At 35.0% G+C, this 72,089-nt stretch overlaps 2 protein-coding genes across 2 annotated transcripts; both read left to right on the top strand.

Annotated features, from left to right (window-relative positions):
• The first annotated feature begins 1,407 nt into the window (after positions 1 to 1,407).
• Positions 1,408 to 4,371, top strand: LOC110631544 (G-type lectin S-receptor-like serine/threonine-protein kinase At1g34300). The gene has a single exon (XM_021779410.2). It carries the CDS (start codon positions 1,611 to 1,613, stop codon positions 4,122 to 4,124), a length of 2,514 nt encoding a protein of 837 aa, XP_021635102.2. The 5' UTR covers positions 1,408 to 1,610; the 3' UTR covers positions 4,125 to 4,371.
• Positions 4,372 to 37,239: 32,868 nt separating this feature from the next.
• Positions 37,240 to 39,970, top strand: LOC110631545 (probable WRKY transcription factor 25). The gene is given in 7 exon segments (XM_021779412.2): positions 37,240 to 37,825; positions 37,920 to 38,108; positions 38,201 to 38,811; positions 38,893 to 39,054; positions 39,254 to 39,607; positions 39,609 to 39,632; positions 39,634 to 39,970. Coding segments are annotated over 7 exon segments (1,734 nt in total). The 5' UTR covers positions 37,240 to 37,495; the 3' UTR covers positions 39,698 to 39,970.
• The last annotated feature ends 32,119 nt before the right edge of the window (positions 39,971 to 72,089 follow it).

The raw sequence follows: 72,089 nt of genomic DNA, 5'->3' as shown, positions 1-72,089 counted from the left end.
GAATAATGGCTGAAGAATAATGAACTTACTTGAGTAATCGTTGTGAGCCTACTTATATGATGATGATGATGATGATGATGATAGACATACCGACGTGATCCTTAGGATTTTGTTTATCAATACCAAGTTGTATGACTTTGTACGTTACAGAAATGTACCTTACCAACGAGATTCTCAGCGATAATCTCTCTTACTTTAACAGCTTAATCTCTCTTACTTTAACAGCTTTTGTCCTGCTCCCTTCTCTTTCAAACTTGTTCATACTTACTCGAGCTCTATCCAATCTAGTTCATCCAAATGTCCTTTTTGATCTCCTTATATTCGATTTTGTACTTTCTGCTTAGTATCATATCGTCTTCAGACCGTTTCACTATTGGATTCGAACTCTACCAGATTGGATCAGATCTAAAGGATCTGACCTAGTAAAGATTGCTTCGGATTTTGGGGTATATTATATCAATAACACTCCCCTTAAAATGTAGCATGGAATCATCAATTCCAATAACCACTAAACAGTGACAAAGTTGTAAAACTTAACTAAAATAAGGTAATTGTAAAGTAGCTTTTACATTGTAATTATATTTCTTAGCAATTCAAAACCCACAGAAAAGTAGATTTCATATGATTGTAAATAAAACTTTCAAATGGCATTCGAGAAAACTTAAAGTATTTCTTTCGCATTATAGATTCGGGTTAGGTTAAGGTGGCTGGACCTAGTCTTTTCCGGCAAAAATAAAAAGGGTGAGACAATTTTTTATATCGTTTTTTCACTGACAATGCCATTATTGTGGTCCATGAAAATTTATTTTGATATAGACTTACAAAATAAAGAATATATGGGTTAGAAGTCCACCAAATATTCTTGGTGAGGACTATTCTACACTCAAGTTAAAGCTGATATGAGAGAATAATATGTAAGATTAATTAGAAAGAATGATCTCACTCTCTTATATAGACTTTAGATGGTGGTTGATTATAAAAATTCAATTATGTAATAATTAGCCATCATAATCAAAGAAATATAATAGTTATTTAATTTTAGAGAGAGTGCCTTGAAGAATAATTTAATTATTTTTTAACCTGTAAATCTATTATAATAAGTTTAAAGGATTTATGCTTTTAAATAACATTAAAATTAAGAATTTTTATAATAAAATTAAAATTAAGAAAACAAAAAACACTCTCAAAATTGAAAGATGAGAATAAAAATTACTCTTGAAAACCTTAACAATCTTGCTAAATATATATATATATATACACCCATATTAGTATTACTTTAAAAGTTCGCAGTATACGTGTATACCGTGTAAAGGGGTAAATGACCATTTCTTGTTGTAATGAAACGCACATTTCTCAAAGGATTCTTCATTCTGTTTTTTTGTTTTCCCTTCAAAGTGTTGTTCATTATTTGTTCATTTGTTCTTCCATCCCATTCGTGAAGGAAAAGGCTCCAAATAAATAAATAATGCGTCCAAAGTTCTACATTTTCACTCCTGCTACTGCCTCTTACTCGGTCAAAGTCTTCTCTTTCATATCGTCCGTCTTCCTCTTACTCCTTATATGAGAACCCATCAGACCCACAAGAGTCTGTAGTTGCAACCCACAAGGCAATGAAACTCCATAATCTGTTTTTTCCTCTTTTCTTCTCCTTTCTCTTCTCCATTTCAGTGGCGATAATATCGCCGGGTTCCTCTCTATCTGCTTCTAACCCAAACCAGACCTGGCTTTCCCCCAATAGGACATTTTTCGTGGGATTTTTCCAGGTGGGTTCCGGCTATGTCGCCGCCGTCAACTACTTTGGTGGTGTCCCTATCTGGACTGCTGGTAACCCTTCCGTCGTCGTTGATGCTGGTGGAACCTTCCATTTCCGCTCTACGGGCACTCTCCAACTCGTCAACAGCTCTGGTTCTGTCGTCTGGGACTCTAACACTGGCCATCTCGGTGTTACCTCTGCCTCTCTGGATGATTCCGGCAATTTAGTGCTGCGAAATGGCACTGGCTTTCCGGTCTGGTCCAGTTTTCAGAATCCTACGGATACCATCGTCCCCAATCAGAATTTCACGGTAAACCAAGCTCTTCAATCTGGGTTATACTCGTTTCGGCTTCGTAATCCTGGAAATCTCACGCTGAGATGGAATGATAGCATAATTTACTGGAATCAAGGTTTGAATTCATCTGTCGCTTCTAATTTGACTTCGCCAGTTTTGGGATTGCAGCCAATTGGGATTTTATCTATTGCTGATGTTACTTTAACTGGTGAATATATCATGGCTTATAGTAATGATTATGCAGAGGGTACTAACATATTGAGGTTTTTGAAGCTGGACAGTGATGGGAATTTGAGGATTTATAGTTCTGCTTTAGGTAGTGGAACTACAACTATGAGATGGGCAGCTTTGACTGATCAGTGTCAGGTTTTTGGATATTGTGGAAACTTGGGGATCTGTAGTTATAATGATTCGAGTTCGAATCCAATTTGTGGATGCCCATCTGAGAATTTTGAGCCTGTTGATGTGAATGATAGTAGAAAAGGGTGTAAAAGAAAAGTGGAGATTGAGAATTGTCCTGGGAGTGCTACAATGTTGGAGATGGATCATGCCAAGTTCTTGACTTATCAGCCTGAGCTATCCTCTCAGGTTTTCTCTGTGGGAATATCAGCTTGTAGGTTGAATTGTCTTGTGAGTAGTTCTTGTGTTGCTTCAACATCTTTGTCAGATGGAACCGGGTTGTGTTACTTGAAAACACCAGAATTTGTTAGTGGATATCAGAATCCGTCACTTCCTAGTACTTCTTACGTCAAGGTTTGTGGACCGGTGCAACCAAACCCCTCTGCTAATTTGCAAATTGACGGGAACAGCAAAGGGAGACTGCATGTGTGGCTTGTTATTCTCGTTGTTGTGGTTACCCTTGTTGGTTTGGTTGCTATAGAGAGTGGTTTGTGGTGGTGGTGCTGTAGAAATAGTCCCAAGTTTGGCAGTTTGTCAGCACAGTATGCACTGCTTGAGTATGCATCTGGTGCACCAGTGCAGTTCTCATATAACGACCTGAATCGTGCAACAAAGGGATTCAAGGAGAAGCTTGGAGCGGGAGGATTTGGAGCCGTTTATAAAGGAATTCTCGCTAATAAAACGGTAGTTGCAGTAAAGCGACTTGAGGGAATTGAGCAGGGCGAGAAACAGTTCAGGATGGAGGTTGCAACTATAAGTAGTACTCACCATTTGAATTTGGTGAGATTGATTGGATTTTGTTCTGAGGGACGGCATAGGCTTTTGGTCTATGAGTTCATGAAAAATGGATCGCTTGATAATTTCCTTTTCAATACAGATGAGCAGTCAGGGAAATTGTTGAACTGGGAGCATAGATTTAACATTGCCCTTGGGACTGCAAGAGGAATCACATATCTTCATGAGGAATGTCGAGATTGCATTGTTCATTGTGATATCAAGCCAGAAAATATCCTCTTAGATGAGAATTACAATTCCAAGGTGTCAGATTTTGGTCTTGCAAAGCTCATAAATCCTAAAGATCATCGGTATCGGACCCTCAGAAGTGTCAGAGGGACAAGAGGATATTTGGCACCAGAGTGGCTTGCGAATCTTCCTGTAACTTCCAAATCTGATGTTTACAGTTATGGTATGGTTTTGCTGGAGTTAGTGAGTGGAAGAAGAAATTTTGAGATCTTGGATGAACCAAATCGAAAAAAGGTCTCTCTTTGGGCTTATGAAGAGTTTGAGAAGGGTAACGTGAAGGCCATTGTGGACAAAAGGCTTGTTGATCAAGATGTGGACATGGAGCAAGCAACGAGGGCAATTCAGGTGAGCTTTTGGTGTATCCAAGAGCAACCATCTCAAAGGCCAATGATGGGAAGAGTTGTGCAAATGCTTGAGGGAATCACAGAGATTGAGAAGCCTCCAGCACCAAAGGCAATAACTGAAGTTTCAGCTGGTGGCACAAGCATCAACATGAGCAGCAATGGCAGTGCTTTCTCAACTTTTGCTGCTTCAGCTTCTGCCCCTGCTCCCTCATCATTTTCCTCATTTCAAACTACTGGAGTTTCGCCTTTGCCTTCAGGGAGGAATACCGACAAGTTACCTTCATCACTGTTAGGTTCTGACCGTAACTGAAACATGTTTTCACATTCACCCACCCCACAGCACTGAGAAATCTGTAGCTGGTAAACTTTTACCGGTGAAACATGATGCTTGATCGTGATGTATCTTGTTGTAAAAAATTGTTCTAGTTCTTGCGAGTAGCTTATATATTTATCAGGATTGAAGGCTTTTCCATCCCCATATTACTTGCTTGTGTAATTCAGTTAACTTTATACAAGAAAGTTGTCAAAATCATTAGAATTAGAATGGCTTTTGCTAATTCCATAGCATGCAATGTGCTGAAAACAATGTACTCTTCCCTTTTCTTCTGGGCATGAATAATCTCTCAAAATGCAAAAATGATTGAACATAAAATCTCACTCAACTTCCTTGGATGAGATTTCTTTGTCCAATCATCTGGCCAAAGTTTTGCCATTATCTCAAGTTTCTTGCATCAATTAAATATTTTGCCTTGTGTTAGATGACATCCCAACTCAATAATTGATTCCATATTTGCCTTAATCATACAGATAGTTTGTGAGGATGATGTTTAAGAATATATTATATCTGCAAACAAGGATTAACAAATGATTTTATTAATTTAAAGTACTAATCCAGCCCTGCTTCCAAGCAGGGCGTGATTCTCTGATATTTGTTGAAGTATCATTTTCAAAGATCGGATTTTTCTTGGGATAAAGAAAAAAAACAAGTAGGACATGACTTTTTCCAAGTCATAATAGATTGTTTTTTTATTTTTTTGAGCTGCAAGTCACAATAGATTGAAAGATGAACGATAGTCGTATAATATTAATTCTGTTTATTTCTTGTAATAAAGAAATAAAATAAATGAGAATGTCATGAATCAAAGAAACAAAGACTTAAGTCGTAAGGTTCTGAATAAAATCTAGGCCGTGTCCTTGGCTTTGCAAACTATAGGGCCTCTTCCCCCTTTAGTTTTGATTTTCAAGTTTCAACTTGACAAACTTTCCAACGATTGGCCAATTCACGTGCTCTTCACGAGGAGCTTGATAATTCGTCTTAAGCGTGTGAAATCCCGCTTTCTACCGTGTGAAAGGGTCACCGAGAACCGGAGCATATTACATGAAAAACAACTCAATCAAATAATGACGTTGAGATTTTATTTATTTTATGAAAATAATTTAAAAAAAAATATTTTTTATATCTTTTAATATTTATAGCAATTAAAAAAATAAATTAATAAAAAATATTTTCTAATAAAAAAAAAATTAAGTTATTTTTAATGACAATTACTTTCTCTACTCAAAAGAGAAAATTATTTTTTAAATTTTAATTATATTATTAAAATATAAAAATACTTATATATATATATATATGATATAAATACATATTATTAATTTAACATTATAATTAAATAAAAAAAAATATTTTGTAGAAAATATTTTTTAAAAAAATATTTTTTATATATAATTATTTTTTATAAAATAAACAAAATTTAAATTAAAAAAATAGTTATTATTTTTGAAATAAAAACTATTTTTAACATGTGAGCATAATTGAATTTTATGGGACCATTATTACTCGACATTTTATCATTGTTTTTCATTTCTCTCCCTTTGATAGAGATGGCCATCTATAACTTTTCTTTTTTTAACTCTTGATAGAATTTTTAAGTTTGAAAGGAGAGTTATCTTCGCATTATCTTAAAGCTCCTTACTTTCGCTTACCTATAGACATTATGATTTTCAAGCAAATATTAAGGTAAGCTGATTTGATATCATCAGTTTGCATATGGTAGAAAATTTTTGAACTGATCTATTCAGAAATCAATGCATTTTCAATCGTGCATTACATCTGTCTATGCAAAAGTAAATTAAAAAAAAATTATATTTTTGTCCTCTAGATTTTTATAAATAGTATTTTTGTTTTCTTCTTCAAATTTTTTTACGAGTATAAATAAATGAGGTGTTAAGTAAATATTATATTTATATATAAGTTGATAAATATTATTCTGAATATATTTAATAACTTTTTATAAAAAATTTGGGGTGGTGGCAATTGGAGTCTTCAAGCATTCACACATATATGGTGATAATTTTAAAAGGGTGGAACTATGGGATGTATCTAATATTATTGAAAATGAAATGTGTTAAAGAGTCAAAGATTGAAGTCATAAAATGAAAATGAAATGGTAGTTGGATTTTATATTAATTAATATTAAATATGCCACACACTTGTATATCTTTATGCAGCAAATAAATATTAGAATTAGCAGTAAAAATTCTACAGTAATATTAATTTTGTTGCCTATAAAGTTAATATATAGTAGCAACAAGAACAATTACGGCCTATAGTCTATAAAAAAGATATGATAGTAATTATTGTTATTATTAAAAAATTTTGTTAACAATAATTTTTATTTTTAACGACTTTTTTCTTTTACCAATCGCAATGTTATTATAAAATATCTATGGTCATAATTTTATAACGGTAATATGTAAGAATTTATATATTATTGCGGCAATAAATTTTATGCATTTAGTAGTGAAAATTATTACTGATAATCTAATATTTTTTTTTTGAATTGTAAAAAATGAGAGCTCTCTATAATCCCCTTAGGTCCGAGACCTGGAGTCACTAGTTGACATTCTTGATTTAAGCCAACCCCATAGGAAGAGACCCACCACTAATTTTTTATTTTGGTCCTTACAAATCTTGCACTCATAAATTAATTTAATATAATATTTTATTATATTATTCTCATTTAATTTTAAAATTTCTTTATAAATCTCATTTAATATCATTTCTTATCATTTAAATAATAAATGTACTTACAAACTATTTTTTATCAAACACATTAATTGCTTATATTTAACCAAACACGTAACTATTTAAAATTTTAAATATTTATAAGTTTAAATTAGTCGATTTTCATAAGTTAAGTTAAACACTTTTCAATTTAGAACTAAATCAATTAAAAAAATTAAAAAAAAAATTGCCCCTAATTATTAAGGGGTGTGATAGAAGTGAATTTTGAGACTTATAATCTTCAAACTAGAGAAAGAGATCATGCATTGGCAAGATTCCAAATCTAAAATTGACAGCATGCTGGCTGGGGAATTAAGTGTCAAATGGACAAAAGACATTGAATTTTTCCAGTATGTTACATCATTGACTGTAAATTTTCTTTTGTTAAAAAATATGTGAATTGTGTGGACCATGAAGTGGGATATAAGACTTAAAACTTTTGGAGAATTCTTTAAACTTTTGTGAATCAACCTCTCTACCCACACAACCTGCCTCAATTTGTGCCAAGCTGAGCGTGGGCAAGAAATTTTCAATTAGGTCCAACTTGACCAGCCTGAATTCGACCTATACGTTATTTTTTTTTTTTTTAATTATGGAGAAATTATATCCTATTTCTGTAATTCCATGTTGATAATGAGCCGCCTAGGTTTGGTTGGAGAGATTTTCAAGTCTAGTTTCGTAACAGGATTTATTAGGTAAAACTGCATTAGTCATTAAGCCCAGAAGTTAGTCCAAGTAGTACATATATGTAAGATGTGAATATATTAAATGCTGCACAGCCTAAAATACCTGACTTTGACCTCACAGCACATTGATGAAATATATTATGCAGAATAGTTTTCTAGAGTAAAAAATATGATATAAACGCAGAGATCATGGAAAGGAGCCATTGTCTCACGTTGATCGGGTGGGTGTAAGGCAAGAGTGTTAAATATAAAAATTTGATAATCCTTCTTCGTGGAGCTATTTTTTAGAGTTGAGATAGGCTCTAAATTTTATTTAGGAGTTGACATTCCAGACTCAAAAATTAAAGATTTAGTCTTTGAAATTAGTTGTGGCAATCTTTCAAGCTTGCAGATTGATTTGCTAGATCTTAGCTTAAATTTATTATGTTTTTTGAATTCAAAGTCAACCCATGGAAAATTGCAGTAAAAGTAGTAATAAGTTGTTATTTTTCCTGTATAAATTTCGTATTTCGAATCGAATTAATAAGATGTATCAATTACTCAATCAATTTTTCAGCTTTACCCAGGCTCTATAAACTTAGAAAGTAAAAATGTAATTATAATAATAAAATAATTTTAAAACAAAAAAAATATAATTTTGAAAATAATAATAAAATTTATTTTTTCATAATTAAATTTTCCATTTTTTTTTTAATTTAGCATTGGATTCGAGTCCATTGCTAAATTTAGTAATGAATTTTTTTTTTCAATCCATTGCTAGATGAGCGACAGATTTAACAATCCGTTAGTAAATACAATTTAATAATTTTTAAATTTTTCCCCCATTGTATTCATTGCTAAAATTTGTTGGTAGAAATCCATTAGCTAATCGATTTATCAAAAAGCTTCACTAAAACCAACTCATTTTGTTATTAATCGGTTACTAAAATGGATTACCAAGGATTTTTACAAATTAGCTATGGATTTTTCATTGCTAAATTGTAAAATTTTTGTCAAAAACTCAAGTCTTTATATTTTCTTGGAGCGATTTTATGTGAATTCTTTATAAATTAGGTACACTTAGACTGTGAAATTATTCGTATAACTTATTTTTAGTGTGATTATGCTTCTATGGGTTTATGCATGTTCATGGTCAAGATCCTTGAAGTTCTAGTTTTTCCAACACAGGTATGATAGCTTAATTGCTTGTTTTCTAATTTAAATGGCATGTTTAGCATGTAAAAATGTGTTTGCATGAATTTAGGTTATTCTTCCATTAAATAACTCAATTCTTCAACCTTAGAAACATATTTTGGATACCTGCTTTGGAGCCTTAGATCTCTCTATCCAAAATGCTTTCATGGAAATATTTAATTTTTAAGTATTATATTAAATTGATTTTTTTATTTATTAAAAATTAATATTATAATATGGTTATGTGATTTATTATTATTTTTAATTGATTGAGGCTCTCTCTGGAGTATGATGATGTTGAATCTTTGTTCTCTGAACAGGATGAACCAGATGAAGATACCTAAAAAAGTATTGACCTAATGCTAATATATAATTTACATTTGATACAATTAATTGGTAAAAGCTTATTATGACATTGATATAATGCATTTTTATTGTCTTCAACAACCCATTTTCTTTTTTTTATGAAGAGTGAATTTTTTAACCTTTCAAATCAATAAAATATACTAATTTTAATTTAATAATATTAAAATCATCTTCTAAAATTATAAAATCTCAAATTTAAATCAAGTCAAAACTAAATCAACTAAAAAAATGGCCAATAATTATTAAGGGGTGTGATAGAAGTGAATTTTGAGACTAATCTTCAAACTAGAGAAAGTGATGGTGCAGTGGCAAGATTCCAAGTCTAATATTGGCAGCATGCTGGCTGGGTAAGTGTCAAATGGACAAAAGACCTTGAACCTGATTTTTCCAGTATGTTAACATCATTGACTGTAAATTTTCTTTTGAGAAGATATGTGAATCGTGTAGACTTAAAACTTTTGTGAATCGACCTCTCTACCCACACAACCTGCTTCAATTTGTGCCAGGCTGAGCATAAGCAAGAAAATTTCAATTAGGTCCAACTTGACTGGCCTGAATTCTACCCATACGTTAAATATTTTTAGTTATGGAGAAATGATATCCTGTCTCTGGTGATTCCATGTAGATAGCAAAACGTCTAGGTTTGGCTGGAGAGATTTTCAAGTCTAGTTTAATGCCAGGATTTTATCAGGTAAAATTGGATTTGTCGTTAAGCTCAGAAGTTAGTGCAAGTAGTACATACATGCAAGATGTGAATATATTAAATGCTGCACAGCCTAAAATACCTGACTTTGACCTCACAGCACATTGATGAAATTTCTTATGTAGAATAGTTTTCTAGAGTAAAAAATATGATATAAATGCAGAGATCATGGAAGCAGCTATTTTCCCACGTTGATGGGTAAGGCAAAGTACTAAATATAAATATTTAATAACTCCCATTTCAAGAGCTATTTTTTTGAAGGTTGAGTTAGGCTCTAAATTTTATTTAGAGTCCACGTTTTAAGCTCAAATATTAAAAATTTAATCTTTGAAATTAGTTGTGGCAATCTTTTAAGCTTAAGATTGATTTGCTAGATATTAGCTTAAATTTATTATGTTTTTCGAATTCAAAGTCAATCCATGGAAAATTACAGTAAAAGTAAAAGTAGTAATAAGTTATTATTTTTCCTGTATAAATTTCGTATTTTCAATGGAATGAATAAGATGTGTCAATTACTCTATCAATTTTTAGCTTTACCCAAATTCTATAAACATAGAAAGTACAAATGTATTTATAATAATAAAATAAATTTAAAACAAAAAAATAAATTTTGAAAATAATAAAATTTATTTTTTCATTATTAATTTTTTTCTTTTTTAAAAAAAAAATAGCATCAGATTTGTGTCCATTGTTACATTTACTAACGGATTATCTTATTTTCTGATTTTCAATCTGTTGCTAAATTAGCAAGAGATTTAATAATCCGTCGGTAAATATCATTTATTATTATTTTTAAGATTTTTCTCTAATTTTATCCTTGGATTTTAAAATTCATTTCTAAAATTTATTGGTAAAATTCCATTAGTTAATTGATTTAACAAAGAGCTTCACTATGAATCGACTCATTCTATTTCTCATCTGTCACCAAAATGGATTAGCAAGGATTTTTACGGTTTAGCTTGATGTTGCTATGGAATTCCTAGATGTTGGATTGGACCGGGTCGTAGGTTTCGTATAAATCAAAGAATGGGTGAGGGCCAGTGGCGGTTGAGAACCACTTTGACGCCCAAGTCAATAATCGAATTAAGGATCAGAAAGTATGATAAGAGAGTTTTGTTTGCATACCTATTTCTAAAACTTTAACTTGTTTATATAGTGATCGGGATGAAATCCTGGCCTGATCTTCGTCGATTACCTATTTAAGTTGTAACGGTAATTGTTCTCAAATTATGCTGGGAATTAGGCGTGATCAATGATGTGGTTGGTGGCGCAACCCTCGTTTTATCCGAAATCTAAAGAGGATATTGATCTCTTAATTATAATCTCTTCGAAATGGTGTGTAATGACCTCAAAGTCCTTCTCAGAGCTTGGTTTCCTTGGATGTCAGGCCTTGAGATCGAATAATCAATCTGAGCTTGGATTGGTGGGCTATTATGCTCTTGGCTCGATTTAGCGAGTTTTGCCAGTCTCTGAGCTCGGATGGGCGAGCTCTAACTAGGTTGGTTTACTAGCCTTTTATATCATTAGTCCTCTCGCTAAGTCTGAATCTTTAGGTTCAGGAGATAATGTCTCTTCCAAACCTGATGGGTATTAATGGCATATCTCGAAAGCTGAAAAATAAAATAAATTATTGTGTCATTTTAAGGCTTCAAATTTTTTTTTTGGTGGTGTTTTGAATTTTGTAATCATTAATGCCCCATCTTATATATAAGTATGTCCCTCATTTCTGATTCTTTGATTTTCTTCGAATTTTTTAGGCAGACAATTTTGTATTTCTTAAGTACTTATTCCGGCGAAGTGTTTTTCTCTAGTGAAAGGTAGTATTCTCTTTTTCCTTTACTTCATCTTTTCTTCTTTTCTTTTTCAGAGATGAATGGCACCGATAGTTAGGGGATAGCTAGTACTCCGTCTGTTCAATTTTCATGGAGTTCCGATGAGGATGTGGGGACTAGTGACCGGAATGACGTTGAGGTACAAGTTGAGCCAACCCCTCATAAATCTACTGATCCAAGCAAGAAAAAGGCTCAGAAGCGGAGGAAAGAGTTGCTTCCAGTGGATGAGGTTCCATTAGTTCTGCTATCTTCCAATCTAACCCAAATAAGCAAGGAGTTTAACCTCTCAGGGAATATGTTTGAGCTAATTACGTGTCACGGGGACTTTCATGCCAATCACAGTTTTGAAAAGGGAGATCAGATCATGGTGTATGAAGAGCAATTGAAAGCCGGTCTATGATTTTCCTTGGAATAGTTTTACAAAGTTTTTCTTGATGAAAGAGATGGCCTTGTTGGCGGTGATGAGTTGTGTTGCTTCTGCTTTTGGCCACTTGGTGAAGTGGTCTATGGCAACGATGACGTATTGTCTGGATCTGGATGCTTTTAGGAATGGTCCCAGTACATCAACTCCCCACTAGTAGAAAGACCAAGGGCTTCAGATGGCTATTAATTTTTTTTGTGAGGGTTCGAGGGATGAAACCATGTTTCTAGCATTTTTGGCATTGCTGAACTAGATTCTTAGCATCGTCTACTGCTGTAGGCCAAAAGGACTCTTGTCTGAATGCTTTCTTTATGATTATCCATGCTCCTTCGTAGCTTCTGCACAACCCCTCATGAATGTCAATCAGAACCGCTGCTCCTTCTTCGAGTGAGATATATTTTAGCCATGGTTAAGTGAAGGACTTCCTGTAGAGTTTACCGTTAAGGACATTGTAACTTGATGACTTTTGAACAGTCTTATTTACCTCAAAAGGTTTATCAGGTAGTGTGCCATGCTCGAGATAATTAAAGATCAAGGACATCCATGTTGAACTGATGTCGACTAGGAGGAGCTCTTCCTGGTTGATTATTGGTTGACTTATTTCCTTAAGGTGGATCGGCTGAGATAGGTGTTGCTCTCTTGCTGTTTGAGTTTTATGCCTTGGGTGCCCTCCAAGACAATCCCAATTCTAGATCCACTAGTCCCTGCTACTCTGTTTACCCAAATGCTCCATGTTATATAACGGTGTGAGTTCGGCAATGAAATCAATAAGGACTTATGCCTTTAGAGCTGTTTGAGGTATATACCTGATGTTGTAGGCTTCTAATATTACCAACCAAGTGGATAGGCATCCTGATGTATTTGGCCTTTGCAAGATCTTTTCTAAGGGGTAGTTTGTGCATACTTTGATAGTGTGGGATTCAAAGTGCGATCTTAACTTTGTGGCTATTGAGATTACAGTAAATGCTAATTTTTCCAAGGTCAGATAATTGAGTTTGACTCTTTTCAAGACTTGGCTCGTATAGTAAATTGGTCTTTACTGTTCGTCTTCCTCTCTTACTAAAATCAAGCTTACGGTTTCCTTAGTCACTGCAAGATAAAGATAGAGGATCTCACCTTGTCTACGTAAGTCCAATAGAGTAGGGTGGGTTAGAAAATTTTTGAGTTCATCAAAAGCTACCTGACAGTCTTCTCCCTATTTGAAGCTTTTCCTTACTTTGAGTGCTTTGTAGAATGGTAGACATTTCATTATGAAGCATGACATGAAGTGCCTAAGTGCGGTTATTCTTCCATCTAATCTTTGAATTTTCTTGATGCTTTTTGGTGGCTTCATCTCCATAATGGCTCTAATCTTTTCAGGATTGGCCTCAATTCCTTTTTCTGAGATTAAAAACCCCAATAATTTTCTTGGCTTGACTCCAAACGTGCATTTTTTTGGGATTCAGCTTCATTCCTACTTTGTCAAATATTTCTAATGCTTCTACTATATCTTTTGGATGATCCTCAAGATTTTTGCTCTTGATGATCATGTAATCCATATATACCTCTATCATCTTTCCAATTAGTTTCTCAAACATTTTGGTGACTAGCCTTTGGTAAGTTGTACGTACATTTTTAAGGCCAAAAGACATTACCTTGTAATAGAAGATGCCTATGTCAGTGATAAATATTGTCTTTTCCTCATCTTCGGGGTCCATCTTTATCTGATGGTACCCTAAGATGGCATCTACCAAGGAACATACAGAGTATCCGGCTATGAAGTCAACTAGCTTATTGATTGTTGGTAGTAGGTAGTGATCTTTCGGGCATGCTCTATTGAGGTCAATAAAGTCGATGCACATTCTCTGTTTGTCGCTTGACTTTTTAACTAGGACCACATTCGCCATCCATGCGGAGTATTTAACTTCCCTTATGAGGCCTGCTTTTAATAGTTTTTGGACCTCTTCTCTGATGACTTGCTGCTTATCCACCGTAATTTTCCTTTTCTTTTATTGTACTGGCTTGGTGTTTGGGTCCACATTAAGGCTATGGATCATAACTGTCAGATCTACCCCTGGAACCTCATCCGAACTCCAAGCAAAGGTGGATGATATCTTGGCGATCATTTTGATGAGCTCGTCCCTGTTCGGACCTTGCAACACAATGGCTATCTTGATCTTCTTTCCCTCGTGGAGTTTAACCTCATTAATCTGTTCTGTCAATTCTGAAGAGATGCTGCTCTCTAGTTTTTCCAAGAGATCAACTGGTAGTGTGACTTTGCTCACTGCTTTTATAGATTAGCTGTAGCATTCTTAGGCTAATTTCTAGCTTCCTTTTACCATTGCTATTCCACCTGGTGCTGGAAGTTTTAGACATAAAAAATCCATGTTAATTAAAATATTATTAATGTTTAAAATTGGTCGTCTAATGATGGCATTGTAGGACAGTGGGATGTCCACTACTATGAGCTTCAATGCCTAGGATTGCTGTTAAATTTGTGGTTCTAGCCACTGGCACGGTCTTATCTCCTAGTCTGACCAAGGGAAATGCTACTTTGGTGAGATTTGCTATCTTTAATCCTAGCTTCTAGTAAATGTCCAGTGTGATCAAGTTGGCAGAGCTACCTGTGTCAATAAAGACTCTTCGTACCATATACCTGTTCAACAAAATATTAACCAGAAGAGGGTCAGAATGAGATCTTTTAATGTTTTCATAGTCTTTTGGCTTGAAAATGATTGGATCTCTGGAGATGGACTCCGTATCAATAAAGAACACGTTTTTTGAGCTGAAGGCCTCAGCTGCCCTTTTACCGTTACTTTTATGCCCTCTAAGTCCTCTTGCTATGACATTGATAACTCCAATGTGTTCTTCTTTGTTGTGATTTTCTTGGCTTCTGTCTTTTAATTTTTCCCGTTTTCCCTTTATCTTAGTAAATCTTTTGAGATTTCCTTGCCGGATGGGTCTTTCGATTTCATCCTTCGGCTAATAACATTCATCTGTGGTATGTTTGTGATCATCATGGAAGCAGTAGTACTTTTTTTGTCTCTTTGATTTAAGGTCTCAAGTTTCATTTTTTGTGGCCATTTGATTTCTTGGCCATTCTTTTGTATCCATATTAACACCTGAGCTCTGGACTTTGTTAGTGACGTGTAAGAGTTATACCGATCTCGTCGGGAGGTTTTGACATTTGAACCATAAGCTCGTTGGTCACTCCGTCTTTTTTCATGTCTCCTTTTTGAACTTTGGCTCATACACCACTCTTCTTTCAAAGCTGTTCTTTCATTATCCAGCCTAATGTACTTCTTTGCTAGCTCCATCAATTGCTCGTAGTCCACAGTTGGATTTTTTATCAAAGAATTCACAAATCTATTATTTTTGGACCCATTTTTTATTGCTTCAAAAGCTATTTCATGATTAAGGTTTTCTATCTGGATAGCTTCTGCATTGAATCTAGATATGTAGTCCCTAAGAGATTCTCTTTCTGCTTGTCGAATCTTCATGAGGTCAGATCCTAGTTTTGTGGGTGGGATGAAACTCGCAAACTCTGCTTGAATGAGCTTGTCAATTGTTCAAAATTTTCTACGGAACTATCTGAGAGCCTTTGATACCATTTCTAGGCCAATCCTATTAGCGTCGTTGGAAAAACCATATACAAAATAAAACTATTAACATTCTGTAAAAGCATTGTTGTTCAAAAATTTGCCAAGTCGCTCCTGAGGTCAAAGGTCCCATCATATTTGTCTAAATTTAGTAATTTAAATTTTGGTGGGAAAACTTTTGATAATATTTCTTTACTCAGTGTTGAACCATCTCCCATTTCATAATCGTCATTGTGAAAGTCTTTTGGAACTTCTTAATTGCTCATGTAATTTTTTGGCTGAGGGCACTCTGTTCATAATCTAATTCATCATCATCCAAGTATATTCTTTTTGCCTTGCCTTTGCTGGTTTCAGATTTTACCTCTTTGATTGGCTTCCCAGATGGTATGGTGGTTACAAAAAGTGGCGGTGGTGGTATTATTACTAGTGTATCAAGGGTGCTACCCTTAATAGTTTGTTAATATTCTTTTTTCAATGATTCTAACATAGCTTCCATTTCTTGGATTCTTCTGATCATAGACTCAGGGTCATTTGGTTGGGTTCCATGGGCTGTTGTATGTGGTTATGCATCTATTGCCATTGGTAGAGCCTCCATGTCTCCTAAGATTTTTGAAGGTGTCTTTCCAGAGTTTGAACTTGCATCAACCATGAAATTGCTAAAAGAAAATTTTCCAGAAAAAACCATGAACAACATTCTAAAAAGAGAATGAGGAAAAAATAGCTGGTGGTTTTTTCCCACAAACAGCACTAACTGATGTTGCTGTGGAATTCCTAGATGCTAGATTTGACTAGGTCATAGGTTTCCTGTAAATTAAAGAATGGGTGAGGGCTGGTGGTGGTTAACAACCACTCTGACACTAAAGTCAGTAATCAGATTAAGGATCAAACAGTATGATAAGAGAGTTTTGTTTGGATACCTGTTTTTGAAGCTATACCTTATTTGTATAGCGATTGGGATGAAATCGTGGCCTGATCTTCACCGATTCCTTATTTAAGTTGTAATGGTAATCGTCCTCAAATTATGCTAGGAATTAGGCATGATCAATGGCGTGGTCAATGGCGCGATCCTTGTTCTATGCGAACTCCAAAGAGGATACTGATCTCTTAATTATATTCTCTTCGAAATGGTGTGTAATGACCTTGGAGTCCTTCTCAGAGCTTGATTTTCTTTGATGTCAAGCCTTGAGATTGGATATTTGATATGAGCTCATACAGGTGGGCTATTTTGCTCTTGGCTTAGTTTGGTGAGTTATCCTTATCTCTGAGCTCGAATGGGTAAGCCCTAGCTAGGTTGGTTTACTAGCCCTTTATATCATACCTATAGATTTTTTTATTTCTAAATTGTAAAATTTTTGTAAGAAGGTCAAGTCTTTATAGTTTCTTAGAGCAATTCTATGTGAATTCTATGTAAATTAGGTATGTAATAATCTGCCATTTTTTGATGTTGAAATATCTGTCCTTGACAGAATATTTTGGTGAAAATTAAAACTTCACTGACAAGGGAGTGGTGGTAAGATGTGAAACTATATTCATGTATGTGTGTTGAAATGTTCAAAATGCATTTAAGAATGAAAAAATGTTTTAAAAAGATTTTAAGTAAGTGTTTTTGGCAGAAAAAGTTTCGGCAGTTGAAGTATATACTTTCGACAGCGAAAGCCCCTTTTTCCTACTCAAACATTCTTTTAGGCAGAACAGACTCTAGCAGCCGAATGTATCTCGACAGAGAGGGCATACAAAGGGATTCAAAGCTTATTTTGGTGTCAAAACACTTGGGGTTTTCTTCTTTTCTCTCTCTCTCAACTTTGGAGTATATAAGGAGCTCTTAGAAGAGATTTTCTTGAGTTTTTGAAGATCTAGAAATGGATTCTTCCTTTTAGAAGTGTGAAAGAGTAGTTTCAAGCTTTAAAATTTTGGTTTCCTCACCTCTAAGCTCTAAAATAAGAGGTAACTTTCTTTTCTCCTTAATCTAATGGGTAAATCTAAGAAAGTTGAAGAGGGATGAGGTTTTTATAATTTCAACTTCATGAAAAGTTGTTTTAAGTTGAGATTTGAGGGAAATCTATGCATGTTAGGGTTAGAGTTTTGTGATCTATGAGAAAATCTCATGTTTTATTGTTAGAATAGTTATGTTTAAGTGTTATGGGCCTTAAATGGCTAGTTTTCTATGATAGATTTGAAGAAATCCATATACATGCTATGTTGGGTTTGGGAAAAATCTAGGATTTTGAGTTTTGATTAATGTTACGTAGGTTTTAAGCATGATTCCAAGTTATTTTAGGCCCAAAAGATGTGTATATGTGATGGGATTATGTTTTAAAACTTTAAAATGAATTTTGAGGCTTTTGGGAGAAGGAATCTACAGGTTTTTGACTTGAAAATTTTGAAAATTTCTAAGTTTGACTGTCAAAAGCTAAAGGTTTAGTAGCAGAAGTCCAGTCAAAATTAGCACTAGAGAAAAGTGCAATCCGAAGCCCAAGACTTAGGCAGTAAAAGTAGGTTCTGTCTTACTTTTTCTCTCTTCTTTTCTAAGGTTCCAAAATATGGTTTCATGGTTTCTACGAGCCTATAATAAGATGTTTATGATATGTATAAAGTTTTAGAACTTTGTATAACACTCTAGGGTCTAATTTTATAGGATCGGGCTTGAGGGACTCAAAAGGTTAAGGATTAGAGGATAGATCCCATTCGAGTAATGTGGTTGATAGGCTTCAAGAGGTGAGTAACTCTAGCCTTAATAAAATAAAAACTATTTATAGGTAATTGATGACCATTCTCATGTATCATGTCTTATTTATCTAGGATGTATACATCTAGAGCACGAAAATATTGCATAATTGTATAATGTGCTATTAGTGCATTGATGGATATTGGATGAACCACTGACTTCTCCCATTTTTATGATGATGTATTATTACGTATGTTATGGATCCATAATGTAAGTCCCATGGGGAGATCTTTAAATTACCCTAATAGGGGAGATCTATAAGTTGTCCTAGGGTGCATGACATATGTCATGTTTTCAAAGAAAGTTTGGGAAGTTACTGGTAATAAGTCCATCCTACGTGAAATATTTATGATGTGAAAGCCCATGTAAATGATTCATTACATATGTGTGAATGAATGACATAATTAATGTTGGTTAGTTTACTCACTGAGCTTGTTTAAGCTTACCCCATTCCCCTAACCCCCAGGTGTAGGGTTGCAAGATTAGAAGAGTTCTTTAAAGAGAGAGCTTCAAGAATAGCTTTAGCCTTCTCCTTATGTATGACGTATGGGTAGATGGATATGTAAACTGTGAATAGATAGTACTGTACTGGTAATTTAAGAAATTTGAAGTTATATAATAATTTTACGTATGATGATGATGATGTATATGTTATGTTTACCCTTCTTGGGAGTAAGCATATGAACCTTTACACTTTAGCACTTATGTACGTGAAGGCTCAAATCATGGACCATTTTTATGTAAAAAATGTTTATATATATATGAAAAGACTAAAGTGTAATGGTTTGGAGTATGTTTACATGGTGAAATTCAAGAATGTATGTACGTTTTACAGGTTTTAGGCTTGCTATAGGTTCTGGTAGCCTTAAGCTAACCAGATCTCTAGTGCCTATAACAGCCCTTGGTTTAGGTCGTTACAAAGTACCCTTAGGCTATGAAATTATTGGTATAATTTTTTTTTTTTTAATGTGATTATGCCTCTATGGGTTTATCCATGTTCATAATCAAGATCCTTGAAGTTCTTAACACTGTTCGTGGATTCTTTCTATGGATATGGATCTGTAAGATAAGAGAGAAAACCCTAGGTGGGTTAATGACTAATCCATTTTTACCTAATAAAATCTCAAATTTAAACTAAATCAGAACTAAATCAATTAAAAAAATAAAAAAAATGGCCACTCATTATTAAGAGGTGTGATAGAAATGAATTTTGAGACTTGTAATCTTCAAACTAGAGAAAGAGATGGTGCAGTGGCAAGATTCCAAGTCTAATATTGACAGCATGCTGGCTGGGGAAGTGTCAAATGGACAAAAGACATTGAGCCATAATTTTTCTAGTACGTTACATCATTGACTGTAAATTTTCTTTTGTTAGGAGAGGCGTGAATTGTGCAGACCATGAAGTGGGATATAGAACTTTTGTGAGAATTCTTCAAACTTTTGTGAATTAATCGACCTCTTTACCCACACAACCTGCTTCAATATGACGAGCAAGAAAATTTCAATTAGGCCCGACTTGACCAATCTGAATTTCGTAAAAGGCTTGAATCTCTCAAGCATGAAGATGAATTTGCTGAATAAGGAAATTTTTGTCTAAATTCGATATTTCATGGACTCAAAATATAAATATTTAATATTTATATATTAAATAGTATTTTGAGTTTATAACAGATTAAGTATAGATAAAAAAAAAAAAATCTTACTACATATTAGCTTAAGTTTTTTTTTTTTTAATTTTAATTCAAAGTCAACCTATGAAAAATTTCAGTAAAAGTCGTAATAAGCTGTTATTTTTCTTGTATAAACTTCATATTTTGAATGGAATAAGGTGTGTTAATTACTCTAAATTTTTCAGCTTGATACTTGCAAACTCTTCGTTTCTTGAGAATTTATTTAATGCAATTGCTATATGTACAATGAATACATTTTAATCATTCATTATGATGCACAATATTGTCATCCCATGGAGAAAAGAATTCCAATATGGATGAGAATGTAAATTGTTTAACATCTCTCCCATGAGCAAGAGCTGCATGAGAATATATAAGTGGAGAATGGCAATTAATATAAGGAAATTAAAATGACGTCTTTGCAGGATTCTACAACGCTCTAGCTAGATAAATAGTTTGCAAACAAAGAAAAATGAAAGATTTTTAAGGCTACATTTATTTCATAAAAAATAATTTATATATTTTATTATTTAATATATTTATTTCATTAATATATAAGTATTTTTATATTTTAATAATTATAAAATAATTTTTTAAAACAAATTTAATTTTTGTTTTAATTAAAAGAAAATTCTCTATTAACCTATTTTTGAATATCTCAAACGCCAAAAATTTCACGGGCAAATGGACCCTTAAATTGCAAAAAGGATAAGACAAATCTCAATTCTATTTGATAAAGAAAGATCACCGCAATCTCATCGTTGTTAGGGGAGGGAAATTGCAAAGGTTAAAATAGAAATAAAAATATTAGAGGGAAAAATAATAATTTCTAAAAAATATACTAAATTTTATGGGTAAAAGTTTTTAGGGGAGCAAACAATAATTTTTTTGATAAAGTATTAAAAAAAAAAACTTTTGAGGAGCCATAGCTTGCTACCTACTATTTAATATTATTTTATATTTTATTTTGCAATATTATGTCATAAAATTTTGTTAATAATAAAATTTTAATTAATTTCACTAAATAAAATTTAAATTTATTTAAAATTTTGATTATTTATGTGTTTATCAAAATTAAATTAATAATATTTTGCTAAATATTACTTTATAAGAATGCAATAATACAATATCTTATATTTTTAATAGCAATTAACATAATTTGGCATTCATTAAAGGATATAAAATATATAATTTTATTTTAAAATTTAAAATAAATAAATAAATTAATTAATTATATTATTTTTTAAATTATATTAATTTTATTTTTTTTTAATTTGCAAGGGGCAATTTTTAAAGTATCATTAGAAAATTAGATGTCTTACTTATATATATATATATATATATATTAAAATGCGTAGTTTCAAAAAGCTTATCCGATTATCATAAAATTTTTATAGTTAAAACAAATTAAATTTAACTTAAATTAATTTTTAATATTATCTAATTAAATATTTAAAAAAATGTTCTCTTAAAAGTAGTTCCAACACTTAATGATATATAAGCTCAATATTAAATTTCTCAAATTGGTTATAACTTTAAAAAAACTGAAAATTGAAAATGTATCATATGTAGGCTTTTCCAAACGTTTTCTCATTAAGTCTACTCATAATTTTTCAATTAATTTATCTATTCAATAAAATAAATAGTAGTTTTATTTATCGACAGATATGATCATGGATTACCAATAATGATTTTTCTTCAAAGTGTTGACACTTAATTGACCAACTTGTTTCTATTTTGTTAGTATTAATTACTACGGTTAACATTTTCATTCTTTTTAATAGTGACAATTATATATCTCACGATCAAAGTTTTTTAAGATTTCTCGTATATCTCACGATCAAGGTTTTTTAAGATTTCTCGTTTATGAGTTTTTTCACTGCTCACTATTAGATGTGTTCGATATCATTGTAGCTTTTTCGTTTTTTATTTCCTAAAAATTGAAAATTATTTTTAGTTTTTATTGCTTATTTTTAAAATTTTTTTATTTATTTATTTTTGGTATATACAGAAATATTTTAATTTGTACAATGCGTACCTATTTAAAAAAAGTATATTAAAAAATTGTTTCTATTTTAAGGTGTTAAATAATAATTAAAGATTTTTAAAATATAATAAATAATCTTTTATCATATCATATATTAATATGATTTTTCTTTTTTTTATAAAATAATATATTAATGGGCAGAGAATTTTGGCACATACATACTTATATCTGGCAAATTCTGATTCTATGCCAGAAGTGGAATTAGATCAACGTTTTAGTTTAAAGGGTGAGGATTCGAGATTAGATTATAGGATACCTCTTAATTTTGATCTATTGAAATTTGTTTTTAATTTGATTCGCTTGGAATTAATGAAAATCAAGGAAGTCTCATTCAAGACAATTATAGTCAAATTCATATTTAATCAATTTCAATTCAATTTTAATCTGCTTTTAATTAGTCCAATTCTAACAACCTTGGCTATAATTGATACGAATGTGAAAAGTTTGTATATAATTAAAAAAAAAATTGATTATAATAGAAGAGAAATTCTTATTTAAATTTGATATATAATAAATTTAAGATATAATATATAGAATGAGACATATATATTTATGTCTCATATATAGGATAATTTTTATAATTCATTCCTGAAGTTTACTCTGTGTTTTACTTTATTTTGTTAACTTCAATTTGGTATTAAAAAGTCTCTAAATTTTAATTTTGTTGCAAAAAAAATCCTTTTAACTTAGAATAATGGGTTTCCAGATTAAAAAAAAAAATCCATTTAAGCTATAATATGATGTCTATATATATAATTCAGCACTTATCAATAATGGATTATTGATAAATCCTCATTCTGTACAAAAAATGAATCCTGGTGATGTTATTAGTGTTCTTGTTATATGTCCAAGTGATAGTTAAAATGAAAGTGTTTTTTGAGTGTGAAAGGAAATTGATAAAAATATAATTTCATTATTTTTTTTTTTTACTTTAAAAACCTGCTATAACAGGTTTATACCATGTTAAAGGGATTTTTGTTAAACAAAATTAAAAGTTATAGTAGGTTAGAGAAATTTTGTGAAACGAAATTAAAATTTAAGAATTATTTTAATAATAAGTTGAAGTTAAAAGACGGAAGTGAAATACGAGACAAGATTTAAGGATGGGCTATAAAATTTAGTTTCGGTAAATTTATGTAACTACAAGTTAGATCAAAGTTTGTACTTTTGGTCATTAGCCCATTGAATGGCACTAGAAATGTCAAAAGTTCACTTGGATAGTTGGATGAATAGCTTAAATTCCCATATATTTTCCACTAATCTCATTTATTGGAAACATGAAAAGATTAAAGCACAATCAAGGTTGACACTCTTAATGGCAAATTAGGATAGCTCTGATACCAATTGAAAGAGGAATTACACCAATTGCAATAATAATTCATCAATAGGTACAATCATTAGCAATTTAAATTTTTTCATAATTTAGGATTTCATGCATCATGCAATCACATTAAACTATTAGAAAATACATCATTTAGTCACACTAAATCATGTTTTAAATGCTAATTAAGGCTAATTGTCATTAGGAAATATTTTCCCCAAAATTAAACAAACTAGGGTTTTGGAGAATTTCTTGCCCAATAGGTCTAGAATCAAATTCTCAATACCTTATCCGGGAAGCTAAGCCACCAATTTTTTGGCCTCTAGCTTGACCACACAAGTTTCTTGATCAAAGCTCCTTTATCAACTCAAAATTCCTTCCTTAGCCTCCTTATGGTTCGGCCAACAACAAGAAGGGAGGAAGAATATGTTGTTTTTGAGTTTTCTCTCTTTGGAAGTAGTGAGAAAGTATCTCTCTTTGGAAGTAGTGAGAAATACTTTCTCACTCATAATTCAAGATCAACAACACTTGGTGTTCTTGAATTTCTTTTTTTTTTTTTTTTTTGGTCTCAAGGATGAAGATGAAACTAAAGAGAGAAAGAGGAGAATGGCCGGCTATGGATCGGATGAAGAAGAAGAATTGATTTTTCTCTTATCCCTTTTACAAATATCTTAACTTCATATTTAATATTAGCTAACAAATACTCACTTCTAAGTGGATAATCAAAAGTATTGTTCCAATCTAATTGGTGTACTTATCAATGCTTAATATTAATCGTAAAATTAAGACCTGATTAATCAATATTAATCATGCTATTTAATTAATTAATCAACTATTAATTAATTAAATTTCCTCTCATGTTTTAATCATAAAATTAAGACTTGATTAATCAATATTAATCATGCTATTTAATTAATTAATTAATCAACTATTAATTACTTAAATTTCCTCTCATGTTTGACCAAGTCAACATGGTCAAACTTTGACAAGTTAAACTTTGAAAAGTCAAAATTCATCTTCTTCCTTATGTTAAATTTTATGTCTATATTTAAATACTTTAAACATTAACTTGAATGCTTCCATTGATGAATTTAATTTCAAATCATGTTAGAGATTTTGCAGTCTAATTACAAACTAAAATAATTAATTCAATTAATCAATTAAATACTTTAATCAATTAATTAAATTAATTTTGCTTTGATCAAATTGCTCTTATGTGTGTGACTTATTAGGTTCATTACTAATTGGTAATGAGAACAATGTTAACTCCTTAATATTATTGGAAACGTTCTAAACTCAAAATGAAAATTCCTTTTCATTCAAGTTCTCTTAAGTCATAGTTGACATCTAGCATTATGTGCTATGATGTCAACTATGACTACTCAATTAGTTATGAATTAATTCTCCAATTCATAAACTTTAGATCATACATATCATGCACTAGAATCTCTCTATTATAAAATCTCAATTCAAGTAGGAGTCACGGTTTATGTCAAACTCCAATTGCATTGAATCTTATGTTCTCTTTTGACTCTAATTCTTAATTAATAAGATTTACTTATCAGAAACTTTTTTCTGACTAAATCTATCTGTCCTGGCCAGGAACTTGAATCATCAAGAACAATCAAACGAATATAGGATATTATCCCTATTTACTTAGGGTAACGGATCTCATCTTGACTAACACCTATCTCCATATATAATTAGTTGGAGCCAACACATGCCCATATACTCATAACTAGTGTAGACACTATATTTTGGTCGACTATCAAATGCATAACTTGTGTAATTAATATACAATTTTCTTTTAAAAGTTGTAATGCAATTTTAATTTCAAATATTATTTTCTTGAATGGATTTCTCATCTTAACATTATCCGATCTCAACTAATTACTTTAATTGTGACCTGATCACAGGTCATTTCTCCGAACTGGCAATGGTCCAAGTTATTTCCCAAATAAATATTAAATTTTAAGATTATTCGACCTCATGCACGTTCAGGTTAAGTTATTTTCTGATTTCTCCATCTTTATTCAACCTGTTCTTATCGATATCCAATCTTTGGATCATCCGATCTTACGTTCTGTTGTTTTTCAATCTCACTATGTTCAAATTGCGGTTAGTTCTGTGATTAGTTATCTAGCCTGAATTGTTCAAAACACTTTTAACAAAGTTAATGTTTTATCCAATCTTTAAATAATTGTTTTAATCTTAATAAGTTATTATGATCCGATCTCAAGTCACCTTTCTGATTTTATAATATTCCAGATCACTACTCAAATGTCTTAAAACTTCGATCAATATTTGATCTCAGGGTTATGAGTTCTCATGTTTGTGTACAATGGTTTTCCGATCTCTTTAAGGCTAGGTCTCATGTTCTATGATTGATAACCGATCTCAGGATTATCCAGTTCTATGTTCAACTTTATTTGATTGATTGGGAGTTAATTCTATTCAGTACTCATGCATGTAACTTGGTCTAATGTTTTTCCGATCTCATCAAGAAAATTGATCATAAAAAGAGTTTATTCATTTCAAAAGGTAGAGAGTACAAAGTCATGCAGTGGGAGGGTCTTCCCCAGCCTACTCTTCAGATACATTCTCAACATTCACTCCCTCATCCCCCTCTTGTTCGCCCTCACTCTCGGCCTTGACACCCGTAGCAAGTTCCTCGAGCCAAGTGAAGTCCTCATTGGGATAGCGCCTGATGAACTTGGTAAGGAGATCACTATGGGCTTTCACATAAGCCTCAGCTTCCTTCATCAGAGCCTCCTCCTCCTTCGCTTTGATCTCCTCAAGGAACTTAACCCGGACATCGTTAAGTTCCTTCTCTAGTTGAGCTGCCCTCTCTTCAAGAGATTTCGCCTATTGTTCCAATTCGGTGATCTGAGCATTTGCAGTAGAGAGTTGGTTCTACACTGCCGTCGCATCTTGGGCCATTTTGACATCTCCCACTTCATAAAATAAACCTTCTCTTTAATCGCGTGCTGGGTCGCCATTGCTTTTAAGCTTAAACTCATCGAGAGACTGAGAAGATCATCAATACTTTCGGTGTCACACCTTATCCCTCTGTAAGGCATAACATGATCCCGTAGAATACCTAATGAACTACCGAACTTCACCTACCGATAACTCATTAAGTACCCTACAAGGGATTTTAAAACCATTTTCTTACTTTTTGGAAGTGGTGAGCATTTTAGTAGGAATTAAAAATATTTAATTGAAGTTTCAAAACTAATAAAAATTTTTGTTCATTTTTTATTTGTCCGTAATTTTTGGAAAAATTTCGGCAGAGTGCCGCTTGTATTTTGAGGAAAACAGTTCTTCAAAAACCTGTAAAAATACTTCCAATAATTGTTTCCATAACTCCCAACACCAAAGCAACTCAAGTCAACACAATTCAATTTAAGTCCATAATTCAACCAAAGTTGTCATCTCAAATACTTCATAAATTCATTCACATTGCATATAGTACTTAATTTACAAATACAGATCTTAATTTACAAAAAGAAAATCCAAAATAACATTATTACAATTTACTGTACAACTGCTCAACTTTTCATTAATACATAAGACATTACAATATTTACATCAAATAACTACAAGGGTATAAATAAATACCCGTACAAAAATATCAACGAAGTCCTTACCAATTCAGCAGCTCACCCTACTGCTTTTTCCTTGCCCTTATCTACGACAGCAAAATAAGCTATCGCTAAGTATAAAAATACTCAGTGGTGCATAATAAAAATTTAAAATGCAGTACATATAACATTCATTGATAAATATCAATTTAAATATTTCACAAATTATCAAAACTCATTGTAGCATAATTTTGATCAAATAATTTAATAAATACAGTGTTGCCAATTCATACACAACTTAAGCCATGACACAAAATTTCCGATCAATGCCGCGTTGTACACCATAACAAAGCAATCTACAACCCCACTAATCGAAATCAATGAAGGAGGTAGCTAGCTAGCTAATGCGTACTCATCCAATCTACAACCTCAACTGGTAAACCAGAGAGGGAGGAAAATAATCGATCTCAACCCAATAAATGGAGGAGGAATAATAAGGCACTGTCATGCTAAGTGTGAATCCGAAATCAATTTAAAGTAATTTGTTCAAATATTTCATGCAAATCACACTTAATTTCCAAAGTCACCTTTTCATTCACAAAGTGAAAACACAAAAATTCTTAAACTCATAATTAACACAGAAATTTCATAATGCGTACTAAATCAATTTTTCAATGATAAAATGCTTAGATAAGGTTTATTGTGCACAAACCTGACGTAAGTCGCCTCTAGGCCTTGACTCAATCTCTTAGAAAATTTATAGTGTCTCGGTATCTTTGCCTCACAATAATTCCAATAATTAATTCATATATGTTCAATTCTAGCCCCAATATGCTTAAACTTATATTCTTGAAAATTTTCATATTGAGGTTAATATTCATGGTACTATTCAAGTCAAAATATTGATTTTCTTATGCTTAATAGGTATGAAAAATCTAACTATACTCACATACCACATTTTGGTCACCAATTTTATTGGTTTTGGTTGTTTTCTCAAAACTTAAGTCTTTTAGGCACAATTGCAAATTTTCAGTTTTGGTGTCCTATGTTGCATTATTCCATTGGTCATGTTGCTGTTAGAATTTGGCCAAGTTTTCCTTATAAACATTGTTCCTTATTGTCTTAACTTTATTTCCCTTTTTGAATCACTCCATTTGAAGTTTTGTAGCTCATGTTATAGCTATTTGAACATGGCCGGCCGGATTGGTCTAACCCAGATTTTCTGGGCACCAAAACTGGTTCTGGCAGTTTTAGGTCACTAAATTTTAGGTGGCTAAATGACTTGGTTAAGAGCATAATTTGGATGTGTGTTCTTCATGAAAGTTGTAGGTCTATATCTCAGCTTTCTACTGGTAAAATTTCAAGTCATTTAGACCTGCCTAACCCAAGTTATGGCCAAATGAACAAACATTATTTATTTAGTCATTTTTGTACAGGGCAGAACACTCAATTTCGGATTTGGCCAATTTGTTCACTATGCTATAGTCACTTTTTGGGCATTATTCCTAAATGAAAAATGTGTCATTTTGTGTCTAGTTTCATTTCTAATTGGCCTCACACTAATTGGGTTGGTAAATTTTCAGTTTTGATTCCTGAAAGAGACCTTGGTCATGCTGCCTGCATAATGACCATATCCAATCCGAATCTCCATTTAATTCCAATAATTCCAACATACCACAATTAGTCATACATGACCATTTTTCAGCTCAAACTAGGTCAAACACACCATTTGAGAAATTCTCAAAATTTTGTCTCCCAAACCTTAGGTCCAAAACCTTAACTCACTAATTTTGTTACATTTTACTAAATCAAAATATATAAACATAATTTCTCAACTCATTCAAGCTTTCTAACATGTTTAATTCAATCAAACTCATGCAAATCATTCCCCTACGTAGGCTAGCCGAATTTTCAGATAGTCCTCCAACAATTGTTTTCTTTTCCATTTTTTCATAATTTCTAAGTTTATTCAACTATAAACACAATAATTCAACTAGAAATTCAAAGTTTAGCTTACTAACCTTTCTCTTTGAAATTCGACCGCTCAAATCCTTCACTTTTCTTTCAAAATTTCTTGACCAATCTTCTTTTCTAGTTGCCCAAACAAGGTTTAACTAAGGAATTTCCCTTTTCTATGGCTAAATTTTGGTTTCTTCAAGCTCAAAAATGAGCTTTCATGGAGGTTTAGAGAGGGAGATTTGGGAGAGAGAAGTGGGGCGGCAAGATGAGGAAGAAGACCAAAAAAAAGTTTTTCTTTTATTTTGTTATTTTAATTATTAATTGATACACAATTATCTTACAATTTTCAATTTGTTTAATTATTAGATTTATTGCATCATGCATGATGTCGTGCATGATGTAATAACTTTTTCACCTTTTTCTTTTTCCTTTTTTTTTCATTTATTTTTCTTTAGTTCTTTAATTTAATTTTCGATTCCAAAATTTTTTTTCTCTAATTTTATTTGATAGTTAGGTCAGGAGTCAGCTCCAGGGGTCAATTGATCAAATTGCCCCTCGCCGGTTCGACCCGGTTTGCAAATAATTTAATATTTCTTCCGGATCCCGAACCTAATTATTTAACATGCTTAACAATTCTTTTTTGTGATTTTCTCTTTTCCACTGTGTTTGCAATAGTCCTAAGGACGGCGGCGTCATATTTTACGGTTCAAAATTTGAGTTTAAATCGACCTCGCAGTCATTCCCGAGAAGGTCACCCATCGTTGTGACTCTCGGCTCATTTAACTTCTCGTGTTCTAGTTTTCTTATTTATACTTAACTAATTGACAATTGCTAATTATTTGTGTTCAGGGCTTCTCTAGTTGTCTTAGATGTGGTTCTAATCTCCTTAATTATCGGGACCAATACCAATCACCAGAATAGTGAAATATACCAGGCTATGCAAATAGGAGTGTTACATTCGGGGCCCATTTTGGTATGGTCCTCAGGAAAGCAGATCGTAGTGCTCAATACTTTCACTAAATCGAGGTTGGCTCATACCAATTTATTTTTCTCTAGCAATTGGAGTGGTATCCTAGCACCTTGCGAGAGAGGTCGCCCGGATGAGGCTCCCGGGCCTAAGGATCCGCCCTCTGTAGCCAAAGAGATGAGGGGTTAGGAAAAAGGTTCAGATCGAGGAGGAGGTTCTAGAGTGAGGATCTGCACTTCTAGAATTAGTTCCTCTTAGATTTGAACCTTGGAGCTCATCTCTTCAGTTCAGGCCCTCTTTTGGGCCTCAGCACATTTCATTTCTAGCACCTTCCTATTGAGCTCCTTATTCCGCTTCCAAACTTCTTTCGCAATCTCACATCCTGCCATATCTACATAGAAAAGCAAGGTAGTGAGATTGCTAGAACTAAGAGATTAAAGATTCAGGTTTTACCCATCCCGGGGCTGAGGTTAGAGAGTTGTAGCTAGATTTTCTCATGGACAATCACTCTCATCATCCACCACTTCAATTCGGCCATGATCACATCCAAGCACGAATACTTATGAGAGGTCACATGGCTCTTAAGCTCTTTTACCATGGCACTCTCGACATCATTTAAGGCGGTCCTTCTCTCTGGCCTTTCGGCTAAAAATTCCAACTTTTTGGGATCCCTTTGAAGTCATAGGGATCTTTACTCCGAAGGACGAATAATCGATCTTTCCAATTTTTGAGTGAAGATGGGAGATTGTTGAATAACCCACAACGCAGTTTTGCTTGGAAGAACCAAAATTCATCATCTTTTCGCTAAGTAAGTCTGTGTAGCTCAGCAAAGACCTTTGCAGTGGGCTCGAGTCCTTTAGCTCAGCATAATCCTCTGAAGGACATCAGAGTTTGCCAGGAGTTTAAGTGCACCTTGGCGACGTAAACCCGATTGTATTTTAGGACATCCTTATAAAATGGCTCCAGAGGAAACCACAGCTTGACGTTCAACTATTCTTTATATACTATAATCAGATCGACCTCATCAAAGTAGTGATCGGCTCAACAATCCCCGTGACACCGAATTAGTTCAAAGGAGTCAGGTGGAAGATTGAACTCTTGGCTTATCAGCTCGAGATCGAACATCCCAAGGATTGAAGAGAGCTCATCCACAAGCGGAGGCTCCCTCCTCACAACCAAAATGCGCCTTTGGCTTGACCCGGTGAGCTCACTAGTTATCAGAACGATGGTGGTAACAACTTCAGATCGCTCACTTGGTCTGACCTCACCGCCTGCATTGGAGGACCAAGAAACATGCATGGAAGGTAGGCTTGCAACTCTTTGATCATCGGTGCCACTCGTTTTTGGGCAACGGAGGTGAAAATGACCGAAAAAAGATCAAAACTACTACCTGATTGCAAATTAGAGTCGGAAAAGTTGAGAACTTGAGAGAAGTCTTTGAGAGGTTTGAGATAAACGGAGAAAGTAAAGTGTGAGAACGACTGAACCCCCGACTATTTATACTCGTCTGAGCATTAAATGCTAGCAAGACCCTAGGTAGCACATTAGTCAGTGCAAAACTTAATTGTCTCCTGATTCTCGATGCACACCAAGATAAGATTCCAGAAAAGGACATTGGATATGTGAGGACAGTTGAAATGGTTTTATTAAGAGATCAATTGAATAAAGGTATGACTAAAGATGAGATTAGTTTAATAAGATCATGACTAGAGATCGGATTGGTTAAAGGGGGTACTAGATAAGAGAGAGATCGAAAGAACGATCAGTGTAATGCAAATAATAAAACATAATCAATAAAATAAAAACAGAATAAATAAACAAAATGAATAGAGTCAATCTTAAATAAAAGCCCATTTTATTTCTAAAAGATCAGATTACATCATTGGGCGATCTTCTCCAACCCGATCATTAATTACAGATGAACCTATATTCTACCCTACATTCTGTCCATCTTGCTTCCATAGTTCGAACACCTCCCGCTCTCAAGATGTCGTTTAAGAGATACGTAGAGATCAGAAAGGTAGTTATCATCAACTATGGTAAAAACTACGAAAAGCTCATTGTCACAGTTGATGTCATCGACTAGAACCGAGCTTCAATTGGGACCCCTAAGATGGTTAGGAGCCAAATGCACTTCAAGAGGCTATCACTGATATCAAGATTGAAATTAGCAGTCCCACCAGTTGGCTGATTAGAGATTGATGCAGTAGTTATTTTAGACCCTGGTCGGCCGTTTAGTCCGGTTCTCTCACCATCATCAGATGGCATTCTCATAATTCTCTGACCATCAGTATCGTCCATTTTCAGGTGATAGGCAAAGGAAGTTATCAGAAAAAGATCAAGAAGATTGTCATGATGAAAATCGGAGCTAGAAATGTAAAGCATAGAGGGAAACACGTCGGAAATTGACTAGAGAATGAATGGTGGAAATGTGAAAATGGCAGCCTGCTACCCCCTAGTATATATAGGCCTAGGCATTTAATGCTCGTAGAACTCGAAGCTGCTAATCAGTAAATGGAGAATTTAATGCTTCCCTGATATTTGATGACCACCGACATAGACCAGATATAAGGGACAAAAAGAAAAGAGATCGGGCGAAAGCGAGAAGAAAGCAACATGGAAAAGGTTGGTATAAAGGTCGGACGAGAAGTTCCCAAAGTTGCTAACCATAATGAGATCGGGAAAGGAAACAATATACAGAGATGGGGTAGATCGAGAGATGGCCAATAAAGATCGAAAGGTTTGAAAATCAGGAGTTCAGGAGCTACTTTCAATCATGACCCTTGATTTGTAAGATCAATTCCCCCACCATCAGATCGAAGTTAGTTAAAGCATTTGGGGTACGATTCAATTTCCATCATCCACCCCATTTGGAAGGACAAACCCGAATTATTAGATCTGAGGTATTTAAAGCATTCTAGTATGCCTCAATCTGCACCATTGATCTCACTTGTAAGGACAGATTTTGGGCTATTGGATTAAAGTAAATAACAGATTTAGCACCTTTCGTTCCTAGCCTTTGGATCCATTCTGTAAGGTGAAGCCCTAGCCATCGGATTAGACAGAGAAGGATAAGAGAATCCCGAGCTAAATCTCAACCTTTAATTTTCGGTCTCTTTAATTTTTGACCTTCGAATTCGATCCTTTTAAATCCATACCCTTCGATCTTGCCATCTGAAATCCTGGTCGATCATTTGAAAACCTCCGTTCCCTATAAATACTTGAATGTTTTACGGTAGAAGGGGTCTTGGTTTTTGGTTTTGGAATAGTCTAGGTCTTGGAATCTTGGTCTTTTGGTTTAAGAATCTTTGTCTTTTGAACTAGAGTTCTTGGTCTTTAAGATTTCCTTAGTATTTCAATCCTCTGTTTTCACATTTTCAATTTCTGGTTTGTCTATCTCCTGAAATATAGAATTACTGGTGCAAAAGAGGCTTTAGGAACTTATTTTCTAAAGAATCTTCACCAAAGTCCCAATACTCCGATCCCAGTCCTCAGTAGATTCGCCCGATAACTTGGTGTTCCAATCTTGATTCATCAGTGGGATCCTGGCCCATTCACTTTCATCATCACAAAAAAGTGCTCTGGTTGGCCCAGCCTTAGCAGCCTCATTTGGACGCAAAACATCAGCATTAGTCCTCCCGTCACCTTCACAGTTCTTTACAAGTAAATGCCTTGACAGTCTTTCTTTTGATTGGTACTTTTGGGTTATATTTGCTACGTAAGCTAGAATTCGAAATATTAGAATGTTTAATCATGCCAAACTTTTAGAGTAGATTACAGTCAGATTGACTTATCTCACAAATATTACTTTTGGCCTATTACAGTAACACATATGTCATTCTTTACTTTTAGTAGTACGAGTAAGAGTTTGGGTGGTATAAATGTGGCTCTAGGTTTGAAAGAGTAGTAAAGAGTTCGGATAGGAGGAGTAAATACGCAAGTGTTGACATAGAGAGTTCGAATTTGATAGGGGAGATAAAAAATAATGGAAGTGAGGGAGTCTAATACAATGAGTTCAAATCAATAGAGAGAGTATGGATCTAATTAAAGAGATCAGGAATAACAAGGGGGAAGAGGTCAGATATATTTTCGAGTAAAAATGGAGAGTTCGGGTAACTAATAAGAGATCAGAAACAAAGAGAGTGAAAAGAGTTCGAATAGTGAGAGAGATCAGAAAATAACATGCAATTAGACGTTTCGCATATACATATAGAATCGTTTTATTCTTTACATCACTTTTCAAATATTCCTATCCTATAGAGAGAGTTTGGGAGAGAGTCCTTTCCTCGGATCCCTGCAGTTCTATGTTTCTATTATAAAACTCATCCTTTACAAATATGGGAGTTCGAGAGAGGGTTCTTTCCTTGAACTCCCACAGTTTTATGTATTTATGAGACTTGCTTTTTTACAAATACGGGAGTTCGGGAGAGAGTCATTTCCTTGAATTCTCGTAGTTTTACATTTTATAAAATTTATTCGATACAAAATAGGGGAGATCGGGCGAGAGTCATTTCCTTAAAACCCCCGATGCTTATTTTTACAAAATTCTACCCTCTTTAACAAATTTATCAAACACATTTCAATATTTGGTTCGTGGAAGAGTCCTTCCAAGAACTCCAAACTTTACATTTGGACCCAATGGAGAGTCCTTTTTGGAGTCCACATGCTTATATTACTAAGGAATTTCTACCTTCAGGTCGGCTTAGTTAAACAATATACCATTATTGTAAAAAACTAAATAGCTTAACATGAAACGATATGGGTAAAAGTTTTATGGATAATTATGCTGATGATGGGACTTTTCTTCATTAACTGAGAGTCCTCATTAATGAAGGGAACTCTCTAAGTTTTAATTAACACATTCCTTTTGAATTAGAGTTCTAATTAAAAGGGATGAAAATCTATACCCACGTTGGTTCGTGCATATTCACTATACACAACTCACCCTCAATTATTTGGAACGCCAATGATAAGGTAAATAATGAGTAAGCCGAGAGTCCTCCTTACTCATTGTGAACCTCTAGGGATCAAATAATACCTCTTCGGAATTAGAGTCCTAATTCGGGGAGGAAGAAATTTAATAAATACATAACAAATTAAACAAATATAACCTCAACTCACTTTAGGGCCATCCTATTTACTTGTGTTATTGGGATACCCTAGAATAGTGAAATATCAAATGTTCCTTTAATAGATAATGAGAACCAACATCGTAATTTTAACTCCAAAATTGTCGATCTTAAATTATAAAGAGCACATCGTTAAATCTACTTGCCCTCATTGAGGGATGATGTGGGATGCCTAACACCTTCCCCACACGTATATGGACCCCAAACCTATAATCTCTGTTTTAGAAGTGGTTTTATGAATTTTCTTTTACAAATGATTTTCTTTAATTTCTCTTAAAATTAAAGTGGTGACTCCTCACTTTCTCACTTCGGTGAGAATCGTCTAGCGACCGCCAAACCCTTGCGATACCTATTACAAGTATAAAAGCAATATTAATCTCAAACCACCTATATACAAGATAAATGTGTTATCTCAGGTCAAGGAATTGTATGCAATATTATGATCTAGATGACTTTATATTGACAAGAGTAAACTCTATATACAAGTCATCTTGTGTCACTGATTTGGCCTACTTATCATATAAATACCCATCATATGTGTCATATAGTATGAGACTCACCATTCCATCCTATTAGTATCTCATACTAATTCATAAAAAAATAAACACAAGTGATAATATATCTGGATAAATCATGCCCAATAAAATATCTTAGATTATGAATCAAATTTATAATACTTATACTAGATAGTTCTGTCACTCATATTCTTAACAACTTAAGAATAGAACATATAACAAGATATTAAAGGGCCTTTTCAAATTAAATTAAATCATTTAAACGTAAATAAAAAAAAATAATTATCATTTTGTAAGAATTATTATTTATATAATATAGTATAATAATATGCTCCAAGTCATATTGCCAATGGACGCTACTACACACTGAAACCATACCCAACTTCCACATTTTCTATCCTGAGAACAACAGAACGGAAACAATGAAAAGCCTTTGAAATTGGGATGGGAATTCCCTGTCATATCTGATTCTCATCAATTGAATTAAAAGCAAGCCTCATAAGCTTCAAATAGACTGGTTAAAGAATCCAATGCACCAGCATTGGAGGTCAATCTTTTTGATGAAGGAGCCAGACCCAGTTCTTCACTAGAGACAACAGCAAGAAAAATAAACCCTTCAGTTCTGAGGCTATAAAAACCTTTACCCATCATTAAAAATTGAAATCTTGGTTGAGAGATCTTCCACATTAAGCATTCATCTTAGTTGTAATCATCACCTTCAATGATTGTGACAGAAAAGGACCAACGCTGCCATCTTCCAAATTTAACAGACATTAACAGATTTTAGCTGCCTAATACATAAATGGAAATGGCTCCTGCCTTAGAGGCAGAAACCAGAGAAATGAATAGAAAAATAATATATCAGTGTCAGCCGCCGTCCGGTCAAACCCACAATTTTTTACCAAAAAAGTTTAAATTTTTCCACAATCCCACACACGTAAGGATAGGGCACATAAAAACATACCCCACCAACAAGCACAAAGAATATTCGGGTGCGATTTTTATAAGCTTGTTTTTATATAAAACTAAATTTAATAATTATTAAATTAAATATTTAAATTTAAATATATATATATATATGAATTTAATTTTTATTTATTTTATAAAAATAATTTATATATAAAAATATTTTTATATAAATTATTTTCAAAAAAATATTTTTTATAAAAATATTTTTTATTATTTAATTATAATATTAAATTAATAATATATATTCATATTACCTATCTTAATATTTTAATTAGATTATTAAAATTATATAAATAATTTTTTCTTTTAAAAGGTTAAATATATTTTCTTTAAAAATGATTGTGAAAGAATTTAATTTAATTTATAAAAAATATTTTATAAACACTTAGTGTTTATAAATTAATTTAAATTTATAAATATTTAAAATTTTAAATAATTATATATTTAGTTAAAATATTTATAAGTGAAATAAATATTTAATAAAAAATAATTTATAAATATATTTATTATTAAAATAATAAAAAATATAAAATAAAATTAAATAAAAATAATATAATAAAATATTTTATCAAATTATTTAAAAACATCAAAATAAAATATTAAATCTCAATTTATTTTCTTAAATTTATAAATTAAAAAATTATTATAAAAAAATATTTTAATTTATATTTAAAACTTATAAATTAAGTAAGATAAATACCGTCTTAATTTCGAAGCGCCTCAGGCGCTACAAGATGTGGAAACGAAACTAGATTCAACCTCTAAAGTATTTTCCACGGTCAAACCACCATCTGAGCTTCCTGGAAACCTCAACACCAGTGACAAAGCAAACCTTGCTCAATACGTAACCATTTTCTCTTCCCCTCATTCTCCAACCACTACCCAATCTTTCTTCTTTATCCTGCTTTCTCTATTTCTCTCTAAAATATTGGAAAGTTCTCAACTTTTTTTCTTCTTGTTTGTATTTATGCCATGGCTGCTTCTTCTGGGAGCTTAGATACATCTGCGAATTACCATCCATCAAGTTTCAGTTTCTCCACACACTCCTTCATGACCACCTCCTTCTCTGACCTTCTTGCATCTGGTGCCGATGATGAACTTCTTAACACAAATACTCGGCGAGGGTTTTCGGATCGAATTGCTGAGAGAACAGGGTCAGGTGTGCCTAAGTTCAAGTCTATTCCACCTCCTTCTTTGCCCATCTCTCCTCCTGCTGTTTCTCCTTCTTCTTACTTTGCTATTCCTCCTGGTTTAAGCCCCACTGAGCTTCTGGACTCTCCGGTGTTGTTGAACACTTCCAACGTAAGTTTTTGTATATCCGTACATGTTCTCTGTTTGGTTCTTTTGTTTGACTTTGCAGTGATTAGGTTTCTCTTGTTGTTGTTTCTTTGTTCAGATTTTGCCATCTCCAACTACCGGGACATTCCCAGCTCAGGTTACAAATTGGGAGACAAATTCTGGTAGAAACCAGCAAAATGTCAAGCATGAAGACCCAAATTATTCTGATTTCTCTTTCCAGCCACCGATTAGGCCTCCTACAACCTCATGTACAATGTTTCAATCTTTAAACACCAGAATTCAAACTGTAAGCAGCTATTATTAATCTGTCCCAGTCAAATTGTCTCTGTTTTGGTTGTTTTGATGGTTCTTAAAGATTTTAGTTAATGATACTTTCAGGCACAGCAACAAGGGTGGAGTTTCCAAGAATCTGTCAAGCAAGATGATTTTTCCATGGGGAAGAGTATGCGTAGCTTCTCCCCAGAGATTGCTGCTATCCAAACAAACACCCAAACCAACAATGGATTCCAGTCAGAATCTGGAGGTCATCAGCAGCAGCAATTTCAGTCGGTTAGAGACCAGAGAAGATCAGAAGATGGATACAATTGGAGAAAATATGGACAAAAACAAGTTAAAGGAAGTGAAAACCCAAGAAGTTATTACAAGTGCACCTACCCCAATTGCCCAACAAAGAAGAAAGTTGAGAGGTCTTTGGATGGACAAATAACTGAGATAGTTTATAAGGGTAGCCATAACCATCCTAAGCCTCAATCTACTAGGAGATCATCTTCTTCTTCTTCATCAGCTTCCAATCAAGCAATGATAGCTCCTAATCTTGCATCAAGTGAGATGCAAGATCAATCACTTGTCACCCATGGCAGTGGACAAATGGATTCTGTTGCAACCCCTGAGAATTCTTCAATATCCATAGGGGATGATGATTTCGATTCGCAGAAGAGTAAATCCAGGAGCGATGAATTTGATGAAGATGAACCAGAGGCCAAAAGATGGTAAGTTCTAATTTAATAGAAAAACAACTCTAATTTGACTATTGAATGCAGTTTTAAAAGATCTTATTGTGCTTATTTCAGGAAAGCGGAAGGTGAAAATGAAGAAATTTCAGCACCTGGAAGCAGAACAGTGAGAGAACCTAGAGTTGTGGTTCAAACCACTAGTGACATTGACATTCTTGATGATGGATACAGATGGAGAAAATATGGACAGAAAGTGGTCAAGGGAAATCCAAATCCTAGGTAAGAAAAGCTCACTTACTTTTAATTTCTTTATTTTTTACAATCCAAAGTTATTAAATTATTTAAAAAAAAAAAAAAAGTTGGGTTCTTTCTATGTTTCTTGTCTTCTCAAGTGCAAATTATCTCCAATAAGAAATGAAGTTTCTTTCTTTTCATGTGGGCTTGTTTTCTAATCTATATTCCAATTTTTTACCTACAGGAGCTACTACAAGTGTACACATCCAGGATGTCCTGTAAGAAAGCATGTAGAGAGAGCATCCCATGATCTTAGGGCAGTGATCACAACCTATGAGGGGAAGCACAACCATGATATTCCTGCTGCTCGTGGCAGCAACTCTGCGAATAGGCCATTGCCTGAGAACAACAACGGCAGCATCAATAGCAACAAAAATGCAGCTATGGCGGTAAGGCCATTGGCTTTGATCCATCATTCTAACAACTTGACAAACCCACTTCGCCATCTAAGGCTACCAGCAACATCTGAAGGGGAAGCACACTTTTCACTAGAGATGCTTCAGAATCCAGACAATTTTACTTTCTCAGGATTTGGCAATGTACACTAATCAATCATCAACAGAATGTTTTTTCCGGAGCCAAGGAAGAACCAAGGGCTGAAATGTTCCTGGAATCATTGCTATGCTGAAATTTGCAGGTTTCTGGAGGATTAAAAATCAGAAAGAATAGAAAAGAAGGTCAAGTTCATTAGATTAATTGCATATTGTTTTTTTGTTGTGTATATTTTACAGCCAAGGCATTTTGATTTTGTAGTGTTGTAAAAGTTGTATTGGTGTAGGCTAGGGAGTGTTATCTAAATTTATTTTTTTATTGTTTTGGGGCCTTTATCAGTCAAAATTACAAGCCTCGATTCAATATGGTATATCACACATTGGGTTAAAATTTAGATTCATTTTGATTACCATGACCAATTAAATTACAGAAAAAGCTTTAATTTGTTTAAATTCATAACATCAATGGCGGAGCTATTTGGGACTAAACTAATTATTGCATGTATTGGGGTACTAAAAAATAATATTTTTTATATAAAAAAAATTAATTTTTCTTAATTTTAAAAAATTAGGGCTCATATTTTTTAAAAAAGAGGTGTATAAACTGTATTTAATAATCTCTCAATTATCAACCTAAGAGCTTCACATTAAAAATGTCACGACCCAACCTATGGGTCGGACTGGCATTAGGACCTGGGCCAGCCTAAAGTTCCCGAGGCCCGTAGTAAGTCTAACTATTTATTTATTTAACTCTAAGGCCCATTTGGGCCCAATTTCAAGAAATCAACCGGACAGAGTCCGGTCATAAAATGGACTTACCAACGGGGAGTGTTTGACTCACCCGACCTGTAAACACAATAAATACTCAATTGGGGAGCTCAGCTCACCCTCCACATACTCATATCATCATAAAAACTTATGGGAGCTCAGCTCCCTCATCCAGTCCATGAAACATGTATATCATTATACGTTTACAGGTCCAACATGGTAATAATATTACAGACCAAAATCAAATAAATATTTCTAACACATGCGGAAATTCTAGGAGTAGATAAAAATTACAAAAATATTGATAAACAACCTGTGAAGGAGAAAGGCAGGTTAACCACAATAAAATCCTCCTGTAGCCTGAAAAATATTGAACAGGAGTGAACGTTCGACTCAGAGAGTAAAATATCAATTTTAACCATAATCTCTATAACTATTTAAAACTAATGCACCCTGTGGAGTGAAATGCAACACCAGCAATAATTTCACATCATAACATCAAAAAGGTAATTTGGAGCACTCACACACCCAGTAACATCAATCATAATATATATGGGAGCTGATCCCCTATACAGCTCTCTTAATTTCAAAAGAACTCAGCTCGGACTTCCACTTAATAACCAAATCGGGGTCCCAGCGAAGAACTCAAGCCGTGTCTACCCCGAAGGACCGGGTCCCAGCGAAAATCTCAAGCCGTGTCTACCCGTCCTATCCATAGTCCACACCACATCACACGCACGCTAACGCACACACACTGCTCCAAATTACCACAATAACATACATGGCACTTTCACAGTTATGAATGCAACATAAATCGTGCCTAAAGTTTATCTACATAGATATATGCATATAAGTGATGCATGGGCATGCTTGAACATATAATAATAGTGAAATTACAATTAAAATTAATACTTTACTCACAAACTTGACAACGGTCACTGTGGCGGCTGGGCGGAGGAAGAAGACTATCCCGGCTCACCTGACAATCATATTACAATTATTTAATACAAATGACTCAATACAAATCATGAAAAGACCAAATACGTCCTAAATCGTGCCGAAAATCCGGCAGAGTCTCCCCTATACCTAGGACCTACCCAACATGCAAAAGGGCTCAAAACGCACTTCTATATTCACAATCCATATATCCACAACTCAATCACATCACACAGCCCCTCCTGGGCCCATCAAATCAGTCATTCATCACAGTATGTAAAATTTCAATTTAGTCCTTATAATTGATCATTTTTGCAAAAATTGCCCAAATAAACTTTAAAAATTCTAAAACTTTGCCCCGCAGTCCTTAGCAATATTACTAGGCTATTGCAAAAAGAGTCATAATTTTCTAAGCTACCACGAATATTTTATAGATTTTTAATCCTATTTAAGCACTAGAAAATTACGAAAAAGCAAGGTTCGGGTTTACCTTTGCCAATTCTGACTTCGGGGACGCGCTCGGGATGTCTAACAATGTGGGGTTAGCCAAAATTTCGGTCCAATTCGGAGACTTTTAGCGGCAGTGCATCGGCGGAAATTCAGATATCCGTCAATCGCCGAATTTCCGCGAATTGAGGATACCTACACGAAGCCCATAACTCGGGGGTTAGTACATAAATTTTTCAGAATTTTCTAAACTCATTTAATGCTCGAAAAGATACTGCGAAGTTCCGTGGGACCCACCAAAAAACGGTGTCGGAAAAATTTGAAATTTATGTCGCCACGAAGCTCTCGACGAGTGGAGCGCTCTGGTGCTCTCGGTTTTCTCGTGGGATTCACGGTTTGCGAGAAATCTAGCCCGAAAGTCAAAATGGGCTAAAACTTCCCGGGCAAAAATTGGACAAACCGCTCAATGGATTTCGGTGTTCTTGGTGTCTATGGAAAGCTCTCGACGAGTAGATGAGTTTAGACACAAGACCCGGTCCGATTGGTGGCCGGATTGGCCGGATTTTGGCCGGGAAGCCGAGGAGTCGCGAGGTGGGAAGGCAGGGGAGGTGGCGGCGCGGCAAGGGGAGGAGGGAGGAGAGAGAAAAGAGAGAGAGAAGGGGAGGAGGTCGGGACGCGCGGAAGAAAAGAGAAGAAGAAAAGGAGCCGGTCCGATTCGATCGGTCCGATCCGGTCTGATTTGATTCGGCCGGTTCGATTCGGAATACAAAATTTTAAATTTTTTTACTCTACCTCGGGACCGAAAACGAGGTCCAAAAATTCGAAAAAATTTCAGAAAACTCAGAAAAATTCGTAGACTCTAGATATATTTTTAGTTTTGCCACGTCGTCTTTAAATTAATTTTTAAAAATCATCAAAATTTATATTTTCAGAAAATCGAATCCGATTTTTAAAATCCGAAAAATCTCAAAAAAATTCCTAAAATTTAAATAAAATTAAAATACCAAAAATGCTCATAAAATAATAAAATTTAAAATTTTGGGGTGTTACAAAAAAAAATGTATATGATGGCTTTTCATTTATTTATTTATGAGTATATTAAATTATTTATTTAAAATTTAAAAAAACTTACATATGTTACATTAAAATATGTTCATTATTCATCTAATCAATATCTTTCTATTAATATTTTATGCTTTATTTATTTTAGAGATTTAAATTTTGACATAACAATTATTTAGTAAAATTTTACTTTAAGTAATATTTATTAAATATGTACTATTATGATAATTATTTATTGAATAATATTTAAAATTATATATATATATATATATATATATTATTTTTTACCCTTCTAAATTTAGTGGATCACAAAATGACCAAATGTTTTAAACTTATTCTTTGATTTATGAAAATTAATTTCAAAAGTTATATTTCTTTTCCAAAAATATTACAAGTAATTTTTTTTTTAAATTTTTCCTTGTCTTATTCTAAATTAATACTTGGCAAACATTGTTTAAGCTTAAAATTTTTTTTAATTATTTATATATTTATCTATATATATATATAACTAATAGATTGAGTAAAATGATACTTGATACTATAAATTTCATGGACAATCTAACATAAACCATGATTTTCTTCGTCAAATGAGTAAAAACACCAAAAACAAATACAAATAAATAACCCTTTGAAAAATTTTGAATGTACAAGTGTTGATTTACTCTCCTTCTCTTTAAATAAATTTTATCTATTTGATTGAATTAAGTTCTAGAACTCAAGAATCCCTAAAGAAAGAAAGTTTTACTTGAGAAAATCGAAAGAAAATGACTAGAGAAAATATAGAAAATTGAATGAATAAAGTCAATTAATATTCTCTGCCAATAAAAAAAAAAAAAAGTCCGATTCACAAGAACAACGATTGTTACAACCATCAAACATAATAGTAATTTTTAATCCTCTCAAATAAAATATTTAATTTAAATTTAAATATATAATTTTAAATCCATGAATTCAAACGTAGCCTAAAAGACATTTTTCTCCAAATCTAGAACAAACCTCTAGAAGTTGGCATAGGCGTGGAAGTTGATAAAGTTGCATGCGTCATTGGCTACAGTGATAGATCCATTGCAATAAAGGAGAGGCCGATTAATCTCTTTTTTCATAAAATATTTTTATACATTTATATATTTATTTAAATTAAATTTTTATTAATTTGAGTATTAACTTTTTTTAAATAAAAATATATTTTTATTAATAGAAAATCAACTTACTTCTATATTAAGTAAACTATTGTGTACTTTATGGTGTAAATTTATTTTTACTTATAAAAAATATAGATCTTATTTTTTAAAATTTAATTTATTTATATAATTTATTTATATTTAATGAACTAAAAATATTTATATAATTATTTATATTGAAAAAAAAAAATTTGTTCTTAATGTGCCACTGATTTGTGATATGAGGTTTGAAAGGGTCAAATAAGAAGGCTAAGGATAGATTGAATTTGCCTGATGAGCAAGTTGGTCAAAGTCAATTTTAATATACACACGGAGGCTGGAGGTACCCTTGCTGGCTCTTCTAGGCTTGTGGGCCAAAAAGAAATTCCCCAATTGACAGTTTTGTCCCTAGTTCTGTTGTAAACTTTAGAAGAGTAGGGGCAATTTAGTACATTGGGAAAAGTATGGACATGATGTGACATTTACTTGAAGCACACGCTGCATTTAAACTAAAAGTTATGACCCAATGGACAATTGGTTCCACTTCTCACCCACTGCCTCCCCAACTAACCTCGCTCCGAGTTAATCTGAAATTAAATCAAAATTAATATAATTAAAATTAAAAAATTATTATTTAATTTTTTTATTTTAATAAAATTAATTATTTAATTTTTTATTTTAAAAAATAAATTAAATAGTTCCGATATTTTTACTAGTTTATTCTTTAATACCTCTCATCTTTAAAATGTAAAAATCCAAGATGTCATGAATTTATAATTTAATTAAACGTATTGTTTATACTTTGCACGAATTATTTTTTGTTATATTTTAATAATATATTTTTATTAATTATTTTTTATATTTTATATTTTTAAAATATAATAAAATTTTGTTAATAACTTATTTATTAATTAATCATATTAATACAAATTAAATTTTATTAAAATTTTGAATATTAATATTATTGGTTCGTCATTTCGATAAAGAACATAAAATGGGAAATCCCGGTAGAAACTTTTGTTTCCTTATTTTTTGGGTAAATATATTTTTTTAATTTAATATCAATAATTATTAAATCAAATATTATCCAATACTAATAATTAAATTTACTAAAACATTTTTGAATGATTAGATAAATCAACCATCTAATATTTTTTTCAATAAAATTTTACGTGTTTTTAAATTTTAAATTTTTTTATAACTAATAACTAAAAGAAGCTAAGGAGTTAGTTAAAAACAAAACTTAAATATTTTATACTATTTAAATTCTAAATATGTTATATTTTTAAATAAAATTAGTTTAAATAGATAGCTTTTTTGTTAAGTAGCATATAAGTTAGTAGGTGTTAATGATAACTGCACTAAGAAAAGGACAAATGACAAAATTTTAAGGTACTTCTTTAAAGGGTTAATTGTCAAAAAATTTTAAAATTTGGTAATTTTTATAATTAAATTATGAGTTTATAAAATTGTCAATTAAACTCTCATATTTAATTGATGTCTCAAATTAACTCTATCGTCAAAACACTGTTAGCGTATTTAAAGGGAGTTTTACTTTAGTTGCCATATCATCGCTATAAAAGCCACATCAAAAACCCCAAATTAAGTTTAATTGTAAAAAAAAATGAAGTTTATTTTTTTTTTGTAATTAAACCCTAAAATTTACATAATTACCAATTAAACCCTCATATTTAATTGATATCTCAAATTGACCTAATTATCAATAAACCGTTTGTATGTGGTGCTTGGGAGGTATTTGTAATGGCTTTTGTTTTAACTATTTTTGTTGAGAGCTGTACTTTATAAGTTTATTGATAACTGATATTAATGGACAATTGATTAAAGAAAATTACTATTTTTTCTTCTTGTAGTTTGATCCACAGATTGTTCTTTGATACACTTGTATCATATAGGTATTTGAAAGCACTGTTGCATTGCATTTCATAAAATTTAGGTAGTTAATTGTATACATTTTACTTAGTTTTATTATTTTTGTTAATCCCTGCTTAATTTTGTATTTTCTATATCTTTTCAGTTGTTTTAAAGAAGATCCAAAGCATGAAAATTAATTGGACAAGTTTAGGAGACAAAAAAGGCAAGAAGGCTTGCTACATAACCTTAAACGGGTTGTGTAAGCATGAAGTATGACCCATGTAACTCCCTAGCCAAGAGATTTTGAAGAAAGCATGGAGAAACCACAATACATGAGTCATGCAACAGACCCAGTGTAACTCACCATACTCCGTGTAACCTTTTAGCAGTCAAAATCTGAAGAATTGTGGAGAGATCACAATGCACGGGTCATGTGAATTGCCTCATGTAACCTTCTATCCCCATGTAACTTGTTGTCTGTTAGTAGTATGCCCTAAAGCATATCATTTAGTATGTATATTGTACTTATTTTATTAATAAAAGGCAACTCTACTTTTCCATTTACATAATATATTTATATGTAATAGAAAAGGTCCATTGATATTTTATTAGAAATTCTATTCTTAAGTTGTTAAGAATATGAGTGACAGTATTTCTAGCACAAAGTATCATAAATCGGTTCACAATCGAGGATACTTCACACAGGACATGACTTATCCAGAAAGATTGTATTCATGTTTATTCCCAAAGTATTTATATAAGATATAAATAAGATAGAATGGTGAGTCTCATGCCATATAATAAACATGATAGGCACTTATGCATGATAAGTAGGCCGAACCAGTGACACTTATAACAAGCACGTGGAGTTTACTCTTGTCAATGCATTGTCATAAATCATATCAGTGCAGATAGTCTTTAGACCTGAGATAGCACAGTTATCTTGTATATAGGTGGTTTGAGTTTGATACTGCTTTCATACTTATACTGTGTATGAGTATATGGGCATGTGTTAGCTCCTATTAGTTATATATGGAGGTAGGTGTTGATCAAGATGGAATCTGTTACCCTAAGTAAATAGGGATAAAATCCTATGTTCATTTAATTGTTCTTGATGTTTCAAGTTCCTGGCCATGATAGAAAGATTTAATCAGAAAAGATTTTCTAATGAGAAAATCTTTTTAATCAAGAATTGGAATTAAAAGAGAACATAATATTCATAGCAAATGGAGTTTGACATAAACCATGACTCCAGCTCGAATTGGGATTTTATAACAGAGAGTTTCTAGTGTATGGTAACATATGATTATAGGTTCATTTAAGGTATTCCTTATTACTAATTGGGCGGTTATGACATGCTATGCTAGGTGTTAACCATAGTCTATGAGGTGCCTAAAATGATTTAGAGAAATCATTTATGGTAAGAAAAAGTTATAATGATATTAAGAGTTGATATCATATCTCATTGCCAATTAGTGATGAGCCTACTGAGTCACACACATGCACAAATAATCACCAAGTTAAATATGATTTAATTAATTAGTTAAAGAGTTTAATTGATTAATTAAATAGGTTTGGTTTGCAATTAGATTGCAAAGTCCCTAGCATTGCTTGAAACCAAATTTAGGTTATTGGATGTATAGTATAAGATAAATTTATATTTAAAGTGTTAAAATATGAATTTAATTATGAGAAATTAATTTAGATTAATTAATTTATTTATATTTGATATAAATTGATTAGAAGAGAAGAAATAATTATTTTGGGTTGAGAACTCAAAATTGAAACACAAGGGTAATTTGGTCATTTCACAGGATGACATGTGGTACCATGAGATAGTGACACATGGCACCATATAAGCATACCATTTATCTTCCAATCATGTAAGATGATCAAAGTCAAGATTAAATCTAGCTTTGACACTTGGCATAAATGTGATTAGGTTAATTAAACTAAGATGCAATCAAAAGATGACATATGGCAAAGGTTTTAAGTGGTGACCTAATTATAAAAGGGACAAGATACTCAACTCAACTCAACTCAACTAAGCCTTTATCCCAAAAATTTGGGGTCAGCTATATGGATTCACTTTCTCCACTCTAAACGATTTTGGGTTAAATCCTCAAAAATGTGTAATGCTTCTAGGTCATGTTATACTACTCTCCTCCAAGTCAATTTAGGTCTACCCCTTTTTTTTTTCTATCCTCTAACCTAATGTGTTCTACTTTTCTAACTGGAGCCTCCGTATGTCTACGCTTCACATGACCAAACCACCTCAATCTCCCTTCTCTCAACTTATCTTCAATTGGCACCACTCCTACCTTTTTTCTAATATTCTCATTACGGACTTTATCTAGTCTAGTATGGCCACTCATCCACCTTAACATTCTCATCTCTGCAACTCTCATTTTAGATGCATATGACTCTTTCAGTGCCCAACACTCACTACCATATAACATAGCCGGTCGTATGGCTGTATGGTACAATTTTCCTTTCAACTTATTGGGAATCTTACGATCACATAAAACTTCTATGGCACGTCTCCACTTCAACCATCCGGCTTTAATCCTATGACTAACATCCTCCCCACATCCCCCATCTACTTGAAGGACTGAGCCTAGATATTTAAAGTGATTACTTTAGGACATTAGATATCTAGTGTCCTATATACATCTACAAAATTTCTAAAGATAAATCCCTAATTTCTAATTGATTGGCAAGGCTTGAGAAGCTAGTTTAGGGGCTGCCCATTGGTGATCTTAGTGTGGACAAGCTAGAGGGACAACATTTGAGATCCTAAATGCTTCACAAAAGTACCAATCACATCTACAGTGCATCAAAAGGTTAGTGCACATATTCTTGTATTAATCTAGGGTTCTAATGAATTAATTTATTAATTCTAAAATCTTAAATGGCAAATGTAGATCCTAATACATATTAAAAGGGTTTTAATATGCAATTGAACATTGAAATTAATTAGGTACATAATGAATCTTGCATGATGCATGAGACCCTAGAAAAAAAAATTTTTGAATTCAATATTCTAATCTAATAATTTACATGCTTCCGCTCCTTTAATTGGTATCAGAGCCACTATATTTGCCATTTAGATTGTTTAATATCTGATTTAATTGTCTGATTTGATCAAAAGTTGATTGATTCATTGCTGGTTGCAAAGAATAGGTGGCGGCATGATGATGAACACCATTGGTGCGCATGGTTTGGTTCATTCAACCATGCGCATGGATTTTGGGCTTGAATGTGGGCTTGTTTTCAAGGCCCATAATTAAGCCCATGACTAATTAAAATATTTAATTAGGAGTTTTAATCACACAATTAAATTTTGATTCAAATCTGAATTTTTAAATTTGTTTGAATGTGATTCAAATCTGAATTTTTAAATTTGTTTGAATCATATTAAAATCTGGATTTTTAAGTTGAATATGAGATATTCAATTTAATTTTAGTATGTATATTTTATTTAATTGTTAAATGATGATATGCATGATGGATGATCATGGACAATAAAAGACCAATGTGATTGGATTTATTTCTTTTATGTTTATTTGAGTTGTAAATTAATTAATTAATTTTAATTTATTTTGGTGGCATGTATTATAAAGGTTGTGATATTTTTGGGATGTAATTTCATTTATTTGGTTCTTGTAAATTCGCCTTAGTATGCTAAGGATTACTATGTAATTGGATTGCAAGAAGATCAAGGAGGTCAAGAGCATTGGTGGGACCAGTGGGAGGAATTCAAGATCAAGTGTTGATTATGTACTCCTTCAACAACTCTTGTAATATGAATGAATGAAATGCATCTAGGAATGCCCTGATTCAATTCTTGGTGGCTCAGAATTAAATCCCTTAGAAAGTCTATGATCATACCATATTTATATGTTTATCCATGAATGCATGAGATGTATGGGAATGTATGCAAGTATATGATATATGCATGCTAATTGGATAATGTGCAAAGTGAGACCATAATAGTAATTAGGCCGACCACAAAATCTTTCAAACAAATGATTAAGTTGGAAATGGTATAATTAAAGGTAATTATATCATGGGCCCTCCATTGAGGCAATTATTTTAAGAAATTTTAAATACTTGCATATGATGCAATTAATTTAAGAGATTTTCTTAAGAATAATTGTTAAGCATGAGATATTGTAAATATGTAAATGGTTTGGCGACCAATAATGGATGTGCCTGAGGACATTAAAATTATTTGCATGTAGTGCTTAATGGGATCAACTTAACTAATGCAAGATAAGTCAATAATGGATGTGTCTGAGATTTTGAGCATTAGGGGCTAGGTAAAGGATTGAACCTCACATGAGATGTGATGGGCAAGTAATTGCTCACTTATAGTTTATTGTAATTCCAATAATGGATGTGTCTGAGGATGATCAATAAGATTATAAGAATTCAATCACCCACTAGAAATTCATCCAACTAGGATTTCCGTTTTCTACTTTGGAAGTGTAGGATTCGCTAAGTTAGTAGGAGGACCAATTTGATTAAAAGACCATAATCATTTTGGTTAAATACATGATACACTTACTAATTAATCTGGTTATTTTCTACAGTTAATTTTCTGATAATAATGAGCACACCACAACCACCATCATCCAGTATCCTTGCGAGCATACTTGATCACAATAGGTTGACAGGACCTAATCTTTCTGATTGGCTAAGAAATTTGAAACTTGTCCTGAACCTTGAACATATAGGATATGTTCTAGACTCACAAGTTCCTGGTCCCTTACCTCTAGAGGCCACTCAAGAGGAACATGAAACTTTGGACAAGTGGAAGGAGCATGATATGAGAGCCAAGTGTTACATGCTTGCTTCTATGAGTAATAAGTTACAGAAGCAACATGAGAACATGCAATATGCATGTGAGATCCTCCTTCACCTACAAGAGTTGTATGGTGAACATAGCAGGAATGCCAGGTATGAGATATCTAGGCAACTATTTCGCATGAGGATGTCTGAGGGACAAAATGTTGGGGATCATGTCCACAAGATGATTCGGCTTATTGAGCAGCTGGAACATCTTGACTTTAACATGGATTTCCAACTGCAGATGGATTTGATCCTTCAGTCCCTTCCTGAGTCATTTGGGAATTTTGTGACAAATTTCCATATGACTAAGCAGGAATACACTTTGGCTGGTCTACTTAACATGCTAGTTATTTCCCAAAAGAATATGCCAGGCAATAAAGAAAAAGAGGTAGCTTGGATTGTATCTTCTTCTGCTGGAAAGTCCAACAAGAAGAAGGGCAATAAGAAAAAGAAACCTCAAATTCCTGGTCCTTTCAAGAAGATAGCTAAACAGAAAGGGAAGACCAAAGTTGATGGAGGTAAAGAAAAGTGTTTTCACTGCCAAAAAGATGGGCACTGAAAAAGGAACTACCCAGAGTATCTTGCTTCTCTGAAGGAGAAGAAGGTTACACCTCCAGAAGGTATGTCTATATCTTGTTATTTAGATGTTGATGATGCTTATAGTTCATCAACAGCTTGGGTTTTAGATACTTGTACTAGTTCTGACATTTCTTATGATATGCAGAAACTAGCAAACAGTAGCAACTTGCATTCTTGAGATGTTAGACTCCGAATTGGCGATGGCTCAACTATTGAAGCTTTAGCCATAGGATTTAAATCTTTTTACATGTCTGGACATGTTTTGTGTTTGAATAATATTTTATATGTACCTGATGTTTTTAAGAACATCATTTTTATATCTAGTTTGACTAGAAATTGCTATGAATTTTAGTTCACAGATGATGTTTGCAATATTTATTTTGGAAATAAATATGTTGGCTCGGGTTATATGCATGATGGTCTTTATTATTTGGATAATAATGACAAACACAAATGGAATGCAAGTGATCTAAATGAATGCAATGCCATGGTGAAAATCAACTCAAGTGCAAAATATATTTGACACTTAAGATTGGGTCATATTGCAGAAGATAGGATTGCAAAACTGGAGAAAATGGAGATTCTATCCTCATTGGGTTATGAATCTACTCCAACTTGTTAATCTTGCCTTCAGAGCAAAATGACTAGATCACCCTTTGTTGGACAAGGGCTAAGAGCTAAAAATATTTTAGAGCTAATACATAGTGAAGTATGTGGCCCATTTAGAGAAATGGCTAGAGATGGTTTTCATTATTTTATTACCTTTACTGATGATAAATCAAGGTTTGGGTATTTGTATTTGATGAAATACAAACATGAATCCTTTGAAAAGTTCAAAGAATTTAAATCTGAAGTAGAAAATCAAATAGAAAAAAGTATTAAAGCTCTTCGATCAGATCGTGGAGGTGAATACTTGAGTACTAAATTTGATGAATACTTGAAAGAGCATGGCATTGTTTCCCAGCTGACTCCTCTAAGAACACCACAACTGAATGGTGTATCTGAAAGGAGAAATTGTACCCTATTGGATATGGTACGTAGTATGATGAGCTATACTGATATGCTAATCTCCTTTTGGGGATTTGCATTAGAATCAGCTTTGCATATTCTAAATAGGATTCCATCAAAATCAGTATCTTTCACACCTTATGAAATATGGCATGGAAGAAAGCCAAGTCTTAAGCATGTTAAGATTTAAGGTTGTCCACCTTATATCAAAAAACTGAACACTGATTGTAACATCCTCCCGGTAGCAACTCCGTACATTCTACTGTTCCGGTGACCGGTGTCGGTCCGGACAGCTAGAACGTCCGAAAAAATATTTAAACTAAAGTCAGGAACCATAATTAACTCAAATATTAATAAGAAAAATTTAGAAAAAATTTTAGAAATAAAATACAACCAAGTTAAACGAGCCGCTGCCCTAGCGATGGGTAACTCAGAGGGAAGTTGCGGTTCTCGCAACTAGAAGCCCTAGACCCGAGAGAAAATTCATAAAATAATTTTTGGGACTCCAGAGAAGGGTCATTGAGGTCCCTATGGCATTATAATGCCAAGAAATATTTAGAAAAATTTTTCAATCGGTACAGACAATTTTGACCCGTTAAGCCAAACGGAGGGCATTTTGATCATTTCGCCTTCAGAGGTGATTTTTGGCCGACTTGTCCAGTTGAGTAAATAATTATTATAACATAAAATATGAATAAACATTACTAAAAATTAAATTGAAAATGAGTAGAGATGAAAAGAAAAGAAAAATCAAAATAAAGCAAATTATGACATCTTTATGATGTCATTTAAAAGCCCCCTCCAATCACAATTAAACAAACACTCAACTAACTAATAAAAGAGATAATTGAGACAAAAAAAATTAAAAAGCAACAGCAGCCATCCTCTTCCTCCCTAACCAGCCGAAATCCAAGCTTGCCAAACCTCCATTAACACCTTCAAAAAAAAAAAGCTTCATTTCTCTCTTTGTTTCACTACTAAACCCTAAACACCTTTCATTAAAATTTATCCATACCTCTTGGGGAAGTGTTTGGCAGCCAAGAAAAGGAAATAAAGTGAAGTTAAGCTTGGGAAAATTCTGCCCTACAAGAGATTAGTGCACATATGTATCTAAAACTCATTAATTCCATGTTAGAGACTTGAAATAGGTAAAAATTTGTAACTTAAATGAATGAAATTTATGTTTATGTTTACCGGCAGCCCTAAGGAAGGGATAAGAGTGATTGTTTTGATGGATTTAAATTGGACTAAAGATCATGAATAAAGAATATATACATGTGGATAATGAGTTAGTGAGTCAAACTAAGGTACCTTGTGTAAATTCTTAAAGGAAATTAGGGTTTAGGGAGTGAAAATTTGACTTGGCTTATGAAGTGATTAGTGAACATTCTAATGGTCAATTAGTGACTATTTGAGGCAAGTTAATCATAATTTGAAGTGAACTAAAGTGTTACAAACCCAATTGGTAGGCTGCCTAGTGACAGCAGCAATGAGGCTGTGAGTTCAGCCTGTTTGGACTGCCATATCTTTGGCTGTGTAGGTCCAATTGGTGTTTGGCCAATTGGACATGAAACTAGACTTATAATGGCACAATTTTGCTGAAGAAACCATGTCCAAAAGACCAAAGCAAGTGGACCAAAAATTGGCCCCAATCCGGATACCCTGCAATCAGAATCTGCAGAATGACCAAATGAACAGTAACTGTGCATTTGGCCATAACTCACTGTAGAAATGGTCAATTGATCTGAAATTTTTACAGCAACAAGTTAAGACATAGAAAAACAACTTTCATGAAGAAACCTACCCCAAATTATGGCCAGAACCCATCCAACAAGGCAGTGGCAGTCACTGTTCACTGCACTGTAGATATGGTCAATTCTGCAGTTTTGCCATCCGGCCAGCTGTGGTTTTTGGACCATATCTGGAGCTAAAAAACTCCAAATGGAGTGATTCAAAAAAGAAAATTCAACTAGACAAAATAAGGAACAACTTTCATGTTTACCATTTCCTCAAATTCCCACTGCAACAGTGCCTAATGGAACAGTAAATTTGGGTTACAAAAACTGAAAATTTTGCTTCCCTTGGTTTAAGCTTAGAAATGGTATTAATGCTTAATGCCAACAAGTTTTCAATGCAAAATGTGGTATGTTGGGAGTGTCAAAACCAATGTACCTATTTTCTATCCAAAAGTCAATATTTGTGTTGACCAATGAGGTGAATAGTGACACCAAAACTTGAAATTCAAAAATTGAAGAATTTAAAAGTATCATAGGCCCTAGTATACCTAACAAGATTGGTTTGGATAGTTTGGCATGCCAATAGGGTTCAGTTAGCAGTACTGCACATGGCATTATGCCATTATGTGATTTTATGGCTTTTAGCCATTTTGATATTGTGTTGAGACTTGGCCTCGTGCCTAATATTATTTACAGCTTGTTAGCTGTTCTGTTGCACACCGGGAGATGCATATGTGACCGATGGTGTGACGGCCCGAGGTACTAGATACCCAAAGGCGGTTACCCGCTTATCCATCGTCCAAAGATAGGTTACTTGGGCAACCAAATGAATGAAAGTGGATAAAGTTAACGAAATGAATGGCTATACAAATACAAAACAAATAAGACATATACATTCAATACATATTTTATTTTCTGCTATTTTCTTTTATTTTATTATTGCACCACTAAGCATCGTTGCTTAGCGCGTTGCTTTTGCCACGCGTAGGTTCTGGAGATACTGATCATGAGCCCAGTAGACCGCAGACTGGGTGAGTTCATCCTGCAGCTCTGCATAGTGTCCGTGTCACCTCACCCTCCACAAAGGCATTGGTAGGACACTAGATTTCATTTTGATATTTTGTAACTAATTTTTATTTTCTCATATGTAATCGAACTTATGAAATGTATTTTGATGTTCATGTAAATAATGAGAATTGTGTTTGTGAATGGAAAAGTGAATGTTTATCTGTGATTTATACATGATTATCACATGAGACGAATGATTGAGAAATGAAATTGAAAAATGTTGAGATTTTGATATTGGAGTTTGGGATTGATTGAATATGAATATTGGAAGTGTTTTTCACAGGTTCCGAAGAACTGTTTTCTCCATTTTTAGCCGGTACTCTGCCGGATTTTCTTTAAAATCTTCGGAACCTCAATAAATTATAATTTTGAAAAATGGCTCAAAGATATTATATTTCACAAGTTATATTTAAAAGCATGATAAAAGTTAATTAAGGTATAATAGAGTGTGCCGGTACACCGTGTGACATTGCTTACTAAGGTGTACTGTACACAGGTAAGGGTGTCACATTTAGTGGTATCAGAGCACGGTTTAGGCGTTTCTGGGCCTAGATTGAGTCCATACCATGCATTGCATTTGTAAGAGTCGAGGTGACACTAATGCAGATCTGCTTGTCTTTCTTATTTTGAATAGGATATGGACCCTACATCTCAGAGGGCAGTTGAGGAGGAAGTGGAGATTCATGCTCCACCTGCGGCAGCTGAGACTGGGGGTATGGGAGAACCTGCTCCGCCAGCTTAAGCAGAGCCTGCTCAGCCTCCACAGGCCATGTTTCAGCAAATGGCCGAATTTTTCAGACAAATGGCTGGGGTAATGCCAGCACCACCACCACCTCCACAACCAAAATCACACCTGGAAAGATTAAGAAGATTTGGAGCAGTGGACTTCTTCGGCAAGAGAGAAGATTTTCTGTTGCAGTCGAAAATTGGTTGAACAGAACAGGCAGAGTTTTAAAACAACTCCACTGCACTCCAGAGCAAAACTTGGAATCTGCTGTATCTCTGCTGCAAGACGATGCATATGAATGGTGGGATACTGTGTCCAGTGAAGTACAGCCAGAAATAGTAACTTGGGACTTCTTTCTCTCCGAATTCAAGAAGAAATATGTGGGTACTGTATACCTAGAAGAGAGAAGAAGGGAATTCATTAACCTGAGGCAGAGACAGCTGTCAGTGGCCGAATATGAGAAGGAATTCGTTAGATTAAGCCGCTACGGAAGGGAGATAGTCCCTAATGAAGCTAAAAGGTGTAAGAGATTTGAAGAGGGACTAAATGACAACATAAAGATCCAGCTCACTGCCCTGGGAATCACAGAATTTACCAAGTTAGTGGAAGCTGCAATAAAGGTTGAAAAAGTAAGAATCTGAGCGCACTGTAAGGGATAGACAGAAGAGGGGCCCGGTCGTCTAGTTCATCTCCGCACTGGAAGAGGTTCAAGGGTCCATCCGCACGCAGTTCGTGCCAGCCACAACGTCGTGGTCGGGCCTCGTGGGCCCAGGCCACAGTTTACCCCTAGGAGAGGTCAGTCCACACCATTAGTGGGCAGCTCTCCAGGGATGGGGTTCAGGGGACCAGCCCCAATATCTTCTGCATGTCCACACTGTTTGAAATGGCATAAGATGGAGTGTTGGAGAGTGACTGGTGTCTGCTTAAGATGTGGGTCGACAGAGCATCAGTTAAGGAACTGTCCACGCAGAACTACTACAGCTGCTCCAACACAAGCGCATGCACTGCCTGCACCACAAAGGGGTAGGAAATCTAGCAAATCTGATGCAGTGGGACCATCACAGAGGCCTGCATCTGAGCCAGCAGAGAGGCCTGATAGCAGACCACCTGCCAGAGCCTATGCCATTAGAGCCCAGGAGGAGCAAGATGCCCCAACGTCATCAGGGGTACGTTCTCCCTCTACAATACATCTGTGCATGCATTGGTGGATCCAGGATCCACCCATTCATACATCTACATCAACTTACCCGTAGAAAGGGGGATACTAGTAGGGGAGAGTGACCAAGACATTCTGGTCACTAATCCATTGGGCCACAGTGTAGTGGTGAACAAAGTATACAAGGGTTGCCCGTTAAGGATTCAGGGGTATGAATTCTTGGCAGACCTAATTGAGTTGCCCTTCCATGAGTTTGACGTGATTTTGGGAATGGACTGGTTGTCACGTCATCAGGCAATAGTTGAATGCAAATTGAAGAGAATTTCTTTAAAAACTTCTGAAGGTAATGAGATCACTGTTGTGGGGGAAAGGACAGATTTCTTGTCCAATGTCATCTCAGCCACAGTTGCAAGAAGAATGATGAAAAAAGGCTGTGAAGCCTACCTAGCACATGTGGTGGATACTAGGCAGGCTAAGCCAAACCTGAGTGACATACCCACAGTAAGAGACTTCCCAGAGATATTTCCTGAAGAGTTGCCTGGTTTGCCACCAGAAAGAGAAGTTGAATTTGCTATTGAGACACTACCGGGTACAGCACCCATTTCCATTACTCCTTATAGGATGGCACCCACTGAATTGAGGGAGTTGAAAACTCAGTTGCAAGAGTTGCTTGATAAGGGGTTCATACGCCCCAGTGTGTTACCATGGGGAGCTCCAGTGCTGTTTGTGATGTCGCAAGGAGTTTTGCGGTCGCCTGAACGAACCCTCACCGAAGTGGGAAAGAGTGAGGAGTCGCCACCTTAGTTTTGAGGGAAACTAAAGAAAACCATTTGTGAAAATAGATTGAAATGAAACCACTTTAAGACAGAGATTCTAGGTTCGGGGTCCGTAAACGGGTGGGAAAGGTGTTAGGCACCCCACCTCGTCCCTCAATAAGGGCAAGTAGATTTAACTTCGCGTTTTTCATAAATTAGTTAGGGGGGCTCGGATGGAGATGTTAATCCTTTTGTCAAAAGGAAATTTTAATTTTTCACTAAATTCGGATCACCCAGATACATAAGTAAATGAGACAACCTTAGTGAGTTACTGTTGTATGTTAATTTTATTTGAAAGGAATATTTTATTAAAATTTAATTTAAGAATTGGATAAGAACTCTTCTTCGAACTCTTTAATATTTATTAAAATTTTGAGTTGAGACCGGATAAGAACTCTCCCTCGATCTCTATTAAATATTTATTAAAATTCTGAGTTGAGACCGGATAAGAACTCTCCTCCGATCTCTATTTAATATTTATTAAAATTTTGAGTTGAGACCGGATAAGAACTCTCTTCCGATCTTTATTAAATATTTATTAAAATTTTGAGTTGAGACCAGATAAGAATTCACCTCCGATACTCGTTAGATTAAAATTGAATTGAGACAGGATAAGAACTCTCCTCCGATCTCTATTAAGTATTTATTAAAATTTTGAATTGAGACCGGATAAGAACTCTCCTCCGATCTCTTCGAAATTTGGTCACATCTATATATCTTAAGAGCCTAAGTTTAAGAGTTCTAGTATTTAAAGATGCCAAGGGTCGTAATAAGGCTTCCTTTAACTTATTGGTATTTTGTGACTAAATAAGGGATGCCGGACTGAATTTTACCGACCTCCCATGTGGTCGCCTTACCAGTATTCCCTCTGTTCCATTTTACTCATCTGAGATTTGATCTTTATTCCGTCTTATGGTGTTATGCCGGCCTATCTTCTACGTCAGCCTAGCGATTCAATTTAGCTATTTCCCCTGACGTGTTATTTAGACCCTCTTTTTTCAAAGAGACCCCTAAAATACAGTTACCTATTTTTATCCTAACCACTTATATATTATTCAGGACTAGATGACTTGCGTTCCAAAATAATAAAGATCAACAAAAATATGATTTGGCCGACGTAGAAGCCAACTGAAGCACGACCTACCTTTGCATTTTCAAGTGTGATATGACCTTAAAGAAAATAACATGCATGAAAAAGAAAAAAGGAAATACGCAAAACAAGAACTAAATAAAATGGCAATATGAACACTGACCTGTAAGAAGTCGGATTTAGTGAGCTAACTACAGAATCACAGAACGTAATAAAATCGCAAGTTGGTAGCCAGGAGACTAAGGTCCGCCTTGGAACAAAGAGTACTTCACTAAATGCAATCGAGTCAGAATTATACCCGAGTTTAAATGAGATTGAACATGGACGACGGAAATAAAAATACAGATAACCAGGAACTGAAAAATGGGAATGCTACTGGATAATGAACGAGCTGAAAATGAAAAGTTCCAGTGTTCAAAATCTTTTAAGAAAACACTTCAGGAAACTGGTTCCAAAAGCTCTTCTTATGAAAGCAGAGTAATAATCTGAATTAAATTTCAGAGTTCTTCCACTATAGTAACAACCTTCTTTTTTTTTTTTCCCTCCCTGTTTGAACAGTTTTCATGCAGGTATTTATAGGAACCGGGTGCTCCCCATGAAGGGTCAGGATCTATTTTGAGGGAGATGGAGGGTCAGGATTTCGAAGGACATGATCTGAGGCTCAGGAATTAAAGAGGATCAGAACGGACGGCTGAGATCCTCTTTAGAAAATTTGTCATTTTCTTCTTCTAATCTGACGGTCCCAAATTCTCTTGTCCGGGGGGATCTGAGGGCTAGGAGTGAAAGGCGCTGGTTTTGTCGTCTTCTTCTTTGATCCAAGGGCTCTGAGCTCATCCTTACAAGTTGGATCAACGGTGGAGATTAGGATGTACAGCGCATGTCAGAAACGTGGGCGATTCTGGGGCGTGCAGTTGAGATTTTACCTGGCAATGCTTTAACTACCTCGGCTCTGATTATGGTGACGGCAGAGGCGCCTTTCGCTTTCTGCTCTCTTCCTTTTCGATCTTCTTAACATGGTCCTTCTCCGTTCTTTCATGCTGATTTTCCATCTTCCGATCTCTATTATACCCATTCTTCCCTTATCCTGTGCGGGTCCGGTCAAAGCATTAATTCCCCTCAATTCCCGAGGCGTCCGCTTCGTTTTCTGCTCAGCAATAAATGCTTGATTTCCCCCTATATATACCCCCTGACCCAAAACTTTCTCCATCTGATTTTCCTCTTTTCTTCTTTACTTTCCTATTCTAGTTATTCCGGCAGTCGTTCCGGCCGTTGTTCCGGCAGGATTGTGGTTTTTGATCTTTTCGATGGACCTTTTATTCCCGATCGAAAACTCATGACCACGGTGATCGAATAATCGTGATGACCTTATCGATGATGGTGAGAGAACTAAATCAATTAACCGACCGATTGCGACCTCGATTGTATCGATCTCGAGTCGTTCAACTGGCATAATCGGCGAACCGATTTTGACCGAGCAAATTGTTGATGTTTTGCCGACCCTTGACGGTTGCTCTTCCAAGTTTATTTGACTTCTCACCACATTGGGTGTTCCAACAGCGGCTTCCCTCCACATTGGGTGTTCCGACAACGCCTCGGTTCTGGTCGGTGACACCCCTTTGGATCAGTCACAATGTTGACTATTGACACAGGCCTCTTTAGATAGGATGTTCCGCTGATCTTTTAGAGATCGGCCTTTTGATGTAATCAGATCTCTAATGTATTCTGATCTTTAGATCGCCCAAATTATGTAATCTGACTTTTGGAAATGTATTCCGATCTCTTGACCCAAATGATGTAATCCGATCTTTTGGAAATAAAGATTTTATTTTGTCAATTATTATCTTATTAATTATTTTCCGAGCTCTAATATGATTATCCGATCTGATTCTTTACCTGAATGACACTTATCCGATCCGTAATTCGAAACACCTGGATCTGCCGCTCTATAATTAACCGATCTCTTTATGGAATCTTGGGAATATGCGTGAGACGTGTCAGAACAGCTGGCGAGTCCCGCTAACCGATGCAGTGCCTGGAACATCGTGAGCATTAAATGCTCGGACGAGTATAAATAGGGGGTGGGGTTAGCCAGTTGCTCTCTTATTCCATTTTCAGTTTCTCGCGAACAAACCCAAAATCCTCTCGTTTTCTCAAGTTCTTCCGACGCCGATCAGATTCCGGTAAGGGCTTTGATCTTTCTTTTGGTTTAAATTCTTTATTTCTTTTGAAAATGAGCGACGCCGAGGGTCAGAGAACGACGAGTCCTCCTTCCATTCAGTTCTCGTGGTCGTCTGATGAAGAAGAGGTGGTCGGGCCAAGCGCATGACCAGAACCTCCTAGGGTCTCCGTTCTAGCTCGGGACGAAACGCACCATCGAGGCTTGTACCTTCTTCAGGGAGGGAGAATCTTCCTATGGACGAGCTGCCATCGATCTTGCAAGAATCCGATCTGCAATCGTTTAGCCAGGAGTACAATATTCGCCCGATTCGCATTTAACTTATCCGGTGTCACGGCGATCAGCGAGCCGATCACTTCTTTGAAGAGAATGACATGGTTATGGTATACGAGGAACAGTTAAAGGCCAGTCTTCGGTTCCCTCTAGATGACTTCTTCAAGGAGGTCCTAAAATATCACCGAGTGTGCATTGCTCAAGTTCACCCTAACTCGTGGCGGATCTTAGTAGCCTTCCGAGGCCTGTGCCGAGCTAAGGGAATCAGTCCTACGGCTAAGGTGTTCGCCGAACTGCACAGGCTAACTCGCCGAAAGGATGATGAGCACTGGTTTTTTCAAGCGAAGCCTCATTGTGGGCTCTTTACCGATCTGCCCTCCTCCCTTAAGAATTGGAAGAACCGCTTCTTCATTCTGAGGAGCAAAAATCCGACCTGCTTTGAGGACTTCCCCCGTAGCTGGTGGCACCAGGGGCCCTTGATTCCGAAGCGTATTACCCTGAACAAGGAGGAAAGCCTAATAGTGATGGAACTGAAGAATCAGGCGGCCACTCAGAAGTTCTCCTGTTTAGATGCGGTGACTGCCGAGCTGCACCATTGGACCATACAGCTGATCACCGGCCAAGATCGCGAACTTTCGCTCTCTGACCTCGGTATTGGTATTTTCTACATCTCAGATCTCAGGACCTTAGCGATCTCACTGACCTCTTCTTTGTGCAGGTATGGCGGGTGGTGAGGGTTCCAGGAAGCGGAAGAAAGAAAGAGAGATTTCCCAGAAGGTGAAAGAGATGAAGCATTCGGATCTGCTTCAAACACCCGGTCATGAACCTGGGGAGACACAAGGAGGCCCGCCCCGACCTTCGGGACCGCCGATCGCAGAAGCTGTCCGATCTCCTCGTCGACGAGAAGAGCCGCCTCGACCTCCTCGGTTGCTCCAAGCACGTAAGGGGTCCTTCGACCTTCTCGCGAGGCCCCTTCTCGTGGCGCTCAAGTGCCGATCACTTCGGAGAATAACCGATCGTCGGGAGAACCCCGATTTTGCCAAAGTCTTGGGGTCTTCTATCCGCCTTGAGGATCGGGATGCATCGTCTCAGACAATCTTGACGACATCCCGACCCGATCCATGAGTTCAATGTAGAGTGCCCGTGAACCAAAGACGTAGTCCGGGAAAAAGGCTCACCGCCGGGTAAGGAGGTCGAGAAGAAGAGCCAAGAAGTGGCATCCTCCGATCCCAACTCTCATCCACTCAGATTACATATCTCAAATTGAGGGGCGATGAAGTACTATGAGGATAAGCCGCCGCAGACTCATGTTCTCGCCAAAGGGATCATGCTCTTGGAGAAGTCCAGCGCTCGCCAACGGTCGCCAGTCGCTCACCCATCGAGGAGCTTAAGGCAAAAGATGAGGAGATGGTGACAGAATAGCCGGGCTTATGTGAACGCTCACAAGGATCTCTTGGCCGAGCTCGTGCGTTACCCAGGAGGACTTCTCTTGGATGGCCGACCTGACTCCCGGAGGCGAGGAGGAAAGCGAAGAGGAGGCCGAGGGTGAGAGAGAAAATGAGCAAAATGTAGATCAGGCTGGGGGTGATCCCCCAGCCGAATGACTTGTACAAATGTTGGTATGAAATGAAATCGCTCTTTGTTCAATGATTGGATGTGATTGGAAAATCTCTGAATTGCCTAAGTATTTGATTGTCTGAGCATAGCAAAACAAGAACTAAATGCAATTATTAATCTAAGCGTAAGAGATCAGAAAGCACAATAAGCATGAGATCGGTAGGGAAGAAATGCTGAACGGGACTTGATTAAAATTGGAAATTTGACTTGAACACTTAAGATCGGAATCCTCATTAAACCAGACCAAAACCTTAGCTCTTAAACTTTTGAAAGGGAGATCGGCAATAAAACTGGTAAGAAAAGATCTAGTGTCAGTTCATTTCGTTTGTCAACAGAGATCAGGAATATACTTGACTGGTCCGGAGATTCGACAATGGGTTTGAGAGATCGGTGAGCGATTTAATAGACTGGTAAGACTTTGACTGATGTGAGGACTTAGCATTGATTCAATTCTTTGTGAGGAGAGATCGAAAATGTGACTGTCTATCAAAGAGGGATCGGAAATGTGATTAGCTGTCACAGGGAAACTTAGTACTGGGGATCGGTTTCGAAGTTTTATTGATTTTGGGGATCGACCAAAATATGGTGTCGACATGTGAAAAAGAAGGATGGGACTTTGTGGCTTTGCATTAATTACCGGCAGTTGAATAAAGTGACTGTGAAGAACAAATATCCGTTGCCTAGAATTGATGATCTGTTTGATCAGTTGAAGGGAGCAGGAGTATTTTCTAAGATTGATCTTAGATCAGGGTATCATCAGTTGAGGGTGAAGGATGCAGATGTGCCAAAGACTGCATTCAGGACCCGGTATGGGCATTATGAGTTTCTGGTGATGCTCTTTGTCCTAACAAATGCACCAGCGGCATTCATGGACCTTATGAACCGTATCTTCCATCCACACTTAGATCGGTTCGTAGTGGTCTTTATTGATGATATTTTGGTGTATTCCAAGACCAGGGAAGAACATGATGAACATTTGAGGATTGTTCTGCAAACCCTGAGAGAAAAGAAGCTGTATGCTAAATTGTCCAAGTGTGACTTTTGGTTGAATGAGATTGCATTTCTTGGACAAATAGTGTCAGCTGATGGGATTAGGGTGGATCCCAAGAAAATAGAAGCAGTGATGGAATGGAAGCCTCCCAGGAATACAACTGAGGTCAGAAGCTTTTTGGGGCTAGCTGGGTATTACAGGAGATTTGTGAAGGGATTTTCCTTAATAGCTGCTCCAATGACCAAGTTGTTACATAAGAATGTCGACGGATCGGAATAACAAGTGTCGACAGCTTTGAGAAGTTGAAGGCTATGTTGACAGAGGCACCGTGTGCACACAGCAAGGTCGTGAAAGGACTTTGTGGTCTAAAGTGATGCCTCTCATAATGGGTTAGGTGTGTATTGATGCAAGAGGGGAAGGTGGTCGCTTATGCTTCCAGCACTAAGGCCACATGAACAGTAACTACCCTACCCATGATCTAGAGCTTGCAAAGAATTATCTTCGCATCAAGATATGGAGGCATTACTTGTATGGTGAAAAGTGCTACATTTACACGGACCACAAAAGCCTAAAATACTTGCCAACCTGAAGGAGCTCAACCTTAGACAGAGGCGATGGATTGAGTTCTGAAAGACTATGATTGTGTAATTGACTACCATCACGGGAAGGCAAATGTAGTTCTTGATGCTTTGAGCAGAAAATCCATGACAACTTTGAGATCATTGAATGCCCGTCTATCTTTGGTTCGAGATGGAGCTATTTTGGCCGAGTTGCAAGTGAGGCCAAACTCACATGACAGATTTTAGATGGGCGTAAGGTAGATGAGAAGCTAATGGCTATTATGAGCAAAATCTCGATGGGAAAAGCAATCGACTATGAGGTGAAAGCCGATGGGTGTCTCAGATACAAAGGAAGACTGTGTGTACGGATGATGGGGAATTGAAGGCCAGATTCTAAAAGAGGCACACACCGGTGTATATGCTATGCACCTGTGAAGTACAAAGATGTATCATAATCTGAAGCTTGATTGGTGGCCTGGTATGAAGAAAGACATAGCTGACTACGTGACTAAATGCTTGACATGTCAGCAAGTCAAGGCAGAACATCAAGTTCCATCGGGTTTGCTACAGCCTATACGCATACCTGAATGGAAATGGGATCGGGTCACCATGGATTTTGTAAGTGGTCTACCTCTCACCCAGAAGAAACATGATGCTGTATGGGTGATAGTTGATAGATTGACAAAGTCAGCACACTTTCTGCCAGTTATGACTGACTACTCACTAGAGAAGTTAGCAGAATTGTATATCAGTGAGATAGTTAGACTGCATGGAATTCCACTTTCCATCATATCTGATCGAGACCCAAGGTTTACATCGAGATTCTAGAAGAAGTTGCATGAATCCTTGGGTACACAACTCCACTTCAGCACAGCTTTCCATCCTCAGACGGATGGGCAATCAGAAAGAGTAATCCAGGTAAACAATTGAAACCAATGGAATTGATATAAATATTGAATTAAAATGATAACAATAACATGAAATATATGTCAGGTCCTTGAGGATATGCTGAGGAGTTGTGTCATTGAGTTTGAGGAAAGTTGGGATAGATACCTCCCACTGGCAGAATTTGCATACAACAATAGCTACCAAGCTAGCATCCAAATGGCCTAGTATGAAGCATTATATGGGAGGAAATATAGAACTCCAGTGTGCTGGACTGAATTGGGCGAAGACAAACTGGTGGGGCCAGACCTGGTGAAACAGACTGAGGAGAAAGTAAAACTAATCAAAGCCAATCTGAAGGTTGCCTCAGATAGATAGAAATCTTATGCCGACCTGAAGAGAAAAGAAATAGAATATGTGGTTGGCGACAAAGTGTTCCTCAAGGTGTCACCGTGGAAGAAGGTATTGAGGTTTGGAAGAAAAGGTAAAATGAGCCCTAGGTTCATTGGCCCATATGAAGTCATTGAACGTGTGGGTCCAGTGGCCTATAGGCTAGCTTTACCACCAGAGCTGGACAAGATCCACAATGTGTTCCACGTGTCCATGCTCAGAAGATGCCGCTCAGATCCTTCACATGTCATCTCCAGGGAAGAAATTGAAATACAACCGGATTTGACATATGAAGAAGAACCTCTACGGATCTTGGCTCGGGAAGTAAAAGAATTGAGGAACAAGCAGATTCCACTGGTGAAAGTGCTTTGGAGGCACCACAACACCGAGGAGGCAACTTGGGAAAGTGAAGAGACGATGAGGCAACAGTTCCCTCAACTGTTAGACTGTAAATTTCGAGGACGAAATTTAAATTAGAGGAAGAGTTGTAACACCCTCCGGTAGCAACTCCGTACATTCTCATCGCTCGGTGACCGGTGTCGGTCTGGACAGCTAGAACGTCCGGAAAAATATTTAAACTAAAGTCGGGAACCATAATTAACTCAAATATTAATAAGAAAAATTTAGAAAAAATTTTAGAAATAAAATACAACCAAGTTAAACGAGCCGCTGCCCTAGCGATGGGTAACCCAGAGGGAAGTTGCGGTTCTCGCAACTAGAAGCCCTAGACCCGAGAGAAAATTCATAAAATAATTTTTGGGACTCCAGAGAAGGGTCATTGAGGTTCCTATGGCATTAGAATGCCAAGAAAATATTTAGAAAAATTTTTCAATCGGTATAGACAATTTTGACCCGTTAAGCCAAACGGAGGGCATTTTGGTCATTTCGCCTTCAGAGGTGATTTTTGGCCGACTTGTCCAATTGAGTAAATAATTATTATAACATAAAATATGAATAAACATTACTAAAAATTAAATTGAAAATGGGTAGAGATGAAAAGAAAAGAAAAATCAAAATAAAGCAAATTATAACATCTTTATGATGTCATTTAAAAGCCCCCTCCAATCACAATTAAACAAACACTCAACTAACTAATAAAAGAGATAATTGAGACAAAAAAAAATTAAAAAGCAACAGCATCCATCCTCTTCCTCCCTAACCAGCCGAAATCCAAGCTTGCCCAAACCTCCATTAACACCTTCAAAAAAAAAAAAGCTTCATTTCTCTCTTTGTTTCACTACTAAACCCTAAACACCTTTCATTAAAATTTGTCCATACCTCTTGGGGAAGTGTTTGGCAGCCAAGAAAAGGAAAGAAAGTTAAGTTAAGCTTGGGAAAATTCTGCCCTACAAGAGGTTAGTGCACATATGTATCTAAAACTCATTAATTCCATGTTAGAGACTTGAAATAGGTAAGAATTTGTAACTTAAATGAATGAAATTTATGTTTATGTTTACCATGAATTTCGGCAGCCCTAAGGAAGGGATAAGAGTGATTGTTTTGATAGATTTAAAGTGGACTAAAGATCATGAATAAAGAATATATACATGTGGATAATGAGTTAGTGAGTCAAACTAAGGTACCTTGTGTAAATTCTTAAAGGAAATTAGGGTTTAGGGAGTGAAAATTTGACTTGGCTTATGAAGTGATTAGTGAACATTCTAATGGTCAATTAGTGACTATTTGAGGCAAGTTAATCATAATTTGAAGTGAACTAAAGTGTTACAAACCCAATTGGTAGGCTGCCTAGTGACAGCAGTAATGAGGCTGTGAGTCCAGCCTGTTTGGACTGCCATATCTTTGGCTGTGTAGGTCCAATTGGTATTTGGCAAATTGGACATGAAACTAGACTTATAATGGCACAATTTTTCTGAAGAAACCATGTCCAAAAGACCAAAGCAAGTGGACCAAAAATTGGCCCCAATCCGGATACCCTGCAACCAGAATCTGCAGAATGACCAAATGAACAGTAACTGTGCATTTGGCCATAACTCACTGTAGAAATGGTCAATCGATCTGAAATTTTTACAGAAACAAGTTAAGACATAGACAAACAACTTTCATGAAGAAACCTACCCCAAATTATGGCCAGAACCCATCCAACAAGGCAGTGGCAGTCACTGTTCACTGCACTGTAGATATGGTCAATTCTGCAGTTTTGCCATCCGGCCAGCTGTGGTTTTTGGACCATATCTGGAGCTACAAAACTCCAAATGGAGTGATTCAAAAAAGTAAATTCAACTAGACAAAATAAGGAACAACTTTCATGTTTACCATTTCCTCAAATTCCCACTGCAACAGTGCCTAATGGAACAGTAAATTTGGGTTACAAAAACTGAAAATTTTACTTCCCTTGGTTTAAGCTTAGAAATGGTATTAATGCTTAATGCCAACAAGTTTTCAATGCAAAATGTGGTATGTTGGGAGTGTCAAAACCAATGTACCTATTTTCTATCCAAAAGTCAACATTTGTGTTGATCAATGAGGTGAATAGTGACACCAAAACTTGAAATTCAAAAATTGAAGAATTTAAAAGTATCATATGCCTTAGTATACCTAACAAGATTGGTTTGGATAGTTTGGCATGCCAATAGGGTTCAGTTAGCAGTACTGCACATGGCATTATGCCATTATGTGATTTTATGGCTTTTAGCCATTTTGATATTGTGTTGAGACTTGGCCTCGTGCCTAATATTATTTACAGCTTGTTAACTGTTCTGTTGCACACCGGGAGATACATATGTGACCGATGGTGTGACGGCCCGAGGTACTTGATACCCAAAGGCGCTTACCCGCTTATCCATCCGATGTCCAAAGATAGGTTACTTGGGCAACCAAATGAATGAAAGTGGATAAAGTTAACGAAATGAATGGCTATACAAATACAAAACAAATAAGACATATACATTCAATACATATTTATTTTCTGCTATTTTCTTTTATTTTATTATTGCACCACTAAGCATCGTTGCTTAGCGCGTTGCTTTTGCCACGCGTAGGTTCTGGAGATACTGATCGTGAGCCCAGTAGACCGCAGACTGGGTGAGTTCATCCTGCAGCTCTGCATAGTGTCCGTGTCACCTCACCCTCCACAGTGCATTGGTAGGACACTAGATTTCATTTTGATATTTTGTAACTAATTTTTATTTTCTCATATGTAATCGAACTTATTAAATGTATTTTGATGTTCATGTAAATAATGAGAATTGTGTTTGTGAATGGAAAAGTGAATGTTTATCTGTGATTTATACATGATTATCACATGAGACGAATGATTGAGAAATGAAATTGAAAAATGTTGAGATTTTGATATTGGAGTTTGGGATTGATTGAATATGAATATTGGAAGTGTTTTTCACAGGTTCCGAAGAACTGTTTTCTTCATTTTTAGCCGGTACTCTGCCGGATTTTCTTTAAAATCTTCAGAACCTCAATAAATTATAATTTTGAAAAATGGCTCAAAGATATTATATTTTACAAGCTATATTCAAAAGCATGATAAAAGTTAATTAAGGTATAATAGAGTGTGCCGATACACCGTGTGACATTGCTTACTCGGGTATACTGTACACGGGTAAGGGGTGTCACACTGATAAATTGGAAACCATATTAGAAAAGGGTCAATTTGTTGGATATCCAAAAGAGAGTTTTGGATATTATTTTTATTTGCGTACATCACAAAAGGTTATGGTAAGTAGAGATGCCATATTTCTTGAACAACAATTTGTTCAAGAAGGAGGCAAAGAAAGGTAAATAGAGTTAGAATTTGAGAATTCTGACCAACCAACAAATCAAATGGATATGGATCCATCTAGTCAACCTACACCTATTGATGAAACATCTACAGTTATTCCTCACAGATCAACCAGGATATCTCACCCACCAGTGAGATATGGTTTTCTTCATGAAGAAGAATAAGAGTTGTCTACTTATGAAGAAGTAGATCATGGAGATGATCCACTTACCTATGAAGAAGCTATATCAGATATAGAATCTTCAAAATGGATTGATGCTATGAAATCCGAGATTGATTCCATGTATAAAAATCAAGTTTGGGATCTTGTTGACCCACCTGAAGGTATTGTACCTATAGGGAACAAATGGGTTTTTAAGAAGAAAATTAGTTCTGATGGAAAGGTAGAGACCTATAAAGCAAGGCTAGTAGCGAAAGGGTTTTGCCAAAGGCAAGGAATCGACTATGAGGAGACTTTCTCGCCTATTGCCATGCTTAAATCAATTAGGATTCTATTAGCAATAGCTGCATACTATGATTATGAGATTTGGCAGATGGATGTCAAAACAGCTTTTCTCAATAGATACATTGAAGAAAACATTTTCATAAAACAGCCTAGGGGTTTTGAATCCCAAGATGGTTCTAAAGTATGCAAGCTAAAGCGATCCATTTATGGGTTAAAACAAGCTTCGAGGAGTTGGAACATCCATTTTGATGAAGCCATTAAGTCATTTGGTTTTATCAAAAATGAGGATGAGCCATGTGTATAAGAGAAGGTTAGTGATAATGCTGTCACTTTCCTTATCTTATATGTGGATGACATTTTGTTGATGGGTAATGACACAGGTATGTTTACAACTGTAAAGGTATGGTTGTCAAATACATTCTCCATGAAAGACTTAGGAGAGGCAACCTATATTCTTGGGATTCGCATCTATAGAGATAGAGCGAAAAGAATAATTGTTTTATCCCAAAGTCTATACTTGGAAAAGGTGTTAAAGAGGTTTAACATGCTTGATTCCAAGAGATGATTGTTACCAGTGAGACATGGTATCTACCTTTCTCAAGAGATGTCTCCAAAGACACCTGAAGAAAGAGATAAAATTGCCAGGATTTCATATGCTTCGGCTATTGGAAGTTTGATGTATGCAATGTTATGTACTAGGCCGGATATAGCATATGCTATTAGTTTGACTAGCAGGTATCAATCCAATCCAGGTTTGGAATACTAGATAGCTGTCAAGAATATCCTTAAGTACTTGAGAAGAACTAAGGATTTATTCTTGATATATGGAGGTGGTGACTTGCAATGGGATGGTTATATTGATTCTGATTTCCAATCAGATATCGATGATAGAAAGTCTACCTTTGGGTTTGTGTTCATTTATAATAGAGGTACAGTTAGTTGGAAGAGTTCTAAACAGAGTACGACTGCTGATTTCACTACAGAAGCCGAGTATATTGCTGCATTAGATGCTGCAAAAGAGGCTGTTTGGATATAAGGAACCCCGGTCTCACCAGAAATCCAAACATATAGAAAGGTGCTACCACATTATCAGAGAAATAGTTGGGCGAGGCGATATAGCCATGCAGAAAATAGCATCAGCTGAAAATCCATCTGATCCATTCACTAAGGCTGTGTCATAAGCTCAGTTAGACCGATATCTTGAGAAGATGGGTCTAAGATATTATAATGAATGGCTCTAGTGCTAGTGAGAGATTGTTAGCAGTATGCCCTAGAGCATATCATTTAGTATGTATCTTATACTTATTTTATTAATAAATAGGCAACTCCACTTTTCCATTTATATAATATATTTATGTGTAATAGAAAAGGTCCATTAATATTTTGTTAGAAATTCTATTCTTAAGTTGTTAAGAATATGAGTGACAATATTTCTAGCACAAATTATCATAAATCGGTTCACAATCAAGTATACTTCACATAGGACATGACTTATTCAGAAAGATTGTATTCATGTTTGTTCCCAAAGTATTTATGTGAGACATAAATAAGATAGAATGGTGAGTCTCATGCCATATAACAAACATGATAGACACTTATGCATGATAAGTAGGCTGAACCAGTAACACTTATGACAAACACATGGAGTTTACTATTGTCAATGCATTGTTATAAATCATATCAGTGCATATAGTCTTTAGACCTAAGATAGCACAGTTATCTTGTATATAGGTGGTTTGAGTTTGATACTGCTTTCATACTTGTACTGTGTATGAGTATATGGGCATGTATTGGCTCCTACTAGTTATATATGGAGGTAGGTGTTGATTAAGATGGAATCTGTTACCCTAAGTAAATGGGGATAAAATCATATGTTCATTTAATTGTTCTTGATGTTTCAAGTTCCTGGCCAAGATAGATAGATTTAATCAGAAAAGAGTTTCTGATAAGAAAATCTTTTTAATCAAGAATTGGAACTAAAAGAGAACATAATATTCATAGCAAATGGGGTTTGACATAAATCATGACTGCAGCTCGAATTGGGATTTTGTAACAGAGAGATTCTAGTGCATGGTAATATATGATTATAGGTTCATTTAAGGTATTCCTTATTACTAATTGGGTGGCTATGGCATGTTATGCTAGGTGTTAATTATAGTC

Source organism: Hevea brasiliensis, chromosome 16 (genome assembly GCF_030052815.1).
Source record: "Hevea brasiliensis isolate MT/VB/25A 57/8 chromosome 16, ASM3005281v1, whole genome shotgun sequence".
NCBI lineage: Eukaryota > Viridiplantae > Streptophyta > Magnoliopsida > Malpighiales > Euphorbiaceae > Hevea > Hevea brasiliensis.
This window is presented reverse-complemented; position numbering and strand designations above follow the sequence as displayed.

What these genes read in the sequence shown, in the direction of transcription:
- LOC110631544 (XM_021779410.2), top strand. Translation starts at nt 1,611, where the DNA reads ATGAAACTCCATAATCTGTTTTTTCCTCTTTTCTTCTCCTTTCTCTTC.